Consider the following 72,089-nt stretch of genomic DNA (forward strand, 5'->3'; position numbering starts at 1 on the left):
AACCCCCTTGGTTTGGAAAAATGAAAAAAATTAGTGGAAATCTTGTATGATTTGGGAAAAAATAGTGCGAATTTACCAAAAGGAACCTGGTGAAAAAAATTCCTGGATCCGCCACTGATCAAGAGCGAGATTTCAAGAGGAAGAAAGGTATTTGATTCAAGAACGAAGCCGGGTTCAAAGGATTAAAGGTTGACACATCGTTAGTCTTTATTTTTCGATTCTTTTTCGTTTAATCTTGTTTCATTCATGATTCTTGGTACTAAATATTATTGTTTTGATTATTCGAACATGATTCTTGGCTAGTTTTATCATTCCACCTAGGTGTTGATGAACTTGGAATTTGTGTTTTGACTTTTATTTGACGTTTATCGACTACGACGCGTTTTGATTTAAAATAACTTTGGTTTGTTGCTGAATATGATTATGTGTGCTAGTTCTTGGCTGTGATTATTGTTTGGTCATTGATTTTTGATGTGTTTAGAAGAAATTCACCCTAGACATATTCTAGTCACTTATAGGTCGTTTATTCCGGGTTCTTGATCTAGAGTTTGGTTTTAGAAATCATCCAAGGTGACCAAGTTAATTAGATCAGCTAGGTTAAAGTGTGCATCAAATCTTGATGATTAGAAATATGATTTGGGATTGCTAGGTTTGTTCTAGGCGTTGTTTGATAGTTTGAACACTTGATTGCTCGGGGTTCTTCTATTTATTCGCGTTTAGTTGTTCATAGATATTTGGTGTATCAAATTGAGGTTAGCTTCACATCTAAAAGATTATTAGGGTGGTTCCCTTCTAATTCTAGTAGTTATGGGATTCGGTGTCGATAGGTCGAATCGGTCCATCTTAGCACTTCATTACGTGTTCTGATTGTTCTTCATAGTCGATTTCTAGGAACTGGAGAGTGGGGGTCCCGCTCTGAGCTGACTAGTTACTATAGGACTTAATTATCCATAGCGGGAAGTTGGTCGGATTAGGTATCAGAACTTTAGTCGATTGTCAAAGTCATAAGTCATTACATGTTCTAAGTGATTCATTGCCTAGGTGGTTTCTCCTTCTGATTGATCTCAAACTCGTGTTCCCAGTCGTTTGGTTATCTCCGTCTTATTTAGTTTAATTTAGATATTAGTTAATTGAAAACCCCCCAAACAACAAAACAGTTAAGTACAATTAGGTTAGAGTCAGTCTAGTCAGAGTCTAGTAAACGTAGTCAGTAGAGTCTCGTGGGTTCGACACTCGGACTTACTTAGGCTATACTACATTGACCGGTACACTTGCCGGTTGTGTGGTCTAGGTTTAGAGAGTCTTAGCTATAAATTTAAAACTTAGCGTGTCTAGTTTAGGTTAAAAATTAGTTAGTGTTAGTTGACCACTTTTAGCACATCAAGTTTTTAGCGCCGTTGCCGGGGAATCTTGGCGATTGCGTTTATTAGCTTTGATTAGACTTGATTGAAAATCTGTGCTACTTGTATAGTTGTGTAATTTTTTTTGTTAGTTTTCTTTTATTCTCTCTACCTTGTTCTGCTCTTTCTACTCTATTAATGGCAGGTGATCCTATTGATTTGAATATCTCTGATGATGAGTCTTATCCCACCGAACCAATATGGGATTTGTCAGATGAAGAGGATCAGGAAAGTGAAGATGACTTGTTTTGGGAGAGAGAATTTGCAGATGAGTTAGAGGGTTTGCTAGTAAATGAAGAGGTAAAGGAGTTTGATCCGGAGGGGGACCATGCATACTTAGAAGCTTTACTTGCAGGAAACCCAATGATGGATATCAAACAAGAAGAAGTGGTGGTGGAAGAGGAAGAACGCCACAGCTGGCCCGTGGTACTTATAATGAATGCAACTCAAACATCAAAACTATGGGAGAAGGCAATGAGAAGAACACCTAGGATCGTGTTTCAGCGGCTCCTGCAATGTAAGTTTAAATTGTGGTGTTTCAACCCGGTTAAATATTTAAAATTATTTTATTATTCCACCAGTAAATTTTTATATATTTTTGAGGATCGGGTGGAACTAAATGGGTTCGACCGGGTTCAGATCAAAGAGAAACCTCCTGATTAAATTCAAGTGTGGGGAGGTTTTGTAGAGTTTGTATTGAGTCATAGTTTTTGTACTTTGAGTCTAAGTAATAGTTTTTTTTAGAGACGGTACTGCTTTGGGTTTTGTTTTGTTGTGATTGTGCAGGTTTGGATTGTACCACCCGTACTCAATCTCCATTCGGGTGATTTCGGAGTGCCATATTGATAAACCCACGCAGACTAGGCAACGATCGCGAAAGAAATGCTATACGATCGTTCGTTGGATTCAAGACTCGTACAGTTGTCACTGACTTTTGTCCTAACCAGCTAAGTCTTTTCCAACTCTCTCTGTATTTTATTTATTTCTTATTTATTTTTAGTTTCCGTCTCTGCATTGGGGACAATGCAAATCTTAAGTGTGGGGATGGGTAACTGTTTTTTAGGTTACTTTGAGTCATAAAAAATACAAAAAAAAAAAATTAAAAATCCAAAAAAAAATTATTAAAATGGAAAATGTTCCTGAAAATAATTTTTGCAAATAAATGGAAAATGATAGAAAGATTGGGATTGCTTGGTTTTCAAAATATTATATATATGAGATAAAAAAGACGAAAGACGTATTTTTCGGGATGTACTGGTAGGCCCAGCCGGTTTAGAAGGTTCCCTAGATTGTTTAAGAATATCTTAAATGCTAAATAATTAAGTCTTGTGGGTTCTCATCTTAGGGGATATAGAAAAACTAAAACTGTCGAGGGTATAAAAGGAACCATTATAAGTAAATAATCTATAAGTATTTTAAATTAAATTGGCACACCTTATCCTTTTTATGTGAATAAATCCGGATTCTGGTGGCGCCTAAAAAAATTCCATTATCCATCTATATGAGCTATTTTAAATATATAAACTGAAGCCTATGGTATTAACCACTGGGATGGTGACTCGGTGGGGTATACCCGCTAGGTGGAAGTTAAAAAAATGTGAGACTTAAGGTGTTTCCCACTGGGATAGCGACTTAGTGATAATGCTCTCTGAGTTGATCATGAAAAAAAAAATGTTAAAGCTCATCATCATCCATCATTCCATCAAAAATTTAATTTAAAAATACATAAGGGTTATTTATATAAGATGGTAGATTTTTAATCTTTTCCTTATAAGTCTGAGATGGGAGTAGGTGGATCTTTGGACCTTGAGTGTGAGACTCTTTAGATTAAATCACTTGAACCTAATAATTACATGAAAGGGGCCTGATGACTTGGTGGTTGGATTTAAGCGGAAAATTATACCGGTAATCGTGGTTAAACGTTTGGAGTCTTTTAAAAAAAGTAAATTAAAGTTTTCGAAGCCAGTGATTTTGATTCTGATTCCGATTGCATAAGTCTTTTTCAGGGACGAAAAAAGTTCAAGTGTGGGGATATTTGATGTATTGAAAAAACAACATCATTTACCCGTGTATTTTGTATATTATTTTAATAGTTTTGAGTCATTTGTATAATATTTAGATATATATTTTATTATTTATTATTATTACAGGTCCGATGCGAAAAATGATTAAATATGAGCTTAAGCGATCAATAAACTAGAAGTGAAAAATATGTCATGAAAGTTCAAGGATCTGAGTTGCAATAAACGAAAGTGGAAAATTCATCATGGCAAGTACTAAATTTCAAGGGACGAAATTGAATAAAGTTGAGGGTTGTTTTAAAAATAGCTATTGAAACTTAAGGGGCTATTCTTGCAATATGCTAAAAGTTGTTATTAATTCAATTCTCAAAAAGGGCATCTACTGAGCAAACAAGATTTATGATCTGTTTGGTATGGGGTAATGGAATAGATGAGAGAATGGAATGGACGAGGTAATGGAATGGACAACGGAATGAAATGGATCATTCCATTCCGTTGTGATGTTTGGTTACTCATATGTTAATAGAATGAATCATTGCTTTGTACAATTTGATAAACAAAAAAAGATGAAGTAATGAAACACAACTGTATTAAAAATGACAAAAATATAATTGACTCAATAATAATAATAATAATAATAATAATAATAATAATGATAATAATAATAATAATAATAATAATAATAATAATAATAATATATTAATGATAAAAAAAATTAATAATAGATTTTTGATATATATTAATATTAGTATGAATATTAATAAATATAAATATAAATAAACGTATAAGTATAAATATAATAATAATAATAATAATAATAATAATAATAATAATAATAACATATTTCTTACCATTCCTTGAAGGAATGGAAAAAAAACACCTACATACCAAGGAATGAAAATTATTATATTTGGAAGGAGTTACATTCCTTTGGAATGCTTCATTCCATTACCACATGATAACCAAACATGTTTCTTTTTATTCCATTAGAATACTCCATTCCGTTCCACCTTATATTCCTTCATACCAAACGCTACCTTAGAGTGACTAATTCTAATTGTTGTTGGAGTTCGACAAAGAAAAAAAAAGGAAAAGAATTATTATTATTGGACTAAATTGTGGTCCATCAAAAGCATATCAGTCTAATAAAGTTCATGTTGACTTTAATATTGGGCCATCTTTTTATTGTTTTGTTGAAAGAGGGCTGCTCGATAATTTTTGGGGTTGGAGTTCAATGAAAAGAAGGAGGGCGGCAGAAAAAAATATAAAGGAGAGCCAATCTGGACGAAGAATCATATACGGCTGAACATTAGACGGCAGAACGTAACAAAGGGATCAAGAGCGAGATTTCAAGAGGAAGAAAGGGATTTGATTCAAGAACGAAGCCGGGTTCGAAGGATTAAAAGTTGACACATCGTTAGTCTTTATTTTTCAATTCTTTTTCGTTTAATGTTGTTTCATTCATGATTCTTGCTACTAAATATTATTGTTTTGATTATTCGAACATGATTCTTGGCTAGTTTTATCATTCCACCTAGGTGTTGATGAACTTGGAATTTTTGTTTTGACTTTTATTTGACGTTTATCGACTACGACGCGTTTTGATTTAAAATAACTTTGGTTTGTTGCTGAATATGATTATGTGTGCTAGTTCTTGGCTGTGATTATTGTTTGGTCATTGATTTTTGATGTGTTTAGAAGAAATTCACCCTAGAGATATTCTAGTCACTTATAGGTCGTTTATTCCGGGTTCTTGATCTAGAGTTTGGTTTTAGAAATAATCCAAGGTGACCAAGTTAATTAGATCAGCTAGGTTAAAGTGTGCATCCAATCTTGATGATTAGAAATACGATTTGGGATTGCTAGGTTTGTTCTAGGCGTTGTTTGATAGTTTGAACACTCGATAGCTCCGGGTTCTTCTATTTATTCGCGTTTAGTTGTTCATAGATATTTGGTGTATCAAATTGAGGTTAGCTTCACATCTAAAAGATTATTAGGGTGGTTCCCTTCTAATTCTAGTAGTTGTGGGATTCGGTGTCGATAGGTCGAATCGGTCCATCTTAGCACTTCATTACGTGTTCTGATTATTCTTCATAGTCGGTTTCTAGGAACTGGAGAGTGGGGGTCCCGCTCTGAGCTGACTAGTTACTATAGGACTTAATTATCCTTAGCGGGAAGTTGGTCGGATTAGGTATCAGATCTTTAGTCGATTGTCAATGTCATAAGTCATTACATGTTCTAAGTGATTCATTGCCTAGGTGGTTTCTCCTTCTGATTGATCTCAAACTCGTGTTCCCAGTCGTTTGGTTATCTTAGTTCGTCTTATTTAGTTTAATTTAGATATTAGTTAATTGAAAACCCCCCAAACAACAAAACAGTTAAGTACAATTAGGTTAGAGTAAGTCTAGTCATTGTCTAGTAAACGTAGTCAGTAGAGTCTCGTGGGTTCGACACTCGGACTTACTTAGGCTATACTACATTGACCGGTACACTTGCAGGTTGTGTGGTCTAGGTTTTGAGAGTCTTAGTTATAAATTTAAAACTTAGCGTGTCTAGTTTAGGTTAAAAATTAGTTAGTGTTAGTTGACCACTTTTTGCACATCTGATATAAAATGGGTTTTAGCTAGTGTTCTGAGAAGAGCTGAAAAGTTCAAAATGATTACAGGATGAAATGACTTTTTGGATGCTCATCTTTCATCGTTAGGTTTTGATAAATCTAAAGTTACTTGTTTTAAATGTAGGGAGAAAGGTCACTTCAAAAGAGAGTGCAAAAATCAAGAAAATAGTAGAGCAAAGAATCCTTTTGGAAAAGATGGTTACTATCGGAAGGCAATATTTCAGCAAATCACTCATCAACCACATCAACAGAAGGATTCACAAACTGCTCATGGAAAAATGATCGAATATGCAAACAAGAAAGCTTATTATGGCATTATTGATCAGGATGATGAGAAAGTGGCTGAAGGTTTTAGCTAGGATAAGTACATTCCAGCTGATCCAAATGTTAAAGCTTTTATCGCTCAGATTGTTCAAAAGCCAGAGTTGATGAAAGAATGGATGGTTGTGTTATCTGATGAAGATGAAAAATCTATTTCTTCAGAAGATAGTTCAACAGAAAGCAGTGATGATGATGAAGAACTTGAATAGATAAATGTTGAAAAAACTCACTTATCTTCTGACAGTTTTGAATTTTATTTTGCAGATAAACTGAAAAAACTCAAAGAGAGAAAAGCTGCAAAAGAAATGAAAGAAGTCAAGACTGTTGAGAAGATAGTTGAAGTTGAAAAGGTAGTGGAAGTAGAGAAGGTTTGTGGAGGTTGAAAGGATTGTTGAAGTTACTAAACCTTGTCTTACTTGTTTGGAATCCTGCAAACAATGTGAAGAAAAAGACGAGAGGTTTAGTGAATCAGAAAAGTTAAAAGAAAAGTTGTTGTTCGATGTCAAGAATTTAAAAGAATCATACGATGTGTTGAACAGAACAGTGAACAGTTTGCAAAAGACAAACACAGAAAGAGAAAATGCTTTGAAAATGATGAATGCAACTATGATGTCGAAGCAGAAAGAGATAAATTTTTATATTGAAGAATGTGCGAAATGGAAGCAAGAGTTGGATGGTGAAAAAGTTGAAAACGAACGAATCAGACGTTTACTGAGAAGTTATACAAGTTCTGATTAGTTAATTGACAGAATTTATCCTACTGTTGCAGGTTTTGAGGCATTTAAAGATGAAGAAAAGAAGCCAAAGACGAAAAAGGATACTGGTAAGAAACAGAGTGTCTGTTATAACAAGTGTCCGCCTCCAATTTGGGAAGGGTACTCGCCTAGAAAACCGAATGAGGAACAAGTTAAAAAGGCAGTCAATTTAAAGTTAGAGTCCGAGTTAACCGATGTATTACCAGACAACATTGACATCACATTCACAACGTCCTACACAGATCATGAGTCTGAATTAATTAAAAGAATGGTTGATCAGGTGTTGGATAAGGATGAGGAATCAGAGTCAAAGTCCGATTCCGAAAGTTCGTGTTTGTCGGAGTTCAAAATCATCGGGAAAACGGTGTATAGTAAAGAATTTTTATTGTCGAAATCAAATTTGAATGAAGAAACATTTGAAGTTGCATATACTTTGAATGATTCTGACAAATTATATTTTGATAAAGAGTTTCCAATAAGAAGTGTTCGTTTTGACATGATCAAAAAGGTTTTTAAAATGACAGAAATCAATATTTCTGAAATAAAAGATTTAAATCTTACTGAAAAACCTAAAAAATACACTTCAAGAGTTACACAACGGTTAAACAAGAAAAAAAGGTACAGTTCTGGTTCTGATTTTCAAAAGAAACCAAACTATAACGGTAATTTCAAAAAGAAAGGTCTTGGTTTTATTCCACCAGAAAACTATAAAAATGAGAAAATTTCTAAAAATACAAAATTTGTTTCAGGACCATCTACTGAGGAAGAAAAGAAGAGCTGATTCTGGAGATAATTGAATCAAGAATTTCTTGTTGCAAAGAAGAAGAATGAAGTTCAAAGAAAAGAAACCAGAACCTGTTTTAGCTACAATGAAGTTGGTCACATTGCATGGAACTGTTCCAGAGCAACTAAGACAAAACAGGGAGTTTTAGGAAAACTGAAAGAAGTTGTTGTTGATAAGACTGAACCACCAACTGAGAAATTTAAAGTGTTTAAAAATTCAACTTATGAAGTTGGTGAATGTTCAAAGAGATTTTACAGAAGAAGTGTGAAGCTTGACAACCAAAAATGGATTGTTAAGAAATCTGAAGTAAAATCTGGCGATAAATCTGATTCCATAAAATCAGAGGAGCCACAGATTGTAGAAATTGGTGAAAAATCAGTTCCGACTGTGGATGATGAGAATTTTCCACCACTTCGGACTGAAAATTTTAAAAAGAAAATTGGTAAAATTGAAATCTCAAATCAATTTTATTCTGAGAAGAATGAATTTGATGTTGAGAAAACTTTTAATGGAAATGTGAAGAAGATTTTTGGAAAGATGATCGATAGGAAGGTTTAAGGGGTTAGAGACTTTTATGCTACAAAGAAAGCAACTTACACCCCAACTGCAGATGAGTTGGTTTCACCCAAGGCTGGTCAGGCTTGTGTGAACATTTTCTTTCACTGAAAAACCTGACTTGTTGGAGATCCCAAGTTTGTAATCGTGGATCAGGAATCGGCATCTTTCTTAAATTGATTTTGTGAAATGAATCTTAAAATTTTTATATTTTACAGGTTATGCAGGAATTGCCGGAGCTTCCAGGTTGGTAAGTGCGAAGCAGGAATCGGCATCTTGATTGGTAAAATGGTTTGTGTAGATGTTTATTCTTACAAATGGATAAATGTTTTGGATATTTTTACAAGTGGTAAGAGGTTGGATTTTACAAGTGATTCGTCAAGGTCATTAGTTTGAACTTGATGTAATCCTCATATAAGTGTTTGAACGAACAAGATGATGAACCAGTCCCTACAAGTGATAAAATCAACTAAACTAATTTTCTGGAAAAATCATTTTGATTAAAACAAACTTAAGTGTTTTGAAATCATAATGAGAAAATAGTTTGTTGAAAGGGGGAGTTCTGATTGTTTATGCCTAGTGGATGGCGATTTGAAGCAATTCGATATCAGTTGTCATTTTATTTGTATAGTTTGTTTTTTTACCTTTGTTTCTACAAAGTGGGTCAAGAGCTCAGTTTGTTTTTCAAATTTCTTTAATAGTGTTTGCATTTTAGGGGGAGTAAAAATTTCAGAAAATCCAAAAACGTTAGAAAAATTTGAAAAAGCCAAAAACATGATAAAATCCAAAAACGAGTTTTGTTGTTAAAAAGAGGAAATGATAGTACATCAGTGGACTGTCACAACATGCTAAAGAATTGGAAAGTTAAAATGTGATAAACAATCTCACTGCGGATATGCCAGTAGGTTTTTACACATTTAGTAGATTGTGACGAGATATAAACCTAAATTTCAAACTTGCTTATTTCGTGGGTAACATTTCTTGGATATATAGGTAACCCCTGAAATCTTGTTTGAAAGGTCCCTCTTTCTGAGATACTAGGTCTTTATACTCAATGATATCTAGGGTATTATCCCAGGACTTCTGCTGAATGAAAATTCTGACCTAGTCCCCGGATAATACTTTCTGCAAATACTTTGAAATATAAGTTCGCTCTCAGCAAAAATGATGAAACAATAAAATTGATAATCATTGCTGTTGAAGAAAAGATCCTCTAAAGGGGAAACACCTAAAGTCGAACCGTCATCTCTCTGCTGAACGAAAGTTCTGACCTGAGCTCTCACGGTCTCGTATCTAACCCCTTACAGATATCATCTAGGTATACTCACATGTAAGACTGAATATTGGGATCTGGATACGGGAGTATATTCAAGTAGTGGGACACGCGAATAAGTTTAAGTTCTTAAGACATTAATATTGTATCTCGAAACAGTTGAACCTTGTGTGAAAATTTAAGTGGACCAATATACTGACAATCTAGGTGAATTGTTTAGAACTTAAAATGAAATGAAGCTTAACGGTGTTGATGATTTGTCTCAAAAACTGATATGATCCTCTTACACAAACTCACAAAAATATGTCTGTAAATATTTCTTTACTGCATCATTTCTTTCAAAAGCCAAAAAGTTTTTTAGTGTGTTTTAGCATAAATTTTGAAAAATTCAAAAAGATTTTCGACAACTGGTATTGGAGAGCTCATTTTCAAAATTCCAAGTGCTAAACATGATGACATTTTTGTGAAGGGGAGTTTGTTCTTAATCAAACAAATTTTAATCAAATCTACAAGTGGTTCATCAGGCTTTTCATTGATAAATCAATTAGGTTAAATTTGAGGGAGAGTCTGTGTTGGTGCATAAAATCTTTATTCTAAATTGTAAAATTTACTTTGAGGTAGAGATGGTGCAGATATCCTGAGCTGGATAAGAGCCAGGTTACAATCTTGGAACAAAGCTTTGAAAGACAGGTTCCGATACTTGAAGTTTCTGAATGAAGAATGAGAGCCAGATTACGATCCTGAAGTTGATGATGCTGATGAACTTAAGGAATGCTAGCTCATTGCTAGGGGGAGTCTGTTGGTGATGAGAGAAAGAGAAAAGCCCAAAGACCGATAAAGACTGAAGGTGCAAAGACTCGACACGAAAGACTCGTCAACATCTAAGGGGGAGTCTGTTAGTGCATGCATCTGTCGACTTTGTCTTGTATCGAGTCTTAGACTAGATATGTTAGATCAGGGCATGTTGTACGAGAGAATAGCAGAATTAGGTGTCATTTAGGCTGATTCCGCTTGAAATGATACTTAGTCATTTCAAGCGAAATCATAATTTTTAATTCAGCTTGAGTATGTAATGTAGAGATTTCGCTTGAGTTGCTGGTTTCTCTTGAGCTTGTTCAAGCGAAATCAGAACACTATATATAGGTCAATTGTCTCTCAAGCGAAAGTAGTCTGATCAGTTGTGAACTTGGATACCGAGGTGCTGCCGGTTTTCCTTTTGCGGGTAATCTTTTATATATCAATCAGAAGTGAGTTTAAAGTGAATTGCTAGTTGTTTCTAAATCAGTTTCTTAGTTTTCGCCTCTGAAACTGATAAAAACTCCTCTGAACGACTCGTTTGGGTCTGTACACGATCCTACAGACTCCTTGGTGGTCTAATTAAAGAAATCATTTGTTGATCTAATTAAAAGGACCCTATGGTAGTCATGTCACACTCATCACAGGTTTGACTTTCTTCCCCTTCACATTATAAAACAAACTGTGCGGACTGTGCAAGGAATTACGTAATTATGGATGCATACATAATTATGTAATTCGGTGCACAGAAACCACAACAAGTTTTGTCATGTGTCTAGAGTTGACTCAATTCATTTCCATTTCTGAAGAATACCCATTGAGGAAAATGACTCATTCCGTTCATTTTCGTTTCTGAGAATATCCATCGAGGGAAATGAATATCCTTGATTCTTCCTTCATTTCCATTTCTGAAGAATACCCATTGAGGAAAATGACTCATTCCGTTCATTTTCGTTTCTGAAGAATATCCATCGAGGGAAATGAATATCCTTCCTTTTTCCTTCATTACCATTTCGGAAGAATACCCATTGAGGAAAATGACTCATTCCGTTCATTTTCGTTTCTGAAAAATGTCCGTTGAGAGAAATAACAGGATTATGCCTTGCATATCTTTGATGGGTTATTCTACGCAAATAGATAAAAAACCCTAGATTCCATGCAAGACAATTATTTAACACAGCGTCACAGACAGACTCCTACGAATAAATTTCTGGACGAAATTTCCTAAAGTAGGGGAGACTGTGACACATGTGCCTTTGCGACCATCAAACAAATACCAAATTTATGAAATATTGTGTTTCATACTTGGGATTTGTAAAAAATACGTGTATCGTTTGCACATATCAATTCATGTTCGATTTCAAGCTTTAAATCGCTTTCTAGAAGGTTGTACGCGCACTGATGCGTAAATATAACCAGTTTAATGCAACGAACACTCTGGAATAGTAAAATAGGCTTAACATACCTTAAATAACCTTTACATAACATAGAAATAAGTTTTGGAGGGTTTGGTGGGGCGAAATCAAGTTTATTCGCTTACAGGGACTAATTTCGACAAACAGCGAAAGTATGCCGATTTGTACTGTAACGAACATTCCGGAACTTGATCATAAGATAAATATGCCCTAAATATCCTTTACATAGCTTAGAAATAGGCTTTGAGATGTTTGGTGCGCAAAAAGAAACTTTCTTGATCAATAGGGACTAAAAGCGTCAAAAAGTGTATAAGTTTGCATTTTCGCCCATATCTTACGTTCTGAATATATTCGGATATCCAAAAATTTATGTAATCATTAAAATATTTTATTTTAGTGATTGGCATGATAAAATTCCATTCGTCGCGTAATTTGGATTGCTTTTCGCATCCGTTCGTGTTTCGTCGTAATTAACCGAACAACGCAACCGTACGACCAAATGAACCGACATCCGAGATATTTTTGAGCACATTCCAAGTCCTCTATACTTTAACTTCATTTTAGAGCCATGAAATGAGGTTAACGGGGCTTAAACGTGTCAAAAATGCATGAAAATCAAGTTTGGATACACAGGGGCATGTTCTGCCAATTGCTGAAACTTACTGCCAGCAAACAAGCACCATACGGTCCGTATGGGGACCAATACGGTCCGTAAGCTACCTTCAGACCAGCAGAATGCAGAAACAATGAACCTGGTCCAATTCAGCTCATTTGATGGTTTTCAATCCCTAATTTCTGATACTATGGATTGGTATTTGAGTGCCTATTGTATTCTAAACCATGGGCCCAAATGTAAGGCCAAGATGGAAGCTCAAAGTTCGAGAAACGATCCTAACGGTTTACCGAAATTTATAAATACCCATCACCTCATTCCATTTCCTGCACATTTGGTTATGAGATTTCTCTAAGTTGATGTGAATATTCACTTCATACCTGAGAATACTTGGAATCAAACCTTCTTGGACCTTTTGTAAGTCTTCTTTCGTTCTTTTATCGCTTTTTGAGCACGAAAGTCAAACTGTGTTTGACTTTCTACATTGACCAGTTTATGGTCAACATGAAGTTCGTTTGAACTTCACAACGTGAGCGTAATCACGATGGTTATAGTCCCTAGTGACTCCTACTGATTACCACGTTGATTAGGTGTAGTGACGAGTCATAGTTTCGGCCAAAATGCGTATTTAAGCGTATTTTGTAACCAAACTATTCTTGGGTATCAAAACCGTTTGTTTTGATATCTAACTTGTTTTCAAACTTTTGTTAAACATGTTTAGCTCGTCACTTTTAGATTAGTGCTTATGTAGAGTCGTAAGTCAAGCGGTCTAAACAACCGCTTAGACTTTCGAACTAGACCCGTTTGGTCGATCATTAGGATCCGACCAAACATGTTTTGTGACCATAGTTGTATAGGGAATGACCTTCCGAGGTTATACCTTATGGTCCCTTCGTTTATGTAGTTATATGATAGGTAGTTTATATGCCTTAGGAAAATGACCAAAATCCCCTTTTTATGCATAATTGATATTTAAGCATATGTAACCCAAAATCTTGTCACTTAACTGATTATGCAACATAACTAAACATGTTTAGGCATATAATACTTGTCATAGGACTAGTTAGGCGTTCCGAACGCGTTTTACGCGAATGACGCGTTAAAGTAGCATAAGCTACCTAAACGGGTCGTAATGGGTCGTAAGCACCTAGGTTAGGTTTCACTTTAGTATGTAGGCTTTGTTAGACCATATCATATGAGTTCCAATACTCATTTGGTTTACGAAACCTCATACTATCCGATCTTCCGATTTAGGTCCGTTTATTAACTTAGTTACCTATATTAGGTGTCGTTTGATTTCCGTGATCCCTCTAGCTTTGCTTGGTAGTTATTCAAGACTTCTAAGCATCCTCAAGTGAGTACATAGTCCCCTATTTTACTGTTTTCAAACTGTTTTGGGGTAGAACACATGTGCCTACTTGTTATTTTCATGCTTTCCATGTTTTCATATCATATACTTGCTATGTTCATTAGTACACTATTAGTACATGATTTCATTATGTTTTGCTGTGTATGTTCACTTAACATGCTAGCCCATTGTTTTACATTTTGAACTGTTCGAACCATTTGTAACCATTTGATGTATGTGAACCATTGGTAATCATTTGATGTATGTGAACCATTGGTAATCATTTGATTGATGTGAACCATTTGTAACCATTTGATATATGTGAACCATTTGTAACCATTTGATATATGTGAACCATTTGTAACCATTTGATATATGTGAACCATTTGTAACTGTTTGAACCGTTAGGTTAGGGAAGTGATTAGGTAACGGGGCGGGTGTAATGTGTTAAAAGCATGGTGGATACGCCGCTGGTACTTCCTATATATAAGTACTTTTAACACATTATATATCATGCGTTATCTAGATCACTTGGGTAAACGATTTTGAAACGATGTCACACAATGATGTTTTCTGAATAATATAAACCATACGAGTTTTATTAACGAGTTTCTACGAGATATTTTACAAATCATATCCAACTTGATTTGAGTTGGTTAATTATGTCGCAATATTATACTTTTCAAAATAAGGTTTTTAAATAAGTATTGCAACATGTAAAACGAGCCATGAATCTGACACTCACATAAAACCTATGTACTCGCCGGCATTTTTATGCTGATGTATTTTCACATGTGTTTCAGGTACCATAGTTGGTGATGTTTGATGATGATATCTGTGTACGCTCACATAGGAATGGATGAGGCCTTAGTGACTTAATAACAATGAAAGTCTATTTGTTCATGTTTTGTTTCTAATTCCAATGTAATGTAATACATTTAATTTAATAAAACGAAACTGTTTAATCCATGGTTGTGAAACAATGATTCTGTTACAACACTCCCCGACGTTTTCGCCACGTTGACATAGCATGCCCAGTTCGACCACACCTGGCGCACTTCGTGAGTCTTCCTCTCAGAACCCCTCATGCCATCCCTGGCATTATCCTTTCTAGAACTGCTAGAACTTGCTACATACGCCTTCCCCGAACTGCGTTTCCTGTCACGCTTTACATCGGTTTCCTTCCTCGGGCTCTCGAAGATGTGTTTCTTCGAATCTCCTGACTTAGACTCAGAACGCTCCGACCGTTCAGATTTCACGTCTTCATTGGCCTTGCCCGATGACTTCCCGGTTTCGTCCTTCTTATTAAAGCTACCTTTGCGAGCAGCATAATCCGCTAACGATTTCGCCAATGTAGTAGCTTCTAGGTAGGTAGTGGGTTTCGTTGATGTGACCATGCTGCGAATTCGTGGCGATAGCCCCCAAATGTACCTCTCTACCTTTCAGGAGTAACCATCCGTGGAACTAACCTTGACAAATCATTAAAACGAGAAGTGTAAGCTCTGGCATTCAGACCTTCCATGTTTAGGTTCCAGAAGTCAGTCTTGATCTTCTGTATCTCACTACGCGGGCAGTATTTCTTTAGGAGCAACTTTTTAAGTTCATTCCAGGTTAGACTATAGGCAGCGTCTTCACCTAAAATTTGAACTTGGGAGTTCCACCAGGATAGTGCTTCATCAAGAAAAGAACAAGAAGCATACGTAACCCGTTGATCAGCAGCACAACCACTGATTGCCATGATGGATTCCATCTTCTCAATCCATCTGGTGATATCTAAAGGTCCTTCGGCACCGGTAAATGATCGTGGGTTACAGCCCTGTAATGTTTTATAAGTACATCCGTGCACTGTTCATAAGGTTAATAAAAATCAGGAATACGTTCCAATTATATCATAACACATGAACTACTAAAACTTTTTGATCATTATTTTACCTGGAGGGTTTCCAATCTGTGCCCCACCAAAACCACACCCATGAGCACCATGTCCACGTCCCTGGCCATCATTCTGGTTAGCATCACGCTGTTCCATGGCAGTATTAACGTGTTAGGCTATGAGTTGTGCCAACTCTTCCGGTGTGGTAGGTAATCCAGAACCCTGTCTTGCTTTTGGCGGCATTTCGTCGTTTCTATTATTACAACAATAATAATCAACATAAGACGAAATCCCAAAAATAATTCAATCATTAAATGCTAGTGGACCAAACATTGCGCATGCATAATATCCACATATTAATGAGAACAATTTTTAAACCAAAAGTAATCCAACTGATATTCATCATAGAAATTAATAAACTTGTTTTTAGTACACACTAACCACCTTTGGCATGTCTACGTCAACGCCGAAAACAAGTTCAAACAAAATTTCTACATAATATCCCAAAAATCTGGCATGCAGACCCCAAACAAAGTGTATCAAAAGTAACAGACATAACAACCAACAAAAATAAACAACAACAAGCATCAACGCTTCAAACCCAGGAAATCCAACATCCTCCTGACAAGCTCCTCCAGATCCACTATCCTCCAGTGCATTTGGTCCATCGCACTGTCATCTAAATCCTTCAATTCATCATACCAATCCATCTGACCCTCAAGATCCTTCATCTTACCCCTAGCTGAGTCCAGATCTCCGCGCAGAGTGGCAAACTGTCGATCACAATGGCAACATCGGTCTATCCAAACCCTTTTCTGCTTCTTGGAAGCAGATGCCGTCTCAGCATGTGACGTAGATGCGATCTCTCCAACAGGCCTAGTTCTCTTCCTACGTCAATAATAAACCAAAAGAGGCGTAGTAGGAGTGCGTGACTCAATCACTGGTAAAGATGACTCAGAAGAAACAGGTGGAGGGATCTCAACGATAGGCTCGATCACAGCAGCAGATGGGACGACTGATGGCTCTAACGGTTGAGCCGTGACAATAGTGGCATCCACCACTGGTGCGATACTGAGAGATCCTCCGATCATAGGGACACTTCTAATCACGTCATCGATAACTGGTACAGTGCCTGATGACTGTCCCGTCTCATGAATCGAGGTAGGAACATCATCGTCATTGTCTATCCACCCGTTGCTAGTGAAAGCATATCGGGGGTCTACCTGGCTGGCAAAAGCAGCAGGATTGACATGTAATGACAAAGCGAACTCGGCCATACCAACCATCTGTGGAGTCGTGAAAGGTATCTCTGGTAGAATGGATCTGGGCGAAGTCTCGAAATCTGGCTCGCTACCTGAGTTATGGATCTCGATGACCTTGTGCTCGTGGGACATCTGTGACACATATATAACCGTACAAGTAAGTGCGTGATCAAATGAATAATAACACATAAGGCCCAAATAAACAGAAAATCACGTATGCACATAAACACACAATGGTTCTCATACATGATAAAATTTTTTCATGTTTATTTAAAAATTTTGGCTTTGCGAATTTTGGACTTAAATCTCAAAATTCTTTGGTTGAAGTCTAGAGTTTTCCCCGAAAACTTCTAGTTCGCTAACAACCATTGGCTCTGATACCAACTTCTGTCACACCCCAAAAACGTCGCAACGGAATATAAAACGTAGTGGTTATGAAAGTTGGTGCCCATTTATATCTTACTGAACGATGCATTTAATTGTTGGATATATTAAGTTGTTTAAAACATAGATTTTTAAACATAAGTCTTAAAGTTCATCACAACCACACCATAGTTAAGTTGGCTTTATCCTTACGGATCTTATTACATTTGTCCCAAATTGTTTTAAAAGTTTGTCCAACACATTAAGAAAACAAACATGCATCAACAACCACAAGATACGCCATAATTCCCGAAGGCGAACTCAAGTACCTGAAGAACACGTTAAAATCAAGTGTCAACACAAAGGAAGGTGAGTTCACATATTCAAATTTAAATAATTTGATCCCAAGGAAAAACTTTCTAATTATGTGTTTATTATCAAAACATCCATATAATTTACGAAAGTCAGTTTATATCTTTCATAAAAATCCAAGAGTCAGCCGTCGCAAGCGTTTCTCAAAAACCTTCGAACAAAGAATCTTCCCAAGTTTACATATTAAATTATACCATCAAATGTTCGGATTCGTAAGTTAGCTAGACATTACGAACTATATATTTACAATGGAGGTATAATCAATTCTAGATAGTAAATAGAATATCAATTCGTCATTTGACTTGACACGGAGCGACCGGTCAGGACAGGGTTGTCAACCCGATAGATCTACCAACAATTCCTCGCGTGCAATACTTAAATGATTAAATGACATCACTTGCGCATGGCCCATATCGAGGCCATCTATGATGCCTGCCTCACGTACAATATATATATATATATATATATATATATATAGAGAGAGAGAGAGAGAGAAAGGTTAACGTACAAAACTGCTTAACGTACGCGATGAAAAACAACATGCGTGATTAAGTTTATAACGTGCGTGATTATATATTTGATCAAAATCCCATGCGTGATTACACACATGTACGCGTGATTATATCCAAGTTGCTGAAAGCGTGATTAGGTTTTATCAGTTTTGTACGTGCGTGATTTTCATATTAACATGCGTAAATTTGTCGCGTACGTTAACGTACGTTAAGCCGTGAAGTACATTATACTTATTCTATATATATATAGGGGACCGCTAAAATGAAAACCACCTCCAGTTGTAAGAACCATGAGAACTTTTTGATTCGGGGCGAGTTGGACCAAAATTTTTTTTCATAAACGTAGATGCGTGTATTATAAACACATTTTTAAAAAAAATTCAAAAAAAAAAATGTCGTGTGTGTAGTTTTGAGCACCACAAGTTTGTGTTTACGGGCACCAAAATTTACGGTGCCCGTAAACACAAACTTGTGGTGCTTAAAACTACACACACCACATTTTTTTTTTGAATTTTTTTTTTTACAAATGTGTTTATAATACACGCATCTACGTTTATGAAAAAAATTTTGGTCCAACTCGCCCCGTACGGTGTAGTTCTCATGGCTCTTACAACTGGAGGTGGTTTTCATTTTAGCGGTCCCCTATATATATATATATATATATATATATATATATATATCCTACTAATATGACAAATTTAATATAAACCATTGTACGAATTTACTGAAATCCCTAGGAACAAGTAAATTCGTGCCAACTACACGGTCGTTTTCTCTGAAACACCGTACAAATCCCCGTTTTCCCCGAAACATACATATTTATCAAAACCGTTTCTCCACGAAACATATATTTTCACCAAAAACCGTTTCATCCCGAAACATATATTCTCCAAAACCATTTCATCCGAAACATATATTTAACAAATCTATATATTTTCAATGAAAATATATAATTTATATCAAAAGGTATATTTTATTCCAAAAATATTATTAAACCCTTTTAGGCGTGTTCTTCCCCCAAAACATATACAAAACAGTAAAAAGAGGGGGTTTACTGAAACTCACCTTTGGGTGCGTATTTTTAAATAGCGCAATCCCAAAAATTGATTTCTACACGTCCTATTATGCGTAGGAACAATTTTATCAATCAATACATCACAAAAATTCCTAAGTTTCTCCCTATCTTAGAATTTTCACATAACTTTGAGATTTTCTCAGAAAGTTATTATTTTAGATTATGTTGACACGTTTATATATATATATATATATATATATATATATATATATATATATATATATATATATATATATATATATATATATATATATATATATATATATATATATACTAGTCGTTTACCCGCGCGATGCGGCGGGAAATATATAATTTAGGTTGGTGAGTTTAGGGCTATGTAAGAGGATGTAGTTTCCGATGTGGCGTTCGACGACGATGGTGGCAGTGTAGCAGAACGTGAGGGTCGGTTGTGGCCTTCTTCAGCGGCGGAGAATCAGCGGTGTGCGGCGATTGGTGGTTTTGTGATGGCGTTTGGTGGTTACTGTGCGACGGCCGGTTACCGGCTTCAGAAAAAAACAAAGAAAATTGTGTGAGGCCTTCGACAGTGGCGAAGCTTGACGTTTTTGACCCGGGGGGGGAATGTATATAGCCAAACCCTTCTAATACGAATACCCTATCATCTAATTGATAAAAAAGAACAAAAAAATTAATTTAAATGCCCAAACACCTAAAACCCTTTCCACACTCACATCAGTTTGATGATGCGTTTGATTAGATAAGATCGCACCTCTCATTTCTTTACAGAGAACTATCTTGTTAAAAAACAAATGGATTAAACATTAATCATTAAAGTGTACACTAACACCATTTGGCTACACCTAATCAAAATACATAGACTTATTAAGAAGCATGGTTGTTTTGCATATGTAATGCCAATAGCAGGCCGTTTGACTTTTGGATCCCCTTTGACCCAAGCTATTGATTAATTGGAGGTTCAGCATGAATAGGATACTCGTTTACTTGAAACTTGAAACCCAACATGAATTCGAAGCCACCCGAACCTAAATTAGAGAATATACTTTTATATTGTCATGAATCTCATATTTCCTCTTGCGTTGGGTTTTTGTTTGGCTAGATAGGATGCATTTTTTTAGGTAAACACACCCAAATTAGTTTAGAAATGTGGTCAATGTATGGAGTGAGAAAAAAATCACGTTTTGTAAAGTGCATCTCATTTCTAGTAATGGATTTTAGTATGGTCTATCAACTTTATCCAATTTCTGATGATTCTCAAGCGGCCCATGAACGCATTCATTATTAAAGTACGTGAGCTACGACAATTATTTCATTGTGTTATGGTCATTGACAACAACCGTATAGACTTAATTTTATGTAGACCATGACTACTCACTTCTTAAGAGACAAATTTGAAGTTAAAAATCAAATTGATCCCTTCATTAAGATTCCTTCAAAATTGTAACAATTTACTTGGACTCATTTAACGACTTTTATATAATATTATCACTTACATATAGTCATTTAAATCTAAGAAAAGTTAAAATTTTGTAATATTATCAATCACATATAGTCATAGAGATGTTGTGAATAAAAAAATATAATTAGAATAAATGCACTAACATAAATTTAAAAGAAAGATATTAGAATTATGTATCGGGTACATCCGGGTACAATTGGTTCTAGTTCTAGGTATAATTGTTTCCGATTCCGGTTCCAGGTATTGAGATCAAAATACATACTCTATCTACTCTACGGGTAGGGTCGGTTCCGGGTATTAAAAAAACCGGTTCCAGGTTTTTTTACCGGGTCCGGTTCCAGCTACAATATTTTTGTACACCTCTATCTTGGAGAATAATCCAAACATACTAATGAACACACGTTTTAAATAATAATGAAACATTACTACAATAATATAAATAATAATGCGTTCTGTACCGTGATGTGGAGTGGTAGGAGATTCAAGTTCTTTTATAGACTGGAATGTGATGTGGAGTGGTGGGAGATTCAACTTGTTTTATAGACTGGAATGTGATGTGGAGTGGTGGAAGATTCAACTTGTTTTATAAGCTAGACTGTGATGTAGAGGGAAATTCAAGTTTTTTTTCTAGAGCTCCCTCCAGTTTGACCATTCACTGTCTGCTTGACACCTTTAAAGCGAACATAAAAAACAAAACTGATAGGTTAAATCAGTAAGAGGACAACAGTAAATAAACAAAAGATTCTCCGACTTACTCACAGTTGTTATAATTACTCTGTTACTCAAAAGAGTAACTGAAAGTTAGATTGTAACTAAAACGTTAGGTATTGAAATGGTTAAAATAAAATGAAGTTAATTCTAGTTTTTGTACTTTTAATATCCAACACATATTTTTACTGATATCCAGCAATATACCATTAAGATCATTTGCATACATGTAAGGAAATGTTGGCATCCCTAATAACATTTACAAAACTACCAAAATATCAGTTGAATAAAATGAAGAAGAATTCAGGATATTAACAAAGCTATTTCAGTTTAAAAGGAGTTAAGATAACAACTTTGATCAGATAACAACTTTGATTGAATTAAAAAGGTTAAATCAGTAAAAGTTGTTTCAAGCAATTGTGGCAGATCAGATAACAACTTTGATTGAATTAAAAAGGTTATTTGATTGATTTGGTTATTGTTTTAAAGAATAAAACACAAACCTTTGGGACTCCATGATACACATCATCACCATCCGGGCTGTTAATAATGACTCATTGCCTCGGATTCTTCGGATCATACTCAAGAAGTGACTGCTCAAGCAGATGACGATAAAAATAACAAGAAAAAGAAATATACATAAGAAAATAGGGAAATTAAAGAATGCGTTCAAACCGACCTGAGCAGCATATCCGAACGAAATAAAGTTAAGAGCGTTTACAAAGGCGAAAAATAGAATACATGTGAAGAGATTAGATAAAATCAATACGCTGTGTAATTAAGAAAAACAAATAGTAAGATGCAACTAAGCAATCTTCAGCAAGATGACCAGCCTTTTTACATTTCACACTAAAATAACAGACATATAGTAGTATATTTTGGATTAAATAAAGCAGTGGGACACATTATGCAAATATGCAATAGTGTTTAACAACATGTGTTTGTCTAAGCTTTGTTAGTGTTGTTTCTGAGAGCATGAACCGATTTGTGTTCCAAAACATGTCAACAGAATTGTTTCATGTAAACTAACTGACAACTGAATGTACCATTCATAAGTAGATAGGCTGGATCTCCTTGTTGACCAGCGATGACGGTTGAAATCCCAAGTGTCTCCTCCACTTTCAAAAACTTGTAATGGGACTTTAGGGCCACATGACGCTTCAACTATACTTCGGTTGCTTCGAGGCCCCTACGAAATACAGTAAAATGTCATTAAGAATTAAAAAAAAGGTCAGAGACAAATGTCAATACCTGAGAAAGCTTAAGATTCTCTAAAAGCTCAGTTTTGCAATCCATGCTGCAGATATCGTCATCGGTCTGCAAAACAATCAAGAGGAATAAAAAATTAAATAAAAAGCTATTAGCTGTGATACCACATGTATATAGTTACCATTTGACACTCTTTAAAGATGTATAAAATACTCGAAACAACCTAGTCACCAAGAGATGGCTTAAATTGCAATCTAGTAAATAGAAACATCTGAACACTAAAAACGTTGCACATTGCTGTTCATGAGATCCTCATTTTCAAATTTTATAACTTATGTGAAGCAAAAAAGGCTTATAAATGTCTATGAACTGTAAAATGGAGAGCAAATTTACAAAACAGAATAGAATAATGAATCAAACATTCAAACTTGATATGTGCATATGGTCTCGCCTTCATTTCCTTCCAAAAGTTGTACTCCACCACAAGATTGAGATGGTCAACAAGGTTGTAATAGTATTTTATGAATGACCAAATTGAAACATTAGTAAATAAACAAATTATATAAACTTCACTTCATCTAAACAAAAAACACACTATCAGCCACCCAAAAAAACCAAACTTAATTCTCAACTCAGCAGACTATATAAAAGATTATCGAATATTAGAGGCCCAATTCATTAACATTTTCACAAACTTGCAAACTTTCACAACAAAAACCATACCAACAGTGATTAAAGGAGATATACTTACATGGTCACATCATCAGCTCCACTATATCAGCCGAAAAAATCAAACTAAATCCACACTTCTAGTGACTAAAATAGAAATTAAACTACACGAAGTAATTGTTCTCACTATAAAATAACTTCACTGTCTTCCCGACGGGCTTGCCATGAGCTGGACCGATCATAATTCCACTTTGGGAGCTTCTTTAGACATCCACCAGACCTGCAAATGTTTAAAGCCCACAAAAAAAAAAAAAAAAAACAAATAAACTTAAATAGTTTGAGCATAAATCAATAACTAAAACTCAAATATTAAGCTTAAAAAAACATGAAGCACTATCGACCCGTAATGCCTTGTTCAAGAAGCTTTTGGGCCACAAGGTGATGAGAATTATTAAAATAAAATTGATATAAACACTTGAAAAGCTGAAAGTAAGCAATAACACAAAAGTAGACCAGAATTACTACCATGGTTGAATAACGACACAAGTTGCTGGATTGCCCTCTTTTTTCTGATGTGGCCATGGAAGGCATAAACATGTTGAAGGCGCCTTTTGAACTCACCAATGCTGGAAGTACAAATAACTATAGTCATCGGCATAGCAAGACGCACCCTCTAATGGATAAAGCCAACTCATGGAGCTGTAGATGCATAATCACCAGTCAGTCAATATGATACTGCAAAACAGGTTCGAATTAAACCTCGATTCATTTATCTAACCAAGAAAGACAAAGTGAAAATATAATCTTGGATTTAAAGAGATGATGACTTACTTGATACCCAGATCAATATGTTCTTGAATACCGAATCAAAACTGGTCATATGGTGTGACACAAAACAAAAGTAATGTTATTGAGTTTTAAATAAAGTGATTTAAGAGGTTATATGCGTTATTAGAGACCAACTCATACGTAAAGGAACTGAAAATTCCACCTTTTAATAATAAATAACAGAATTTCCTCAACTTGAAAGTAATGTCTTCATTTGAAAAAAATAAACCAAAATAGATTACACCAAACAGTAAACAAAGTACATCATTTAACTTCTTGATAAAAAAAAGGGTACCAACCATTTCTAGACAACAAGCTTATCAATATCTTAATGATATAGCAACTCATCTAGCAAGAACAATGCAGCATTTAACTTCTTGATAAAAAAAACAAAAAGAATGATTTCTAATATACAAACAAGAACAAAATTAAGTGTAAAATGGATATTACCCTTGGAAAAAACAGGGGACTGGCCACTCAATTGCTCCAAAACCTAATAACAAACAATTAATCAAAACAACAACAATAATTAGTCGTTATTCGTAACAATCACACCTAATTACATTACAAATAAACATAACACAATCAGAGAGTGAAAGAATAGACCTTGAGAAGACATTTTAAAAGGCCGAATCTCACCAGACAGGGGTTGTTTGTGGACGTATTGTCTTGGTATTCTTCATCATCGGAGTCAATTGCTTGTTGTTGCTATGAAAGTATGAACAAACAGATTCGTTCAGCACTGATAAATGTAAATCAACACAGAATTAGAAGAATACTGATGCGTGTGTAGTGTAATATATTTTTATAATATAATTAAGCCCTTTTTTTACACCTTTAGCCAAGTTTTAAATTTATAAAACACGATATTTACTAACACTAAACACACATATGGGCAAGTGCACCCATCGTGGACGTAGTATAGTGTTGGTATGATACCGAGGTCGTCCAAGGACACAAGAGCTTTTAGTACCGGTTTATCCTCAACGTCTAATCAAATCAAAAACTTAGAAAAATGATTTTAAACTAAGAAAATAAAAACTAACTAAATGCTAAAAAATAAAAATAAAATAAAAACAGATAGACAAGATGAATCACTTGGATCCGACTCGTGTATTAGTATAACCTTTGATTATTTTCGCACTTTTGCACTTGTTTAAGAGATTATCTTAGTTATTGTAGTAGACCCCTCTTTTGAAGGCGACGTTACCCTCAACCCAGTAGTTTGAGTCAGCAAGGATACAATCCTAAAAGGTTGGATTATTGGAAGATAATGAATTAAGTTATTAATGCAAATTATGGTAGGCCCCGCTTTTGGCGGTGACGTTACCCTCGACTAAGTAGTCTGAGTCAGCAGGGATACAGTCCTAAATAGCCGGGTTATAGTATTAATAGTAGTTAACTTATGAGGGGGTCAAAGAGTTTGGATCCCCGCCATCCAATACCTATGGGCATTGAAGGAGATCCTACTAAATTTGACCCAGGTCCCTTGCAGGACCTCTAAACGCTGAACAAGGGCAAGACCCTTACCAAACCGTTCCCTTAACCCCCGACCAGGTAGCCAACATACCTCCATATAGACCGTGGAGATATGAATGGTGAAAATCTTTTATTTTATATAGACAGTAAAATAATGCCAAGACACCACGGACAAACGATAAGGAAAGATCACCTTCAACATAAGTAACTAGTTATTGAAGTCATTAATACAAAACCAAATAAAAAGTGCAAAAGATTAAAAATAAAAAGTATTATACTAAACACTTGTCTTCACCAAGTGATGTAAGAGACTTAGGCAAACATGGCCTTGATTGTCAAGAACTCTTACTATCAATCTTGGATCCCGAGACGACTCACACACTCTACGATGGACAATGGATGATGGTGGTGGATGATGGTGTTATGGTGGTGGTGGGTGGTGGATGAAGTGTGAGAGAGGTGGTGTGCCAAGGGATGGATTGGAATGAAGCCAAGCACTCCTATTTATAGGCTGAACAGAAGGCTGGGCACGGCCCTGTGTCCGCTGGACACGCCCCCGTGCCCGTCTGACACTATCTCTCTTCATTAATTGTAATTCGCAATTACAATTAATGCGCCTGCTGTACTTTCGCCACGCCCCCGTGCTCACTGGACACGGCCCCGTGGTGGGCAATAGAAGCTTCTACAGGTTTGTCTTTTCTGCTGCTTCTTGGGCACGGCCCCGTGCTGGCTGAGCACGGGGCGTGTTCAGGCTTCTGTTTTCTCTTCTTTGCTTGGGAAGATGCCGTTGAGGGTTCGGGCAGTCTACTTTTATCCCTTTTCTTGTATTTGTGTTAGAATTGGCTTTCTTTTTGCTTCTTTTGTGAATTTGAGCTCATTTCATCCTGAAAATACAAAAGGAAGACAAAAACACTCTTTTTCCAACATTAGTACTTAAAAAGGGTTAGTTTTATGCCTTATTTGATGTAATTTATATGTTGCATTTTACACACATCAAATATCCCCACACTTGAACTTTTGCTTGTCCTCAAGCAAAACTCTTTAAATGTGGCTTACACTCCCAAATGGAATAGGTAGAAGAGAAGGTTTTTGGCTTGTCATAGAGTGTCGGGAGTCCAAGATGTTTTCGGGTTTTATTTTTATTTATTTACAATCCTATTCGTTATGATTTATTTAGAACGTTTCATAGGATAAATTACTTATTTGGGCATAACATGCCTTTTTTAAAATTTTATTTATATACAAGTTCACATACCTCACGGGAGAAATCACTCAACACTCGGCCGAAGGTGTATTTTTTTAGTGAATCACTCGAGAGCGGCATGGAGCTTACGCCTTCCATAGGCTTGCCAAGCAATCAATCCTCCTCCTTTTTAACTTTATACCTTTGGAAATATCAAGAGGACTTTTTGGGTGAAGGGTTAGGCTTGGGCTAAAGGTGGGTGGTTGGGTTAGTGGTTAGTAAAAGGGCGAAAAGCGTAAAAAGCGTCGGTTTTCGTAACACAATTTTTTTTGTGACTTTTTATTTTGAAATATTTCTCCAAACAAGCTTTTGTTTGTATAGCTTTGTTTGTTTTTAACTTCATCATCATAAATTTTTTTTTTAGTCACATAAAAGAACGAGCTTGCGAAAAACCGAGCTTGTTACTAAAATAAGGGGTGAAAAATAAAAAGGGTTTTTGGTGGGTAAAAAGGGTTTAGGGTAAAGAAACGAAAGGTTTAGGCTCAAAGGGGTTAACTAGGGGGATTTTGGGTAGGTGGTAAAAAAAATGAAAAATAATGGTGTAGAAAGAAAAATGGTTAGTCCTAATGCCTCCATCATTTACTTACTTGGGTTTAAGTTGGTAAGGACCGGGAATGAATCGTCGTGGCAAGTTCTAGAGTTGTAAGAACCAGGCGGCTATTCACACAAGAAACGAAAAATGAGCATTTAGTCTAAAGATGTAAATTTGTATGCTCAATAAAGGCTCAAAACTCACTTTTGTGGGAATGGGTTTTTAATGTGATCAAGTATATATAATCAAATTTTAACTAGACTTGTTATGCCGTTTCATAATTTTCTTATGTTGGTTCTTGTTATCACGACGCTTTTGGTTGTAAATTTTATAAAAATATAACCTTATTAATCTTAGGGTTCCCAACTTAAACTTTAGACAAGTAAGAAAAAATGAAATTTTTTATTTTTTTTTTGAAAAAAATTTGGGGTGTTTAGCGGTTCCAATAGAGTTTTGTGTAAGGCTTGTTGTTAGGACTTGCAAAATTTCAAGGTGTTAGCTTCCCCCCACACTTAAATTACACATTGTCCTCAATGTGTCCCAAAAATAAATTTTTAGGTTGATTGGATGTGTAATGTGGTGTTAAAAAGCAAAGAATTATGTTACTGGCAGTCTGAACACGGCCCCGTGTTCGCTGGACACGACCCCGTGGTGAACTGCCAGTATCGGAAACTTACAGAAGGTGAACACGGGGGCGTGTTGGTTAGACACGGCCCCGTGTCTGGCAAATAATTGCAGGTCAGTAGCCAAACAGCAGGTCTGGGAGATGAACACGGGGGCGTGTCGGCTGGACACGTCCCCGTGTGGACAGTCTGTGAGCCTGAAAAACAAGTTTTGTCTCCCGGTTTCTCCATTTTGGGCCTGTAAGTGCTAAGGTTTAGCACTCTAACCCTTGCATTGTACCTGTTTCATCACTCAATACCACACCAAGCAATCATAAAACATCCTACATTACCACAATTAATTGTCCCCAAGCATAAAGTAGAAAAATAAAACGGAAATAAAAAGTAGTTCAGGAAAGTAAATTGTTCAACAAGTGGCACGCAGGCCATAAATTGTTCGATAGAAAAGGGTGCTTAAACCTGTGGGCTCACCACCAACCCGCTCCTTGTTCCTTCAAGCCTCCTACTCCATGTCTTCATCGCTATCCTCACCTCCACCCCCATGCCCCGCCATATACTCCCGGATGCTACCGATATCATCTTGTATATCGTTCATGTTGCGCTCAATAGCTCCGACCCGGTGGTATGTGTTGTTGGCGAGATTGTAGGTGTTCCTGGTACACATGAGGTTTTCCTGCAAAAGATCATGTAAACTTTGAAAGTTAGGAAAACCGCCTCCTTGTGAGGAGGATTGACCCGGATCGCCATGGGGTTGGTACTGGTAGTGGGGAGGTGGTGCGTGAAGAACTAGGGCCTCCTGTGGGTTCCATGCATAACCTTGCGTTCTTTGGAAGCTCACTGTCACGACCCCCGACCCACCCTGGACGGAATCGGGTGCCGTGAGCAGTCCAGTGGTACCGGTGATTATTTTTATTTTGAAAACATTGCAGCGGAAATTTCATCAGGACCGTGAGTTAGGAAAAATATCAGAGTTTAGAAACACCGGATTTTATTTATTAAATAGATGGGATAAACCCATGTTTTACAAAGGTAGCTTTTAATATAAAAACGATATTTCTTAATTTGATTTAATTAATGAAATAAGCCACTTCTTGAAGTCCTTCAGTGCTGGATCTAATCCTTACTCCAATCTACTGTAATTACCTGAAACGCGTTTTAAAAAGGTTTTGTCAGCGGGAAATACTGAGTGAGTTCGTTCAGTTTGCACAAAAACATATTTGTTATAATTTACAGTATTAAGAGCGATTACAATGTTTTTATCAACCAATTATCAAGAATGGGTATTTGTCACTCGACCGGATCTGTGACTGTGGTCATACCACTATTGGGTCCCGTCGCCCCAATAATGACGGTTTACTCACACAGAGTAATAATCACTCACATAGAGTAATATTCACTCACATAGAGTGATAAAAATAGTAATGTGCACAATACCCCACATACCAGCTGTAATTTGGTGATTACAAAGACTTAATCCCTGTAATTATAACCTTGAAAATAATTTGAGGTATTGTAATACTTACTCACAAACTGTGAGAAAACAGTTAAAAAGAAGAATGACTCACATTATAAACATGCAGATTCATACGGCCAAAGTTTAGTCTACAGATAAGCCTTGATATATTGCAGATTTATACTGGCAAAGCTTAGCCTATTGATTTAGCCTTGTAACCGAGTGCACACGAACTAGGTAGGTAACTTAATACAACAATTACGATAACTCACGAGATCAAATTCTCACAACAAACGACAAAGTGCGATACTTAAACATCCATCGATTTAACGACGAATGACAAAGTATAACCCTAATGTGGGTGGCACTTAAACATCCATTGGATATATTGATCGGTCGGAAAATGAATCGTAATAGCGATCGAGTTAATACCCTGTATCGTAGCAGCACCCTGCTATACTAATTAGTGATTCGCATGTGTGTGTGGTGGGGAGTATTTTCGGTAGTTAAACATATAGCTTAACAGAATGGAATACGTATTTGTGTAAAACCCAAATCAAACCTCAACGATAGTTACGAGATTCGAACCTTAACGAACTTCACAAAGTGTAGTCTTATTCAGACAGTACTTTGGCATCCGTTTAACGAACTCACAAAGTATAGTACTTTGGATTCCGTTTAACGAACTCACAAAGTATAATACTTTGGATTCCGTTAGTTGGTTCCTGAATCGACCGAACAGAATATCGTATCGGTGATTATTGGTTAGAACACCAACGTATAGAGAGAAGAAGAAAAGAAATGAGCAAAGAAAAATGAATCCTAAGCTTCTTATTTATAGCAAGCAAGCAAGCAAGCACCTCAACATAATTTCTGTCGATGTGGGATAGTGACGTGCCTGCCTACCTGCTTGACATGCTAGCTAGCTTGCTTATATATATTAATTCAGCTGCTTCACTCGTTTTTCTCGTATAACTTTTAAAATATAACGTTTTATAAAACGACGAATATGTTTTTAGAACGAGCATATTTTTATCTACGTTTTAACCTAAGTTTCATTAAAAACGGAGTAAGGAAAAAAAATAATATATTTTATTATTAATATTAAACGTTCTTATACGACCCCATATATATCTATTTTTAATAAACCTTACTTAGCTTAATTAATCTCGTTAGCTTAATTAATATTGATTAACTGATTAATTAATCATACTAAGTATTAATTTTAGCGAGAGTTGTTACATCCTCCCCACCTTAATAAAATCTCGTCCTCGAGATTTGGACTATGATATTTTCTTGGGTTATGTTTCTTCTTCTAATTAAGAGAAACAATGTATCGCGGAATGGAATCAAAAGATATTTTGAGGGGTATGAATTTTAAAAATAGAAATGATTTATAGAAACAATTGGATTCAATATCCGAAATGAACTTACTTTGATCAATTAGGGGAGATTCTGAATTGATAAATATCTATTTGTGAATGGAAGTATGGAAAATGATTTGTCAATGATTATCCGAAAGTCAATATCGTTTACTTAAATGGTACTGGACAATAGAATTTAGTGTATCGTAATCTGAGTACATAATTGTACCAAGAATATGACAAATCAAACGAATGGCGTATGAATAGGGTTTAGCACAGGCTACAAATCTATTCGGACGCTGCAAAGGGTTTGTAAAGAATTCAATGATGACCGAATAAATTTATTGTTTTCGAATTTGAGAGTTTCAAGGAGGCTTTCTGGATATTTCAAAAGATGAAATGTTCAAACGAATAAGATGAAATGGTATATATATATTTTTTTTTCAAGGTGATTGGGTTCAAGCCAAATGATATATGATCTATAGATTCTTAAAATGAATGTGAAGAACTTTTTGGAATTTAGTAAAATTCTTTGTCAAAAGAAAGCTTATTTTGATTGGCAACTGAGGAAGACTTAGAATCGACAGGTTCAAAATGGAATAAAAGCATAGGAGTGATTTGTCACATATTGAATTATGATATGAAAAAATCAATATACGGAGATGGGTGATTTGTAAGAATACATGAGAAGACAATAAAGTTAGTGTATTTTTGTCTTAATACATAATTGTATTCAGATGATTTTAATCAAAATGTTTGAAGATAGGTGATATTTTAATTTATTAAAATCCTTTTTCCTTTTTATGTTATCATAAGTAGAATAATAAACATAGATAGGTTTAAAGTATCAAAACCCGTGGTAATAATGATATATGTTTTGTAAATAGGTTTACCCAATACCGTAGAACTCACGATTATCATTTAAAAAAATCAAGTATGTTTAACTATAAGATTTTATAATAGGGTATAATAATAGATGTTTATTTTAATATTAAGCATACTTAAATATTGGCTTGCGTAAATAATATTTGATATTTTAATATATTAAAATACATATATTATAAAATAATATTTCTATAAATAATTGTGGAATATTAATCAAGATGAACAATTGTTTATAAAATGTCTTGTCCATGACTACTTAGATAGTTATTTAAAAAATTTTATTCGTTCATCTAATTCTTGTATTTGTTTTATGAAAATATGTCTTCTCCTTAACTGGTTATTATCATGGTTGGGTATTGGTTAGTGCTGCCTTGTTTAAGCATAGGTGGCCAGTCCATGCCTAATTAAGGCTAGGCTATTCAATACATGCCCCTGATAATAACTCTAGTATCTAAAAATAATACTAACACTATTACTATTAATATATTATTACTAATAATAAAACTAATATTAATTGCCAATAATAAATGCATAAACTTAAATGAGAATATACTTCAAACAAAATTTTATACGTAAAAATATAAATTCTTTACCTTAATGGTTTTAACAAAAATTTTAAATATAGGAATACTATATTGTAAGTTTCTATATATAATCAATTAAGTTTATATAATGTTTTTCGATCAATGATGATAAGGTAAGAAATATCACGAAAGGCTCGATTAGGATATGAAATGGTGGATCATTATCTTAGCACACAATTGTGTTAAGATTGCTTTCATAAAATAAATCAACAAAGCGGATTCAATATACATAAATAAATAATTAAATCCTAGATTAGCGCAATCTTCAAATTTGTGAAAATGTCATCACAAAGTGATCGTGATCAAAGAAATGATTTGATGAATTCGAAGACTAAACAAGCATGTTATGGTTCAAGAGAATTGAAGTGCTTGTTGGGACTATTTTGAATATGATGGTTTCAATCCATCATATGGGACTTCGAATTGATTACGTATTGAGAGCAAGTTAACTGGGTTTGGATAAAACGAGTTTTAATAAGGAAGTTCGGACATGATCACAACAGAAACCATGTATAACCTTCAAAAAGAAAATCGAGTTTTTCAAAAAATTTATCGATCAAATATCAAAGAGTAATCATTTTGCAAAACGCGGTTTACAATGCAAAGATCAAGTATAGCGAAATGATATTTGAGGTTGGATAAAACAATAATTTGGAATGAAGCCTTCCTAGGGTCTTATAACTCAAATGAACCACATGCGCAACAAATAGTGCATGTGTATCGTATGGATTTACCTAGAAACGAAATGGATCAATATTTGCTATTATGAAAGAATTCTTTATGGTATGATGACCATTAAAAGAACACGAAAGTCAACTTATTATAGGCAGAAGTCAGAATTGCTACGAAAGGAATATAAGAACTTTTATCTGGAATTTTGTGTGATACCCGTTGTTAAGTGCCATTATCAAGGAATGTCGAATGAACTGAAATGGAATAGGGGATTTGCAAAGGTATGTGACTCCTTTTTCAGTGATAATAATTATGACTTAGTTTAGACTGTGCACCGATGATTGTGAAATCTTGTTCCAACGTACCTCAGCGAAATGTAGATCGTTTGTAGGATCACGTGGCAAAGTGCTTCTTTTTTATTAGTAGTTTTCTACTGACAGAATTAGTATTGGTGTCATCGTGCCCAATTTATACTTTTCAAAGTTCTTACCTTGGAAAGTCGTGTGTGATATATTTCAACGTCTGTGGACGTATATTTTAAGTTTCATGTGTTTTCTTGTGCATTAGCACAACTTTATATGTTTCTTACTTGTGCATTGTAAATTTTTATACTTTCGATGATATCCCATCTTTAAAGAGTTCTCATTGTATGAGTTACGAGGTAAATGATCAAACAAAATAATGTTTGATATTGGAAAAGAGATTCCTGATAAAGAATTCTAGACACGGATGCTTGTGCTTTATTTCAATTTGTCAATCCTTATGGTTTTTTGGAATTTCCTTATAGATGTACCTATCTATATAATCACATATTTCACATGCTGAAATAAACATACCATTTATCAGGTCAATGTATTCAACAGATTCATATTTCCAAGAACCACTCAGGTATTTGATCATGATACTATTTAGGGAAATTCTGTCACTGATTTGACATATCATTTACCCCGCCTTATCCGGTTCGCGCCGGAGCGGTAATCTCAATATGTCCGGACAAGCTGGAGAGTCTGCTACTCTATACCCAGTTTTGCCGGAGAAAATTTTCTATTTCCCATAAATAGTATCTTTTCAAAAAGTGCCTCTTTTATTAAGGCTTTTATCCAGAATCAAGGAAATTTGTATTCCCATAACATATCTTTATTCTAGACCAAATAATATCAATAAGCAAGAATAAATAGCAATTAAGTGCTATTGCCTGCTAACCGTCATACCAGTATCCATTACATTATACTTATATAAGTAATTTACCTTAAAGTTTATTTTATGGCAAAATTCTTAAGTTCAAGTCTAAATATCATCCGGAGTGCTATCAGATAATATTAAGTTTCTAATTCTCCGTTTCACTTAGGTATTATTATAACACCTAATTGTTCAAACCAGTGGCTTAACTTATACTAAGGCATCTTTTCTTATGTTCAAGTCTAACTGCTATCAGCTGTGCTACCATTTAATAGAAATCTCCTAACTCTTTTTATTTAAGCTTAAGTATTATTATCACAACACTTATAGGCTTAAAGCAGTGGCTTAGCTCTGATACCACCTTCTGTCACGACCCCCGACCCACCCTGGACGGAATCGGGTGCCGTGAGCAGTCCAGTGGTACCGGTGATTATTTTTATTTTGAAAACATTGCAGCGGAAATTTCATCAGGACCGTGAGTTAGGAAAAATATCAGAGTTTAGAAACACCGGATTTTATTTATTAAATAGATGGGATAAACCCATGTTTTACAAAGGTAGCTTTTAATATAAAAACGATATTTCTTAATTTGATTTAATTAATGTAATAAGCCACTTCTAGAAGTCCTTCAGTGCTGGATCTAATCCTTACTCCAATCTACTGTAATTACCTGAAACGCGTTTTAAAAAGGTTTTGTCAGCGGGAAATACTGAGTGAGTTCATTCAGTTTGCACAAAAACATATTTGTTATAATTTACAGTATTAAGAGCGATTACAATGTTTTTATCAACCAATTATCAAGAATGGGTATTTGTCACTCGACCGGATCTGTGACTGTGGTCATACCACTATTGGGTCCCGTCGCCCCAATAATGACGGTTTACTCACACAGAGTAATAATCACTCACATAGAGTAATATTCACTCACATAGAGTGATAAAAATAGTAATGTGCACAATACCCCACATACCAGCTGTAATTTGGTGATTACAAAGACTTAATCCCTGTAATTATAACCTTGAAAATAATTTGAGGTATTGTAATACTTACTCACAAACTGTGAGAAAACAGTTAAAAAGAAGAATGACTCACATTATAAACATGCAGATTCATACGGCCAAAGTTTAGTCTACAGATAAGCCTTGATATATTGCAGATTTATACTGGCAAAGCTTAGCCTATTGATTTAGCCTTGTAACCGAGTGCACACGAACTAGGTAGGTAACTTAATACAACAATTACGATAACTCACGAGATCAAATTCTCACAACAAACGACAAAGTGCGATACTTAAACATCCATCGATTTAACGACGAATGACAAAGTATAACCCTAATGTGGGTGGCACTTAAACATCCATTGGATATATTGATCGGTCGGAAAATGAATCGTAATAGCGATCGAGTTAATACCCTGTATCATAGCAGCACCCTGCTATACTAATTAGTGATTCGCATGTGTGTGTGGTGGGGAGTATTTTCGGTAGTTAAACATATAGCTTAACAGAATGGAATACGTATTTGTGTAAAACCCAAATCAAACCTCAACGATAGTTACGAGATTCGAACCTTAACGAACTTCACAAAGTGTAGTCTTATTCAGACAGTACTTTGGCATCCGTTTAACGAACTCACAAAGTATAGTACTTTGGATTCCGTTTAACGAACTCACAAAGTATAATACTTTGGATTCCGTTAGTTGGTTCCTGAATCGACCGAACAGAATATCATATCGGTGATTATTGGTTAGAACACCAACGTATAGAGAGAAGAAGAAAAGAAATGAGCAAAGAAAAATGAATCCTAAGCTTCTTATTTATAGCAAGCAAGCAAGCAAGCACCTCAACATAATTTCTGTCGATGTGGGATAGTGACGTGCCTGCCTACCTGCTTGACATGCTAGCTAGCTTGCTTATATATATTAATTCAGCTGCTTCACTCGTTTTTCTCGTATAACTTTTAAAATATAACGTTTTATAAAACGACGAATATGTTTTTAGAACGAGCATATTTTTATCTACGTTTTAACCTAAGTTTCATTAAAAACGGAGTAAGGAAAAAAAATAATATATTTTATTATTAATATTAAACGTTCTTATACGACCCCATATATATCTATTTTTAATAAACCTTACTTAGCTTAATTAATCTCGTTAGCTTAATTAATATTGATTAACTGATTTATTAATCATACTAAGTATTAATTTTAGCGAGAGTTGTTACACTCACCGTCCCGTCTTCCGCCTCATAAAGCAAGTTCATGGCTCGGCAAATGTGGTAGTCAACTCGTCCCGACCACGGACTTCTTTCAAAGGACCTTGGAATGTTCGTGAAGTGCTTGAAAAGATGGTACACCCATCCCCCAAAGAAGATAGGTGTTGGAGCTCGAGCAAGGCGATTGAGATGCATGTTTCGCAACTGGAGATATGGAACATCGAGAGGCTTCCGGTTGTGGATGCAGTGAAGGACAACCAAATCTTTTAACCCCACAACGCCACTACTGTCGTGACGCTGGTTCAGCGAGTAGGTGAGGAGCCTGTGAATGTAGCGGTATAGCGGGTCCCTCAGTTTGGTACTCTTAGTGCTGCTAGGGTTGTAGATTCCTTCACCTATTTGAGCCCATGCGGCTTGACGTTCGGTCTCATCCAAGTCTCGTAATCCCCCAGTGTTTTCCTCATTTCCCGATTCTTCTTCACCGTATAGTCCTATTATAGATCCAAACTGTGCCATGGAGATTGAGTACTGTGTCCCGCCACACCGAAATGCGACCCCTTCATTGTCAAACGGGTCAACCCTCGACTTGAAAGCGAAAGTACTGTAAAACTCCATTGTGCATTGAGGCACCGACCGAAGCTGAGTGTTCAATGCAACTGCTAGTGGCCCTGTCACGATGTTGTTGAATCGGTCTAGTTGGTTCACCATGGTTAACAAGTCCGTACATGCTCGCCTAGGGTACTCCTCGGTCTTGTTTGGAGTATCTCATATCGTGCCCTAGCATCGAGTTCGCTTGCGTTGAACCTTGTGAACTTTGACATCTGAAAGAATACACCAAAAGTTAGTACGAAACAAAGAAATTTTAAAAGAAACTGCAAACAGTGGGCTGGACACGGCCCCGTGTTCAGTGGGCACGGCCCCGTGTCCAGGCGTCTGTAACCCAAAAGCTTCATTTTTCGTCCCGGTTCCGAAAACCTGAAAATTTTTAGCCCAATAGTTGCGGTTTCCCCCGAAAATGAAACCCTAATTGTCGTTTTTCCCAAAACAAACCGTTTACCCTTCCAATTTCGTCTTTTTCAGTTCAAAAACAAGGGTTTGGGGTTTTAGTAGGAAATCGAACGAATCTATCAACAATACATGTTTATTTACTTTCTACTACACTAATCTAAACTACTAGTAACAGATTGCATCAAAAATTTGAAGTTCGATCCGGATGAACACGAAGAACCCTAGATTTTTCCCCAATTTTTGATGTTTTAACTACATGCAAGTAACTAATCTAACTACTAAAGATGATAGAATCATACCTTGATGTTGTTAAACGTGGTAGTGACGTCGGAAATCTGCGGAAAATCGCCTGGAACCAGAGCGTTTTCGGCAAAACGGGGCGTGTGGAATGAGGTAACTGTTGTGAAAAGAGGGTTTTATCCCGACAGTCGCCTCGACACGGCCCCGTGTCCAGCGGACACGGCCTCGTGCCGAGCAAAGTTTTTTTTTTAATTTTTTTTTGTGCTCGTGTGCATGCCCCTTTTTTTTCGCAAATGGTTAGAAGACTTACCGGTTGTTTTTGACGTACACTTGCCTGTTCGTAACATGTCAGGTACGATGTTGAGTTTATTCGTTAACCGTTTGAAGCGAGATCTCCTCTTCCTCATCCTCAATGGATCCTCGGTAGAGTTTTAGCCGTTGGCCATTGACTTTAAATGGTATCCCATTTCGAGTTTTAATTTCTACTGCACCGTGAGGAAAAACATGGGTGACGGAAAAAGGCCCTGACCACCTAGATATTAGTTTACCAGGAAATAATCGAAGTCGTGAATTAAACAATAGAACTTGATCTCCTATCCGAAATTCATTAGTCTTAATATATTTGTCATGGAAATTCTTCATTCTTTCCTTATAAATTTCGGAGTTAGAATATGCATAATTCCTTAGTTCGTCTAATTCATTCATTTGACAAAATCGATTTTTACCGGCAGTTTCTAAGTCTAAGTTTACATTTTTTATTGCCCAGTAGGCTCTGTGAGCTATTTCTACCGGCAAGTGACAACTCTTTCCATAGACGAGCTTATATGGGGTCGTGCCTATAGTGGTTTTATAAGCAGTTCGAAAGGCCCATAAAGCATCATCTAATTTGTCGGCCCATTCCTTTTTATTTAGTCCTACGGTTTTTTCAAGTATTCGTTTTAAACCTCGATTAGTCACTTCGGCTTGCCCATTTGTTTGAGGGTGATACGCTGTTGAGACCCGGTGATAGACCCCATACCTTGTTAATATTTTTTCGAGTTGATGATTGCAAAAATGGGTGCCCCTATCACTTATCAAAGCTTTTGGTGTTCCGAAACGAGAAAATAATTTTTTCAGAAATTTTACCACTACTCTTCCATCATTTGTTGGAAGAGCTTCGGCCTCCGCCCATTTAGACAAATAATCGACTGCCACAAGTATATATTTGTTTCCTTTTGACGGTGGGAAAGGTCCCATGAAATCGAGTCCCCACACATCAAAGATTTCACAAATGAGAATGCCATTTTGGGGCATTTCGTTTTTGGAAGAAATATTACCTGATCTTTGGCAAGCATCACATGTCTTTACAAGGTTTTGTGCATCCTTGTAAATGGTTGGCCAATAAAACCCTGAATCAAATACCTTTCGTGCGGTACTTGCAGCACCATGATGTCCTCCGTATGGACCTTCATGACAGTGACGGAGAATTCTTCGTGCTTCATTACCATGGACACACCTTCGGATGAGCTGGTCGGCACATATTTTGAAAAGATAAGGATCTTCCCAAAAGTAATGCTTTACATCAGCAAAGAATTTCTTTCTTTGATGATGCGGCCATCCTTTTGTGACTATACCACTAGCTAGATAATTAGCATAGTCGGCATACCATGGCTCTTGTCTACTCTCCATCATCTCCAAGGACTCGGTGGGAAATTTTTCGTTGATTTGTTCGTCCCTGGTCGCTTCCAAAGCTGGGTCTTCTAGGCGCGAGAGATGATCCGCAGCAGTGTTTTCTGCTCCTCTTTTGTCCTTGATTTCGATGTCGAATTCTTGGAGGAGTAGAATCCATCTGATCAAACGGGGTTTTGCATCTTGTTTCTTGAAGAGGTACCTGATGGCTGCATGGTCTGTATAGACTACAGTTTTAGAAAGAACAAGGTAAGAACGGAATTTATCAAAAGCAAATACCATTGCTAGTAATTCTTTTTCGGTAGTTGTATAATTTTCTTGTGCATCATTAAGCGTTTTACTAGCATAATAGATTGGGTGGAAATGCTTTTCTTTTCTTTGTCCCAAGACTGCTCCAACGGCAAAGTCACTTGCATCACACATGATTTCGAAAGGGAATTTCCAATCGGGCGCTATCATGATAGGTGCATTGACTAGCATTTCTTTAAGGGTTAGAAATGCTTGATTGCATTCCTTGTCAAAGATGAAAGGTGCATCTTTTTCAAGTAATTTTGTTAGAGGCCTTGAAATTTTTGAAAAGTCCTTGATAAACCTTCTATAAAATCCGGCATGTCCTAAGAAACTTCTGATTGCTCTTACGGAGGATGGTGGAGGTAATCGAGAAATAGTTTCTATTTTTGCTCGATCAACTTCCATTCCTTCGCTTGAGATTTTGTGACCGAGTACTATTCCCTCTGTAACCATGAAATGGCATTTTTCCCAGTTAAGGGCGAGGTTAGTTTCCTCACATCGGGATAGCATTCGTTCAAGATTGTCGAGGCATTGGTCATATGAGTCTCCAAAGATGGAAAAGTCGTCCATGAAGACTTCCATTGTCTTTTCTATCATATCATGGAAAATGGCTACCATACAACGTTGGAATGTTACAGGTGCATTACATAGACCGAATGGCATGCGTCGATATGCGAAAGTTCCGTAGGGGCATGTGAAAGTTGTTTTCTCTTGGTCTTCTGGTGCTATCGGTATTTGAAAGTAACCTGAAAAACCATCTAAGAAACAATAAAATTTATGACCGGATAGTCGTTCTAACATTTGATCAATAAAAGGCAAAGGAAAGTGGTCTTTCCTTGTCGCTTCATTTAATCGCCTATAATCTATACAAACTCTCCATCCTGTGACGGTTCTTCTTGGTATTAATTCATTTTTCTCATTAGTTATTACCGTCATACCTCCTTTCTTTGGGACTACTTGGACGGGACTTACCCACGGACTATCGGAGATAGGGTAGATTAGTCCGGCGTCAAGTAGCTTAATGACTTCATTTTTAACCACTTCTTGAACATTAGGATTCACTCTTCATTGTGGTTGAATCACTGTTTTGTAGTCATCATTCATTAAAATTTTGTGCGTACACATGGAAGGACTTATTCCTTTAATATCTACAAGCTTCCAAGCGATCGCATTTTTGTGTTTTTTAAATAGATTAACTAGTTTCTCTTTTTCTATGTTACTTAATTTAGAAGAAATAATTACAGGTAAACCACCATCTTTGTCTAGAAAAGCATATTCCAGACCTTTAGGAAGTTCTTTGAGCTCAATGGGTGGGTCTTTAGAAGACACCTTATTTTGTGGCTCATCTAGATCAAGAACCTTAAAGGTTTGTTCTATGGCGATCTCTTCTTCGACAAAGTGGTCATCTTCTTTAGTTGTATCGGGTGGTTCTGCTTCATCTTCAATTAGGGGGTCATTATTGCCAAAAGGATATTTCATTGAACGCTCAAGATCTATGCTTCTTTTGAATGCCCCTAACTGAAGAGGTAGATTGTTGAATTTCCGGTTTTTTAAAGCCTTATGAGTTTGTACAAAAGGTTTTCCCAAGACTAGAGGGGCGTCATCAAGGATGACAAAGTCGGTTGGGATTACCATTTGATTTGTTTGAACCAAAACATCTTCAACTACACCGATTGATCTTATCACTTTTCGATCGGATAGAAAAATGGGTATTCGAAGTGGAGTAAAATCACTAATACTTAATTTTTCAAAAATGTAGTTAGGTATTATGTTAACACAAAGATCTTTGTCAATGGTGATATTACTAATAAATTAATTTTGAAAGAAACACGGAACCGGTGTAATGTTAATTTCAAAAGGATCTTCTTTTATTAGCGAAGTTTGATCATTAGTTAACTTAACACTCACTATTTCTTTGATTTTAGCACTAGTGTTTAACTCTTTTAAAAATATAGCATGAGGGGTTACTAAACAATGATTTTCGAAAGTAGGTGACAAGAGGTTAATTTCTTCAAAATTAGACTCTTCTTGTACTTTAACGTTATCGGATTCACCTTTTTCATTGTTTAACTCATGTGTCGGTTTTTCACTTTCTTGTTCTTCCATTTTTACATTTTCAACTATCTCTACGTTATTATTACAATTTAATTCTTGTCTTGCGCGGGACTCCTCTTCCCTTGCGCGAGATTCTTTCATGTAACGTTCGATAGTTTTAATGTGTTCTAATATCCTATTGGTCACTTCGGTGAGAGAAAAAGAATTTGGATCCTCTAAGCTTGAATCCGGTTGTTCGATCCTTGGCTCCTCATAGTACTCATATGAAGTAGATGGTTCACACCATTGTTCTTCATTGTAAGTATATGATGGATAAGGGTCGAAATTTTGTTCTTCATAGTACTCATATGAGGTGGGTTGTTCACGCCATGGTTCCTCATAATAAGAGTATGAAGGTGGTGGTTCATATCTTGAATCTTCAAAGTATGAGTATGAGGGCTCATACCTTGGTTCATCAAAATATGAGTATGAGGGAGGAGGTTCATACCTTTGGTCTTCATAGGATGTGTATGAAGTTGATGGCTCGTACCTGGGCTCCTCATAGTGGTTGTATGAATTGGATGGTTGATATGAGTTATTATATTGAACCGAGCGTGCGTTACGACAATTAGTGCAATAATTACCCCTATAATCATCCTCATCATAGGTGTAGTTGTAACCTCTTGAGTATTGATCCATAAGAACCACTCAACAGACCACAACTGAGTCTCGGGACCAGAAAACAGAAATAAGACGGAAACAGAAGCTGGACACGGCCCCGTGTTGGGTGAACACGGCCCCGTGTTCAGGGTCTGTATCTGGGCGTTTTAATTAAAGTTACTGGTCACGTTGGACACGGGGGCGTGTTCAGCAAGCACGGCCCCGTGTTCAGACTCTGTATCTGGGTATCTAACTAAAAATGTGCAGCACGGGGGCGTGTTCAGCAAGCACGGCCCCGTGTTCAGGCTACTGTAAATGCAAACTAAACTAAAATGCAGAAAAATGTGCGCGCGTTTTGAAAAGGTTTTGAAAAACTGATTAGGCCGTCGATTTTAAGCTTTCTTAAAATCCTTGTGTGCCCGGCAGCGGCGCCAAAAACTTGATGCGTGTGTAGTGTAATATATTTTTATAATATAATTAAGCCCTTTTTTTACACCTTTAGCCAAGTTTTAAATTTATAAAACACGATATTTACTAACACTAAACACACATATGGGCAAGTGCACCCATCGTGGACGTAGTATAGTGTTGGTAAGATACCGAGGTCGTCCAAGGACACAAGAGCTTTTAGTACCGGTTTATCCTCAACGTCTAATCAAATCAAAAAGTTAGAAAAATGATTTTAAACTAAGAAAATAAAAACTAACTAAATGCTAAAAAATAAAAATAAAATAAAAACAGATAGACAAGATGAATCACTTGGATCCGACTCGTGTATTAGTATAACCTTTGATTATTTCGCACTTTTGCACTTCTTTAAGAGATTATCTTAGTTATTGTAGTAGGCCCCTCTTTTGAAGGCGACGTTACCCTCAACCCAGTAGTTTGAGTCAGCAAGGATACAATCCTAAAAGGTTGGATTATTGGAAGATAATGAATTAAGTTATTAATGCAAATTATGGTAGGCCCCGCTTTTGGCGGTGACGTTACCCTCGACTAAGTAGTCTGAGTCAGCAGGGATACAGCCCTAAATAGCCGGGTTATAGTATTAATAGTAGTTAACTTATGAGGGGGTCAAAGAGTTTGGATCCCCGCCATCCAATACCTATGGGCATTGAAGGAGATCCTACTAAATTTGACCCAGGTCCCTTGCAGGACCTCTAAACGCTGAACAAGGGCAAGACCCTTACCAAACCGTTCCCTTAACCCCCGACCAGGTAGCCAACATACCTCCATATAGACCGTGGAGATATGAATGGTGAAAATCTTTTATTTTATATAGACAGTAAAATAATGCCAAGACACCACGGACAAACGATAAGGAAAGATCACCTTCAACATAAGTAACTAGTTATTAAAGTCATTAATACAAAACCAAATAAAAAGTGCAAAAGATTAAAAATAAAAAGTATTATACTAAACACTTGTCTTCACCAAGTGATGTAAGAGACTTAGGCAAACATGGCCTTGATTGTCAAGAACTCTTACTATCAATCTTGGATCCCGAGACGACTCACACACTCTACGATGGACAATGGATGATGGTGGTGGATGATGGTGTTATGGTGGTGGTGGGTGGTGGATGAAGTGTGAGAGAGGTGGTGTGCCAAGGGATGGATTGGAATGAAGCCAAGCAGTCCTATTTATAGGCTGAACAGAAGGCTGGGCACGGCCCCGTGTCCGCTGGACACGCCCCCGTGCCCGTCTGACACTATCTCTCTTCATTAATTGTAATTTGCAATTACAATTAATGCGCCTGCTGTACTTTCGCCACGCCCCCGTGCTCACTAGACACGGCCCCGTGGTGGGCAATAGAAGCTTATACAGGTTTGTCTTTTCTGCTGCTTCTTGGGCACGACCCCGTGCTGGCTGAGCACGGGGCGTGTTCAGGCTTCTGTTTTCTCTTCTTTGCTTGGGAAGATGCCATTGAGGGTTCGGGCAGTCTACTTTTATCCCTTTTCTTGTATTTGTGTTAGAATTGGCTGTCTTTTTGCTTCTTTTGTAAATTGGAGCTCATTTCATCCTGAAAATACAAAAGGAAGACAAAAACACTCTTTTTCCAACATTAGTACTTAAAAAGGGTTAGTTTTATGCCTTATTTGATGTAATTTATATGTTGCATTTTACACACATCAAATACCTTATGTCGTCGTCGCCTGAGGTTCTAGCGGAACCCTAATTTTTCACATTTCCTCCGCCGTTAAGTTCAAATCAACAATTTACACATCAAACACCACAAGCAGCCACTGCCAGAGTCATGATGGTGGCGGTTCTTACCAAAACCCTAATCGTTGGCATGTGCTTGAGTCGCCAGAGAGAGAGAAGGTTGATGAAAAGATCTGGTGAGAGGGCTTTTAAAACCTTGAATCAAAACGAAACTAACAACAAATAAAAAAAAGTCAAAAAACCAGAGATCTGGATCATCAGATATATGAGAGGGGTTTTTAATGATGGACTAACGAAGTTAACAGACCTGCTAAACCGGAGATATGGATTATCTAGATCTGGATCATCCACTGAACAACTGAAAAAATCAAAAAATTCGTATACAAATATAAAGATTCGAAAAAATATATAGGGTTTATAACCATGAGTTCAGAATTAGAGTAGCCATCAACATAATCCAGTACCAGAATTAAGTAAACCACAGAAACCATACCTCTCAGCCTCTTGTTCGTTTAATTGTAGCCCCCTAACAGCGATTTCAGGTCGAAAATCCTTCAAGATCCGACTAATTTTGTGTTTTAGGGTTTCTCTGCATCGTTCAAAAAAAGGGGTTCTCTGGAGAAGAAAGCATATTGACAGAAACTGAAAAGTTGATAGTGAAAGAATAGGTAATGGGTGTCTTGGGATGAGCAAAGGATTCAAAAATTGAAATCCCCCCACAAATTAGATATCCCGCCCAACAGTTCTGCGTGTGTTGAAAAGGTAGTTTCAACACCTTCATGCTTTAAAGGTTGTACAATGGGCTTCAAATGGTTGTAAAGTGGCAAATGACCATTTCTGTCCTTCCTATATGCTTATATAAGTAGTATATATATATATATATTTCAAGATTGAACGATTTTATTGGTGACCATTATCATGTAAATCTGTTAACACACCCGTTTTACGTAATATATCTACGATTTATGCGTCGTAATATATATACATAAACGTACATATAATTCAAGCATCGTAATACGTGAAATCTCGTTAACTTATTTATTTTGTCATTTTTAAGGCATGCATACATGAAATAACTCATTTTTAAGGCATGCATACATGAAATAACTCATATGTATCAGTTTTCATGCTCGACAAACAAGTTACACATTTAACACGATTTTACCGATTCTACCACTTTAAACGCACAAGTGTACATGCATAGTCCAAATTCCCCACTATCAGGTCAACACTTAACATATTATCATATTCACATGTCTAAATGACATAACACATTTTAACACATAAGGTTCACCCAAAAATAACCCATACTAGTGTTCATTGTGAAACACGTATTTTAGTGATTCGGTAACGTTTTCGGGCGTCGGAAGTCACGTATGACCAACCAAACACCAAGTAAACTTAAAATTAGTTAAAATACTTATATTTAAACTAAAAATATTAGTTTACTTACTGATCTAAAACTGTTTTATAGAAATCATTCGAAAAGCCGATTTTTTACCGTTGTACCGCATAGTTTTGCGTTAAACGTTACTATAACCATCCCAACTTGGAATGACTTGATATTTTAACACAATACATGTTATTTACTGATTATAATGATGATTATAATCAGATTAGTGAAGTTTTGTGTAAGTCACATAAATCATGTGATTTCACATATTTTACAACTCATAAAGCACTAAGTACAACATGCAAAGCTAGTAAACTTTAAGACAAAGTTTAATATCATTTAACAATTCAAAATATTCATATCTGATCAAAACTTATTTTTATCAAATTATGCGTAAATCATCTTTTCATGATTACATATCAACATGCATGTCCATGTATGTGCATCTAATGCACTCATATAACATCATCATCATTACACATGATTTAAATACACCCAAGAACATATTAACTCCATGTTCTTACAAATCACAACATATTTCATCCATAATCATCTAATCATACATACATAAATGCAGGTATTCTTACCTTTATGAGTATGTGACAAAAATTACATGCACGCATACACATATACATACACATACACGACATATATACAAACACATGAACTTCCAAAAGTTCACTTTTTAACAAGTCCTTTTCAAATCACAAAACCCTTTTAGAACATTCTCTAGATTGCATATGCATCACTTTTCAAACATCATATCTAACAAGATTTAATCAAAAGTTAAAACTCAACTCTCATATACATATATACATACATACAGCCACACATATACATACATTCTCATTCATTCTATTTTTCTTTAAAAACCCATTTGTTTTAGTTTCAAGTTTTATGTTTAAATCCAAGAACAAGAGAAACCTTTTACTATCATCTTCATCACCAAGAATCAAGAACATGTTTAAGAAAAATAGTTTTTATACCTTCAAGATTCAAGTGGGTTTTTGAATGAAAAGATGATATAAAGCTTGGTTCTTGCTTGAAACTCCTTGGAATCACCTTTAAACCTTCAAATGGACTTGAAATCACCTTGAAATGGATTTGAGTTCTCAAGAACAAAGTTGGAATTTTGAAAATGGATGAGATAAGGGGTGTTTCAGCCGAGATTATTGAGAGAGAGAATGAAGTGATTTAGTTTGATTGTGTTTCTTGGAATTGCAAAGATTTTAGAGGATTCTTGAAAAGGTTAATCATCATGTACATCCTCCAAGACCAACAACTGTAAGAGAGAGGAGAGAGAGAGAGCTCCATATGCCGCCACCTTCCATGCTCTCACACACACACCACCTTTACATACACATATATATGCAATATAGAGTGAAAACTAGTATTTTACTGGATACCGGGTATTTTATCTAGCGTTTTAATCCTGTTTTAGTGCGTTTTAAATTATTTTTATCATTCTATATAAATAGTGTCACTAAAATATGACTGAAATAATTATCAGTTGCCTTGACTGGCTGCGTTGATAGTATTTTGTTAGATACGCGCAGTATCGCGCGGTACGCGCTCAAATTAAAAAAAAAATAGAATTTCTTAGCGTTTTAATTTATTTTTCCTACCGGACATGATTAAAATTACCATTCTAATCATAACAGACTATTTTTAGGATTTTAACATTGATCGGGTGGTCACCGACGTTCGTTTCGCATTTTATTCGTTACGCGATAAGCGTTCATCTTATCATTGCCATCATAATTTCTATCAATGTTTGGATTCACCAACACATTAAATATCACATTTAAACATCAATATCAGTCAAATACAGCCTTTTTATTTATTCATGACACATGTTACATTTGTACGGTACAGCCTAAATAGCCGGGTGTCACACACAGGTTTGAATGTATTCAAATAGAATTACCAAAAGTTTTTCACAATTAAAACATGGACAATTTATAACACAGATGATGGACGAATGGTTTATAACATGGACGAATGATGATTGGTTTTATAAAACGAACAATCTATAACACGGACGATTTGGACGATTGGTTTATGGTAAGTGATTAGATAACGAGACAGGTGTAATGTGATAAAAGCAAGGTGGATACGCCGCTGGTAATTCCTATATATAAGTGCTTTTATCATATTACATGTCGTAGCGTTATCTATTTCACTTGAACAAATGCGTTTAAACGATGTCACGCAACGATGTTTGCTTAATGATATAAACCATACAAATTTTCTTTCAAGACGATTTATTACTTGATTTTACAAAAGCAAATGATTTAGTCCAGATTCATGGCAACAGGGTTTTCACAAACATTAACCAATGTGTTTTAGTTGGTTAATTACATTGCAATGCCAAAAACCTTTGATTCAAGGTTTTTAACTTATCGACTCTAGTAGTCGTAAGAGGTATTGCAATCTATACAAGCCATGAATTTAACACACTCACAAAATCTATGTACTCGCCAGCTTTTTATGCTGACTTTCTTTTCACATATGTTTCAGGAGCTATTGTTTGATGATATGACGCATAACATAGGATGGACGCGGGCTTTAATGACCTAAAATATGAAAGACAATATGTTTGAATTTGTTTCTTTTAATCTAAGACAATGTAAAACACTTATTAATCAATAAAAAGAAACTTCAATTACCATGTGTTGTGAAACAATTTATCCTGCGATGTGACTCCCTGACGTTTTCGCCACAGTTTGTTGTTTTACGCGGTCGGGGTGTTACACTCCCCATGGCATGGCATGTTTATAAATGAGTAATTTAACAACTTAAGTTTGTGGGAATAAAACTGGAAAACCGTGAACTCGCCAAATTTATGTTGACACCCTACTACATGCTTTGCAGGTCCTTAGGTACAACACAGGAGCTTGCAGCGGGGGAGTGTAGTGGTTACGTTGAACCTTTATTGGGTTCTTAACAATATCCATGAACTTTTCAACTACTGTTTGGATTATTAAACTTTATGCTTCCACGGTTAACTTTAACATTGCTTTTTAACTTTAATATGATTGGTAGCATGGTCTTGGTCAGTCACACGCCTTGCGGGAATACTCCGCATGTGGAAATTAAGGGTGTGACATTGCGGGCTCAGTTTTCCCCCTTTCCTGTGACACCTGTGCCTCCACGGCCATCAAACAAATACCAAATCAATGAAATATTGTATTTTATACTTGGGATTTGTATAAATATGTGTATTGTTAACACATATCGATTCTTGTTCGATTTCGAGCTCTAAATCGCTTTCTGGAAAGTTATACGCGCACTGATGCGTAAACGTAATCAGATGAACGCGACAGACACTCCGGAATAGTGACATGGGCTTAAAATACCTTAAATAACCTTTACATAACTTATAAATAAGTTTTGGAAGGTTTGGTGTGTCGAAATCAATTTTATTCGCTTACAGGGACTAAATTCGACAAACTGCGAAAGTATGTCGATTCGTACTGTAACCAACATTCTGGAACATGATCATAAGTTAAACATGCCCTAAATATCCTTTACATATATTAGAAATAGGCTTTGAGGGGTTCGGTATGATTAAATAAACTTTTTGGTCATTTAGGGACTAAAAGTGTCAAAAAGTGCATAAGTTTGCATTTTCGCGCATATCTTACGTTCTGAATACATCCGGACATCCAAAAATTTATGTAATCATTAAATATTTTATTTTAGTGATCGGTGTGATAAAACTTCATTCGTTTCGCAATTTGGATCGTTTTCGCGTCCGTTACGACTTCTGTCGTAATTAACTGAACAACGTAACCGTACGGCCAAACGAACTGACAGCCGATATATTTTTGTGCACATTTCATGTTCCCTATTCTTTAACTTCATTTTAGAGCCTTGAAATGGGGTTAACGGGGCTTAAACGTGTCAAAACGCATCAAAAATCAAGTTCGGAGACTCAGGGCCTGTTCTGCCAATTAGTGAAAGTTTCTGCCAGCAAGCCAAGTCCTTACGGGCCGTATGGACATGCTTACGGTCTGTAAGCCATGCCCAGTTCAGCAGAAACTTGATTCCAGCTGTTTCCCTCTTGTGTAAATGGTTTTTAGCTTTCTATGGGCTGGTTTAGGGGCGCCCAGAGTTTTCTAAATCAGTGGGTGCACTTGTACGGTCCAGATCGAAGCTCGGGTTTTAAGAAACGATCCTAACGTTTCTATGAAATCTGTAAATACCCAACCCCTTTGCACTTGATCCTCACACTTGATCTGATTGCTCTCTAAGTTGAAGTCATTTCACTTCATACCTGAGAATAATCGGGTCAAACTTCCGTTCTAGGACCTTTTGTAAGTATTCTTTCATTATTTTACGCGTTTTTAGCATGAAAGTCAAACTTTGTTTGACTTTCTGCATTGACCAATTTATGGTCAACACGAAGTTGTTTGAACTTCATAACGTGAGCGTAATCACAATGATTTTAGTCTCTTGTGACTATACCTACTGATTACCACGTTATCTAGGCATAGTGACGAGTCGTAGTTTCGGCCAAAATGTGTATTCTTGCGTATTTTGTAACCAAACTACTCTTGGGTATCAAGACCCTTTGTTTTGATACCAAACCTGTTCTCAAACCTCTTTAAACATGTTTTAACATGTTTAGCTCATCACTTTTAGATTTGTGCTTATATAGGGTCGTAAGGTAAGCGATCTAAACAATCGCTTATACTTTCTGTGACAACCCGAACTTTCAAGGTCAGTGTCTCGTAGTCACGCGATCCTGTTTCTTGCTATTTCTCATTCATATTCTCTGCGATGATAAAAATTAAGTAAACACTTGTGACTGGAATGTAATTGCTAAATGAATGACCTGATTGGATATGTTTACTTGTGCGTAATTGTTTAACTACAAGAAACCGTTAAAACGTTTCTGCGTGTCGAATAACTAATCCGAGGAGTTAACATTGTTAGCACTTTTGGGCTACCAGCCATTGGGCCACATTAGTGATCATTGCGATACATTTCACTTCGACCCGAACAAGCATGAATCGAGCCCAACCTACCCCGAGTGGGCTTTAATCAAACCTGGCCCAGCTGTGGTAACATTTAATGAGTATTGGATCAGCCCACTTGTTAGGTTTGGCTTTATAATTGAGTGTACGTATCATCCCCATGTCTCTCATCATCACAACATATCAAACCAAACCCTACTTCTCTTGTTGTTCACGTCGGCAGGCCTCAAGACCCCCCTTCTTCGAAATTCCTGTCTCCCTTGAAGCTTATCTATTATGCTTAGTGTAATACATCTTTCAGGTTAGTATAATTACCGTATTACGTGTAACAGTTATGTGAAACTTGTGATTGGTTGTGCATGATCTAGGGTTTCATGTTAGTGGGCTGCATGTGCGATAATAATAATTGTATTCTGATCTAACTTGTGCCATAATTCATGCAAAGAATATCCTTGTTTGTGGGTTGTGACATATGCATGACAAGGGATGGTGAATCAATGGATGGGTAATCATAGAGGTATAACAGAATCGAATGACTATGTGATGATTTGTTTATGTGCCATAATGTTACTAGTAAGACATGAGAAAATTAGGAAGTGATTTAATTGTGAAGTGAATGTCAAACCGTGCAACATGTTAGTCGAATTCCTTTGATTGTGGGCCAGAAAGTTAAACGGGCCGCTGACCCATTGAACATGTGGGCGGCTGTGTGACCCCGGGTCACCAGCCAAGCCCGCATCACCGTTGTTAGTTGTTCGGGGCCAGCATGTTGTCCGGTGGAGCTCCGACTCGCGGCTACAACAGTGCCGGTGTGCATCCCTTTCATCTTGTAGCCCATCGGTCAGTGTTTGGGTTATGTTTGTATCGTTGTGTTTTCTAACTTGGTCTAAATGTTAACTGTTGACATTGGATATACATAAGATTCAAAATTGTGTTAAGTTGTTGATTTGAAAGCATGAAAATGGTTGTGGTGGTAGTTACCTTTATATTGGGGTTTGGTTATATGATTGGAGAATAAGGGATACTGTTTACATGATAATAAAAAGGGGTCGACAATATTCTTGGGACTAATCAATCTGCGCATATGATTGCTGTTGACTTGTTTGGAGGTTATAAAAATATAAATCGTGGCTGTGAAAATGTGTTTGATGGCATAATAATACCTTGGGTTCTCTTACAAATGGTAGTTTTTGGTTAGGATTATATAATGTACATTGTTTGGTAAAAATAAGATTAAAGCGTGCTTTAGGACTAAGTATGTGTGCAAACTGTTTATATGAGGATGAAGAGTATAAGGATAGAAAGTAAAATGTTAAAAGAAGTTTAATGCTGCCCGATTGTTTATGCTCTAGTGTATTTGATTTTAATACGACTGGTGTTTAATATAATCGTATTGTGTTTTGATCACATAGTGCACGACGTACGGCCTTGCACAGCATGACCGCACACATGAGGAGGCCCACACCCTCATGTGTGCCGCACATTCACAATTAGGTCGCACACGGTACTAGGCCACTTAGCTTCTTGGGCCGCACACTATTGATGCGCTTGGACTGTTCATGTTACTGTTTAGTTATCGGACTTAAAAACGAATCCGTATGCTTTGATAGATAATACCTGATGCTTACGTGCTATTTCTTAATTATATGTGCAAATACGTGAACTGTTTGCATAACCAAAAACCTAACAAATATTGGTAACCATAATAGGGTGTGGTTGACCAACCTAACAAAAGTAAATTGTCTACCGAGCAAAGCAAAGGTGAGTTCACACTTTTCACAAGGCATGGGATTCCCAAGGGTTGGGAATGGGTAAAGGATTTAAACTGAAACTGCGTGATCTCCTGGTTTGGGACACGTACACACCCTCTTTATTGAAGGGTGACAAGGGTTGGGAATGGGATTTGGATGATTTATTCGTACATACTTAGTTAATAGAACCTAATGATATGGTCCTCGGGTGAGGAAGAGTAATGATAAGATACGGCTAGACTAGTATACCAATTGAACTGATCTTCGCACACACGCCAGGGGTTGGCCGCGATATTATGACTAATCATTCGCACACATGCCTAGGAAGGCCGCGAACTATACATACTAAAACTTCACACACATGCCAGGGTGGCCGCGATACAAATATACATAGTCTAGGATATTTGGGAATATTTCCCCTAACCTTCGCATACATGCCGAGAGGGCCGCGATGGAAACTAATGCAAGACATGATTTAACGAACGAACATAATGCTACTCATACTGTTACAATTACTGAACTGTACACTGTGAACTCGCTCAACTTTGTTGTTGACTCGTTGTTACATGCCTTGCAGGCCTTTAGGTGCATATTGTTGGAACTTGCTGTCTGGGATGCTGGAGTGGTCATGGGTCGAGATACATGGAAACGCGAGACGAATCTAATGGCTTTCACACACTTGGTTTATGAATTTCTTAATTAATGTATTATGCTTCCGCTGAATGTTAAATAATGTTTTGTAACACTTCTACCAAAACTAAATGAAAGTTTTATTTATTTATAATTACGAGTTCAATGTGATTGGTGGCTAGATCCTGGTACGTCACACGCCCCGCGGGGGTTTTCCGCATGTGGCATTTTGGGGGTGTGACAGATTGGTATCAGAGCCATTGGTTATAGTGAACTTGGTTTTATTTAAAAAGGGGAAAAACGTTTTTGTAAAACCAGACTATAAGCGAACAGTTCTGAAGACGTGAATACGACCATGACATTCAGCTCCAGATTGCAAGGTTCGTCTCTCGTATACTCATTGTACTGCATAACTAGTGAACACCTACATATGATATTGCATGTGATTGCACGTTTAGCACAATATGAATTCATGTATACTTGCATATGATATGTGACTGATAGGGTGGTATTTCCCTAAACCTTCAAGACTTACGCTTCGTGATACCCTTTTGTTTGCTACTCGAGTTTGAGGAACCATTTGACATGAGTTAAGAGGAGCTGAGATGAGCATGCAAATCACAATATTATTTTGGGTGCACACATAATAATAGTGTGGGGTGCATGTGAGTCCCAGTGAGGCTTAACAAGTGGAAAAGGGGTTTCGTTCCGTTATTTGATCAATGTGAAACATAACCAACCTATAGGGGTCATAGCAGTAATTGTCCCCTACTCAAACTCAAACGTGAACTTTTCATTTATCTTTGGATCCTTTCGAATCTCGATGCTATCGAGTGCTACCTGAACACCCATCTGAACACTTAACGAACCGTGTAGAATGTTAGGTGCTTAAATGGACGTCCCTGAGTTGGATGTCGCAGCGTCGAATGATTGATCGATACCTTTCTTACTCCTCTTTGTTTGTTGGAACTTAACGTATTGACGCCTTAGATCCCGAAGTGCGATCACTTCTGCAACACTCTCGTAACATATCGCGCATTACGCAGTAAACTTGCAAGAACGATGGACATCAGCGATTTGACTTCAACCGAATCCTTAACCCTTGTCAGCGACTCATGGGAGTCAACTCTTACAAATCAATCAGGAGGTAAGCAATGACAATCGATTATAACGTGGAATGTGTAACTGTCAGCACAGTGTGTGACATCTGTGCTTGTAATCGTTGTAAACAGTTCAATTATCAATGAAATAAAGTTATTTGATCCCTATGTTTGTTTGTTCATGTTTGATGTTTTTCATGTTTTGACTTTTATTCGTTTTCAAACTCTATATCGCTTTCTGGAGAATTATACGCAAACTGGTGCGTAAACGTAATCAGTTATACGCAACAAATACTCCGGAACATCAATTTATACCTTAAATAACCTTTACATAACTTAGAAATAAGTTTTGAAGGCTTTGGTATGGCAAAATCCAGTTAATTCGCTTAAAGGGACTAAAATTGACAAACTACGAAAAGTATGCCGATTTGAACTGTAACGAACATTTCGGAACATGCCCATAAGTTAAACACACCCTAAATATCCTTTACATAGCTTAGAAATAGGCTTTGAGGGTTTCGGTGTGCTAAAATAAACTTTATGCTCATTCAGGGACTAAAAGCGTCAAAAAGTGCATAAATTTGCATTTTCGCGCATAACTTACGTTCTAGTGTTTAGCTTGTCAAAAACCCATTCGTCGCGCAATTTGGACCGTTTTTGCGTCCGTTACGACTTACGTCGTAATTAACCGAACAACGCAATCGTACAGCCAAACGAACCGACATCCGGCATATTTTTAAGCATGTTTTATGTTCCCTATACTTTAACATCCTTGTAGAGCTTAGAAATGTGTTTGACGGGTGTTAGAAGTGCCAAAACACGACCATACGCGCATAGGGACCAAAACTGCCAAAACTGAAACATTGCTGGTCTGCAGGGTCCTTACGGACCGTATGGACCTGCTTACGGTCCGTAAAGCCTCCCCAGATCAGCAGAATGTGCTTTCCAGCCATTTCCAGCTGTTACACACCTTTACCCATGGTTTCTTGCATCTTGTGGGCTGGTTTTGGATGTCCCATGGTTTTCTAAAACAATGGGCACACATGGAGGGTGGAGATCGAAGCTCGGATTTCAAGAAACGATCCTAACGGTTCTACAAAATCTATAAATACCCCCCACCCCATTCACTCAAACCCACTTGATTTTTCTGAGATTTCTCTAAGTTGAAGTGTAACCACTTCATACCTGAGAATACTTGGAAAGATCAATCTTGCGGGGACCTTCTGTAAGTATTCTTTCGCGTTTTTCGTTCGTTTTAGCGTTTAAGTCAAACTGTGTTTGACTTTCTGCATTGACCAGTTTATGGTCAACACGAAGTTCGTTTGAACTTCATAACGTGAGCGTAATCACGATGGTTATAGTCCCTAGTGACTATACCTACTGATTACCACGTTATCTAGGCTCAGTGACGAGTCGTAGTTTCGGCCAAAATGCGTTTTCTCGTGTATTTTGTAACCAAACTACTCTAGGGTATTAAAACCGTTTGTTTTAATACCAAACCTGTTTTCTAACATTACTAAACATGTTCTAGCATGTTTAGCTCGTCGCTTTTAGTTTTGTGCTTGTCTAAGGGTCGTAAAGGTAAGCGATCTAATCAATCGCTTATACTTTCGAACCCGACCCATTTGGTCAATCATTAGGATCCGACCAAACATATTAGGTGACCATAGTTGGATAGGGAATAACCTTCCGAGGTTATACCTTATGGTCACATCGTTTAACTAGTTGTATGATAGGTAATGTATGTGCCTTAGGTAAATTACCAAAATACGCTTTTTACGCCAAAATTCATTTTAAGCCTATGTAACACTATCTTTGGTATCTAAACTGATTTAGCAACTATATTAAACATGTTAAGGCATATCTTACTTGTCATAGGGCTAGTTAGGCATTCCGAACGCGTTTTACGCGAACGACGCGTTAAAGTGGCATAAGCTACCTAGACGGGTCGTAACGGGTCAAAAGCACTTAGGATAAGTTTCGTTTTAGTACGTAGGCTTTGTTAGACCATATTACATAAGTTCCCATACTTATTTGGTTTACGAAACCTCGTACTACCCGATCCTCCGATAGGTCCGTTTATTAATGTAGATACCTATATAGGTGCCGTTTGATTCCGTGATCTTCTAGCATTGCTTGGTGGTTATCCTACGACTTCTAAGCAATTTCAAGTGAGTACATAGACCCCTCTTTTACTGTTTTCTAAACGTTTTGGGGTGAAACACATGTGCTTACTTGTTACTTTCATGCTTTCATGTTTTCACATTATATACTTGCTATGTTCATTAGTACATTGTTTTACATGACATTCTCATGCTATGTATGTTCATCATACTTAGTACACTTGTTTTACATGACGTTTTCATGCTATGTATGTACATCATACTTAGTACACTTGTTTTACATTACCTTTTCATGCTATGTATGTTCATCATACTTAGTACATTTGATTTACCATTTTCATGCTATGTATGTTCATCATACTTAGTACACTTGTTTTACATGACGTTTTCATGCTATGTATGTACATCATACTTAGTACACTTGTTTTACATTACCTTTTCATGCTATGTATGTTCATCATACTTAGTACATTTGATTTACCATTTTCATGCTATGTATGTTCATTATACTTAGTACATTGGTTTTACATGATATTTCACGCTATGTGTGTACATTTGATTACATACTTAGTGCATTGTTTTCACATGTTTATATTTTGGGTATGACATTTGGTTTGTTTAAGTGGGACAATATACATTCATTAACTTTGATCACGCCGCTCGTTAGTAGGTAGTGGTACCGTAGGAATTGAAAACTCCCGTTCCTGACATCCTGGGTATGTTTGGATGAAAGGAATGACCGAATTCGATTTAAACATAAAAACCGATAGACCTTTAATTTGTTTAAAGTTTATCACCACAGTCACAAGGCTTGGATGTATGCATTTTTACAATACCGCATAAATGTTTGTATTCAGTATAGCATGCATCTCCACAAAACATAACGTTGATTTAAACTGAGTTTTACTTCAATACTTTGTTTTGTGCATTTTTCACCTATGGTTTAGTTGATATATATTTCACTTACCATACATGACATTTTGTTTACACATGACATGATTTACATTGACATAGACATTTTGACATTGTTACACACATTACACGATTTACACTTAACGTTAGACATGGTTTTTCGCATAAACATTTTGACATTTGGTTAAACATAAACATGTTTTACATTGGTGGTTTGTTTGGGTAAGTGATTTAAGTAACGAGGCGTGTGTAATATGATACAAACATGGTGGATATGCCGCTGGTACTTCCTATATATAAGTGTTTGTATGATATTACGCATCGCAGCGTTGTTTAAATCATTTCAGTTTAGCTATATAACATATATTTTTCACAATACATTGTTTTACAAAACAACTTGTTTTACACAACTTATTTTACTTGGTTATTCATTTAACCATACATTATTCTTTCAAAAATACATATCTACCATCGTTTTTTTTAAATGATTTACAAACAAAACAATCAACAAGGTTCATGACTACATTTCATTAAACATTTTTCTAAAACCTAAGTCATGGATCCTATTTTCACAAAACCTATGTATCTCACAGGCATTTTTATGCTGACGTACCTATTTTCACATGTGTTTCAGGAGCAAACGCATAGGATGATCGTGATACACTAGGATGGACTTGGGCCTTAGTGACGATAAAATGGACCTAGACTAGTTAAAACTTGTTATGTACTTTGTTTCTTTTTATTTTAAGACAATGTAACTTGTGGGTTCTCGTTTGAAACAATGTATTCCACCCTTGGGTGATGAATAAAATATTATTTAAATTACCTTGGTTGTGGAACTATAATTCTGTTACAACACTCCCCGACGTTTCCGCCACGATTTGATGTTTTACGTGGTCGGGGTGTGACACAGTGAGTAGCGCTTTAGGACGTGGCCCAGAATGTGAAAAGATGGACCCTGTCGATGAAAGATCGTAGAGCTCCATTCCAAATGACAGCGTTGGGGGCAGCAGTCACTGCAACATCAAGGTACTTGAAATGGCAACCAACAATATAGAAATGAAGGTGCCCACGACAAGGATTGACTGTGTTAAGTCAAGACGACAACAACCCATGGAACCAAGACAATAATTGGAATCCTCGCAATAGTAGCAGCAACACTAGTAGTAATGCTCACAGGAGGGTATTCAGGATAGGCCTAGGTGACGCCAGGCATAATAGCAGCATGGTAGCTTGTATGAGTAGCTAATCACTTCGTCTTTGTTCTGTTTAACCCTGACGCTTCTTGAAACCGAACCTGTTGTGGAATCAACTGACGAGAAGACCAAATGAAACTCAAGTAACCCCAGTTGTTCGAGAAAAGTGCAACCACTGCTGAGGCTGAAGCTACTGCGGAATTTCGGGACGAAATTCCAAAACAACGGGGGGATGATGTGACACCCCAGGAAAACCAGGAAACAACACAACACAATTAGCTTCCTTAGTAACCACATGCTAAATTTCGGGACGTAATTTCTTTCAAGTTGGGGATGATGTGACAACCCGAACTTTCAAGGTCAGTGTCTCGTAGTCACGCGATCCTGTTTCTTGCTATTTCTCGTTCATATTCTCTGCGATGATAAAAATTAAGTAAACACTTGTGACTGGAATGTAATTGCTAAATGAATGACCTGATTGGATATGTTTACTTGTGCGTAACTGTTTAACTACAAGAAACCGTTAAAACGTTTCTGCGTGTCGAATAACTAATCCGAGGAGTTAACATTGTTAGCACTTTTGGGCTACCAGCCATTGGGCCACATTAGTGATCATTGCGATACATTTCACTTCGACCCGAACAAGCATGAATCGAGCCCAACCTACCCCGAGTGGGCTTTAATCAAACCTGGCCCAACTGTGGTAACGTTTAATGAGTATTGGATCGGCCCACTTGTTAGGTTTGGCTTTATAATTGAGTGTACGTATCATCCCCATGTCTCTCATCATCACAACATATCAAACCAAACCCTACTTCTCCTGTTGTTCATGTCAGCAGGCCTCAAGACCCCCCCCCCCCTTCTTCGAAGTTCCTGTCTCCCTTGAAGCTTATCTATTATGCTTAGTGTAATACATCTTTCAGGTTAGTATAATTACCGTATTACGTGTAACAGTTATGTGAAACTTGTGATTGGTTGTGCATGATCTAGGGTTTCATGTTAGTGGGCTGCATGTGCGATAATAATAATTGTATTCTGATCTAACTTGTGCCGTAATTCATGCAAAGAATATCCTTGTTTGTGGGTTGTGACATATGCATGACAAGGGATGGTGAATCAATGGATGGGTAATCATAGAGGTATAACAGAATCGAATGACTATGTGATGATTTGTTTATGTGCCATAATGTTACTAGTAAGACATGAGAAAATTAGGAAGTGATTTAATTGTGAAGTGAATGTCAAACCGTGCAACATGTTAGTCGAATTCCTTTGATTGTGGGCCAGAAAGTTAAACGGGCCGCTGACCCATTGAACATGTGGGCGGCTGCGTGACCCCGGGTCACCAGCCAAGCCCGCATCACCGTTGTTAGTTGTTCGGGGCCAGCATGTTGTCCGGTGGAGCTCCGATTCCCGGCTACAACAGTGCCGGTGTGCATCCCTTTCATCTTGTAGCCCATCGGTCAGTGTTTGGGTTATGTTTGTATCGTTGTGTTTTCTAACTTGGTCTAAATGTTAACTGTTGACATTGGATATACATAAGATTCAACATTGTGTTAAGTTGTTGATTTGAAAGCATGAAAATGGTTGCGGTGGTGGTTACCTTTGTATTGGGGTTTGGTTATATGATTGGAGAATAAGGGATACTGTTTACATGATAATAAAAAGGGGTCGACAATATTCTTGGGACTAATCAATCTGCGTATATGATTGCTGTTGACTTGTTTGGAGGTTATAAAAATATAAATCGTGGCTGTGAAAATGTGTTTGATGGCATAATAATACCTTGGGTTCTCTTACAAATGGTAGTTTTTGGTTAGAATTATATAATGTACATTGTTTGGTAAAAATAAGATTAAAGCATGCTTTAGGACTAAGTATGTGTGCAAACTGTTTATATGATGATGAAGAGTATAAGGATAGAAAGTAAAATGTTAAAAGAAGTTTAATGCTGCCCGATTGTTTATGCTCTAGTGTATTTGATTTTAATACGACTGGTGTTTAATATAATCGTATTGTGTTTTGATCACATAGTGCACGACGTACGGCCTTGCACAGCATGACCGCACACATGAGGAGGCCCACACCCTCATGTGTGCCGCACATTCACAATTAGGTCGCACACGGTACTGGGCCACTTAGCTAGTTGGGCCGCACACTATTGATGCGCTTGGACTGTTCATGTTACTGTTTAGTTATCGGATTTAAAAACGAATCCGTATGCTTTGATAGATAATACCTGATGCTTACGTGCTATTTGTTAATTATGTGTGCAAATACGTGAACTGTTTGCATAACCAAAAACCTAACAAATATTGGTAACCATAATAGGGTGTGGTTGACCAACCTAACAAGAGTAAATTATCTACCGAGCAAAGCAAAGGTGAGTTCACACTTTTCACAAGGCATGGGATTCCCAAGGGTTGGGAATGGGTAAAGGATTTAAACTGAAACTGCGTGATCTCCTGGTTTGGGACACGTACACACCCTCTTTATTGAAGGGTGACAAGGGTTGGGATGGGATTTGGATGATTTATTCGTACATACTTAGTTAATAGAACCTAATGATATGGTCCTCGGGTGAGGAAGATTAATGATAAGATACGGCTAGACTAGTATACCAATTGAACTGATCTTCGCACACACGCCAGGGGTTGGCCGCGATATTATGACTAATCATTCGCACACATGCCTAGGAAGGCCGCGAACTATACATACTAAAACTTCGCACACATGCCAGGGTGGCCGCGATACAAATATACATAGTCTAGCATATTTGGGAATATTTCCCCTAACCTTCGCATACATGCCGAGAGGGCCGCGATGGAAACTAATGCGAGACATGATTTAACGAACGAACATAATGCTACTCATACTGTTACAATTACTGAACTGTACACTGTGAACTCGCTCAACTTTGTTGTTGACTCGTTGTTACATGCCTTGCAGGCCTTTAGGTGCATATTGTTGGAACTTGCTGTCTGGGATGCTGGAGTGGTCATGGGTCGAGATACATGGAAACGCGAGACGAATCTAATGGCTTTCACACACTTGGTTTATGAATTTCTTAATTAATGTATTATGCTTCCGCTGAATGTTAAATAATGTTTTGTAACACTTCTACCAAAACTAAATGAAAGTTTTATTTATTTATAATTACGAGTTCAATGTGATTGTTGGCTAGATCCTGGCACGTCACACGCCCCGCGGGGGTTTTCTGCATGTGGCATTTTGGGGGTGTGACACTTTCGAACCTGACCCGTTTGGTCGATCATTAGGATCCGACCAAACACATTAGGTGACCATAGTTGTATAGGGAATAACCTTCCGAGGTTATACCTTATGGTCACGACGTTTAGTTAGTTGTATGATAGGTAGTTTACTTACCTTAGGAAAATTACCAAAATGCCCTTTTTACGCATAAATTCATTTTAAGCATATGTAACATAACTTTTGACATCTAAACTGATTAGGCAACCTTATTAGACATGTTAAGGCATATTTTACTTGTCATAGGACTAGTTAGGCGGTCTGAATGCAATTTATGCAAACGACGCGTTAAAGTAGCATAAGCTACCTAAACGGGTCGTAATGGGTCGTAAGCACTTAGGATAAGTTCCGTTTTAGAATATAGGCTTTATTAAACCATATTACATGAGTTCCTATACTCATTTGGTTTACGAAACCTCATTCTACCTGATCCTCCGATTTAGGTCCGGTTATTAACATAGTTACCTATATTAGGTGACGTTTGATTCCGTGATCCCTCTAGCTTTGCGTGGTTGTTGTTCAAGACTTCTGAGCACCCTCAAGTGAGTACATAGTCCCCTCTTTTACTGTTTTTCAAACGTTTTGGGGTGAAACACATGTGCCTACTTGTTACTTTCGTGCTTTCCATGATTTCATACCTCATACTTGCTATGTTCATTAGTACATGTATGGTACATGATTTCATTGTGTTTTTCCTATGTATGACCATTTGTTGTATACTTAGTGCATCGTTTTACATTACATTTCATGCTATGTATGTCCATTTAGTGCATACTTAGTGCATTGTTTTATAGTACATTCCACGCTAAGTATGTCCATTTAGTGCATACTTAGTGTAGGATCGTTTTCAGACCCGAACGAGTCGATCAGAAGAGTTTATCTCTAAACAAAAGGCGGAAACAGACGTGTAGAGTTCAATTCAGCAAGATTCACACTATAAACTGTTGTATGATTGATTTTGTAACGTTTTACAACCTGACAACACTTCGGCAGCACTTCGTTGCATAAGCCGGAAAGTTACAAATGATGAAAGTTTGAAAGCTATATATAGTTAATGACCCTTCCGTTTAAAACTCTTCAAACGGACAGGACACTTCAAACTAAACCCTTTTCAAACATTCAGCTTCAAACTAAACCCTTTTCAAACTTTCAGCTTCAAACTTTCAGCTTCAAACTATAGTAAACCGAGACTCGATATAAGACGAAGACGACATATGAATGCACCAACAGACTCCCCCTCAGATGTTGACGGAGTCTTCAGTGTCGAGTCTTCGCATCTTCAATCTTTATCAGTCCTCTCGAACTCTTTGAAGTATTTGACGTTGTAAGAATCCTCAAATCTTTCTCTTCTCTTTTCATCATCATCAACAGACTTTCCACGAACAATCTCTACTCGGATGTCTTCAGACTCCCCCTTTCGATATGCTGGGATATCAGCCTGGCTTGTTGAAATCACACAGTGTTCAGGTATCGGAACCTGGCACTCTATCTTCAGATAACCTGCACATTCTCTACCCAAAAATAAATTTTCTGTTGATAACTTGTAAAAACAATCTCACCAGCTAATGAACCTCTTGAAGGAATAATACAATCAAAGAATGATTTTACAATGTTAATCTTTGATAAACCACTTGAAGATATATTTTAATTTTTCAAAACAACACACTCTCCCAAACCATTTGTTCATCATGTCTAGCACTTGGAATTTTGAAAATTAGCTCTCCAACATCAGTTGTCGAAAATCTTTTTGAATTTTTCAAAATTTATGCTAAAACACACTAAAATCTTTTTGGAATTTTTAATGTAATGAAATGTAGTAAAGAAATATTTACATACAATATTTTTGTGAGTTTGTGTAAGAGGATCATATCAGTTTATCAGACAAATCACCAACACCGTTAAGCTTTAAACATTTTAAGTTCTAAACGATTTACCTAGATCGTTAGTATATTGGTCCTCTTTAAATTTTCACACAAATTTCAATCGATTCGAGATACGATATTAGTGTTTTAGAAACTTAAACTTAATTGTGTATCACTCCACTCGAATATACTCCTTTATCCAGATCCCAATATTCAGTCTTACAGGTGAATATACCACAGATGATATCTGTAAAGGGGTTATGTGCGAGGGCCGTGAGAGCTCAGGTCGATACTTCCGTATACGCAGAGAGATGACGGCTTCGACTTTAGGTGGGTCCCCTTTAGAGGATCTTTTGATTACAACAGCAGCGACTATCAATTTTATTGTCTCATCAGCTTGCTGAGGGCGATGCTATGTTTCAAGCATTTTGCGAAAATCATTATCCGGGGACTAGGTCAGTACTTCCATACAGCAGAAGTCCCGGGATAATACCCCAGATATCACTGAGTATAAAGACCTAGTATCTCAGAATACTGGACCTTTCAAACAAGATTTCGGGGGTTACCCATATATTCAAGAATACTTACCCACGAATCAAGCAAGTTTGAATTAGGTTTATATCTCATTTCAATTTACTAAATGTGCAAAAACCTACTGACACATCCGCAGTAAGATTGTTTATCACTTTTAAACTTTCCAATTCTTTAGCATCTTGTGATAGTTCACTGATGTACTATCATTTCCTCTTTTTCACAACAAAACTCATTTTTGATTTTATCATGTTTTTGGCTTTTTCAAATTTTCTAATGTTTTTGGATTTTTTGAAATTTTCTACTCCCCCTAAAATGCAAACATATTAACGAAAATATGAAAACAAACTGTACAGAAACATGACAACCGATATCAAATCACATCAACAATCAGAACTCCCCCTATCAACAAACTATTTTCCCATTTAGATTTCAAAACACTTAAGTTTGTTTTAATCAAAATGGTTTTTCCGGAAAATAAGTTTGGTTGATTTTACCACTTGTAAGTATATCAATAATAAGTACTGGGTTGTGGTTCATCATATTGTCTTCCAACCAGTTGTAGGAAAATACAAGTACAAATTAATGTCCTTGATTTACCATATGCAAACAATGCACAATCAACACTCCTAACCACTTGTAATTATGACCAACACATACCACTAGCAAGCAAACACAAACAAACCTTTTTACCATTTGAATGATTGACGTTACCGAATAAAACTCAAGAAAGATGTCGATTCATGCTCCACGCTTACCAACCTGGAAGCTCCGGCAAGTCCTGAGACTTACTGTTCATAATATGTACAATCCTAGTCACAAACTAGGGATGGTTCAACCTTTTCTTTCTTTGTTTTCTTCTCATAAAATTCTTTAACCCCTTTGACTTTTCGATCAATCATCTTGCCAAAGATATGTTTTACCTTGGGGTTAAAGACCTTCTCAGCATCAAATTCCTGTTTATCATTATAAAATTGGTTAGAAAGTTCAATTTTACCAATTTTCCTTTTATAATTTTCAGCCCGAAGTGATGGAAAATCCTCATCATTCACAGTCGGAACTGATTTTTCATCTTTTAACATAGCTTCACTTTTCGAAAAAACCTGTGGCTCATCTGACTTTGTGGAGTCAGATTCATCACCAGAAGATAGCTCCTCTGATTTTGACCTATCAGAATCATCGCTAGAGCTTTCACCAACTTTCTTAACAACCCATTTCTGGTTGTCAGATTTAGCTCTCTTCTTGTAAAACTTGTTCGAACTCTCACTAATTTCAAATGTAGAGTCTTTAAACAATTTTGTTCTATCAATTGGTGGTTCGAACTCAACCATTTTCTCTTTCAGTTTACGAGAAACTCCCTGTTTTGGTGCTATTGCCTTAGAACAGTCTCTGGCAATATGTCCAATAGTGTTGCATTGGAAACAGATTCTCGTATCTTTCTTCTGCTTAGTCATCTTCTTCATTTCATCTTGCTTCTTTGCAAGGAATTCATTGTTTGACTGAGCTGTATTGGAGTAGCGAATGCGTTGTAGAATTCCTCGTCCGTTTTTCCAGATTTTTAAATGAGCTGTATCACCTTGTAAGAATACCTGACAAACAAACAAACAAACAACCGATCAGTTTATACGAAACGAATACGTAAAAGTGTGTGTTTATAAACACAATCTAAGACTTGTGTCGAAGATTTGCAGACTCGTTCCAATATTGTTGAAATAAGATCGCTGAATGAATGGGCCACGAAATATGGACTTTCAATGGATCATAAACAATGAAGTTCACTTGGGCTTGAAAATGATTTAGATCTAAGAATTTTAACTTTCTGATTTGGGCCGGATCTTTTGGCAGTTCACTTGGGCTTGAAAATGATTTAGATCTAAGAATTTTAACTTTCTGATTTGGGCCGGATCTTTTGGCAGTTCACTTGGGCTTGAAAATATTGTTGAAAATGTTTGACTTGAAAATGAAGTCAGTGATTGGGCCGAAAATCTTTGGTCAGATTACACTCACTCTTTTGACTGATAACCTTCTTGAGACAACAATTCAACTTTTAATACATCCCACATGCAAACTGACACACTAATTATTTAAACAAATTCGATTATGCCTCACTTTTGCTTGATTGGACCGAGAACTTTATAATGTTGAAACTTGGGCTGACAACACATTTAATGATCTCACTTTGCCGACAACAATTTTAAAAAACTTTGATTGGGCAGCAACCACTAACCCAACAACTAGGACAATGTGATTGGGCCGCACATATCCTTTGATACCTTGCACAAAACCATGTGACCCTGACACAATCAAACTGGCAACCACACATGCATTGGACCGAGGACAATGTGATTGGGCCTTCAAACATGCATTGGACCAAGGACATCAATAGTTTCATGTGAATGACATAAGCAAGTAATTTTTCAACTTGATCTTGATCGACAATCTCAAAGAATCACATGCAAACTTTGAATGAATCACACATGTTACCAACTGACACACGTTACTATCCTTTTCATGCAGACTGACAGCCTCGATAGATGTGCCACACAAATCGATGAACTCGATACACTTTTCAAACGGTATGTAGTTTTCAAACGGAAGATACAATTTCAAACGATGACTTCAAACGGGATACATGTTTCAAACGATATATCAAACGGAATGGCCTCTGTCAAACGGGATGGGTCAGATTTCAAACGAGACAGTCCAGTTTCAAACGATAGGGTGCAGATTTCAAACGGAATGCTAGGCTTCGTTCAAACGGACACCAGTTTTTAGTCCATTTTTACCACTTTTACATCGAATTTAGATCTGAAATTCTCAAGGATTTGTTAAAATACAATTACGCACACATTGTGAAAGTTTCAGCCGATTTTAACCGTGAAAACTTGTAATTTTCGAAAAAGAAAGGTGTAGAAACAGAAATCGCAGCTGAATTGTATAAAACTCTTCTTCCTGAGCTCTGATACCACTTGTAGGATCGTTTTCAGACCCGAACGAGTCGATCAGAAGACTTTATCTCTAAACGAAAGGCGGAAACAGACGTGTAGAGTTCAATTCAGCAAGATTCACACTATAAACTGTTGTATGATTGATTTTGTAACGTTTTACAACCTGACAACACTTCGGCAGCACTTCGTTGCATAAGCCGGAAAGTTACAAATGATGAAAGTTTGAAAGCTATATATAGGTAATGACCCTTCCGTTTGAAACTCTTCAAACGGACAAGACACTTCAAACTAAACCCTTTTCAAACTTTCAGCTTCAAACTAAACCCTTTTCAAACTTTCAGCTTCAAACTTTCAGCTTCAAACTTTCAGCTTCAAACTGTAGTAAACCGAGACTCGATATAAGACTAAGACGACAGATGAATGCACCAACACTTAGTGCATTGTTTTACATCACATTTCATGCTATGTATGTTCATTGTTGCATACTTAGTACATTTGTTTTACATCACATGCTTATATTTTGGTATGCATTTTCACAATACCGCATAGATGTTTGTATCAGTAGAGCATGCATTTACTCCACAAAACATAACTTTGATTTAAACTATGTTTTGCTTCAATACCTTGTTTTGTGCATTTTACCTATGGTATAGTTGATATATTTCACTTGCCATACATATCATTTGGTTACACATTTCATGAATTACATTTGACACAAACATTTTGACATGGTTTACACATAACATTTGACAATTGGTTTAAACATGAACAATTTACATTGGTGGTTTGTTTGGGTAAGTGATTTGAGTAACGAGGCGTGTGTAATATGATACAAGCATGGTGGATACGCCGCTGGTACTTCCTATATATAAGTGCTTGTAGGATATTACATATCGTAGTGTTATTTAGTTCATTTCAATTTAGACATATTACATTTTACATAAACAACATATTTTCACAAGACATTGTTTTACAAAACAGTTTATTTTATACAACTCATTTTACTTGGTTATTTAATTAACCATACATCTTTCTTTTACATATAATTTGATTTCTTATCAAGTTTTCATATGATTTATAAAAGAAAACACTTAAAAAGATTCATGACAAATTTTTATTAAACATTTCTTTAAAAACTAAGTCATGAATCCTATTTCCACAAAACCTATGTATCTCACAGGCATTTTTATGCTGACGTACGTATTTTCACACGTGTTTCAGGAGCTGTTGCATAGGTTTGATTCAAGATACACTAGGGTGGACTCGGGCCTTAGTGACATAAAAGAAGCAAGATTAGTTTTTGTTTCAGTTGTTTAAAACAATGTAACTCTCTTGTTTGATAAATAAAACATAACTTTAATTACCATGGTTATGAAACAATAATTCTATTACAACACTCCCCGGCGTTTCAGCCACGTTTTGTTGTTTTACGTGGTCGGGGTGTGACAGAAAAGTTGGTATCAGAGCCAATGGTTATAGGGAATTAGGTTATTAGTAATGCTTTGACCTAGACTATAACCTTCCTAGGACCCTAACGCGAGTTTACTTGCATTTAGTCATAAAATAATACCGTTGCCTATCTTTAGGCAGCAACCACAATAAAACTCAAAATTCGAATCTGCTTTGAAAACTAATCATCTATTCTAGGATGATTTATTAAAAGGTTTCAAACCTTCAAAGTTTTCAAAATCTCATCAAAGTTTGGGTCTAAATAATGTGAACACGTTCAAACTGGAAGGGTGGGTGCCTGTACCCTGAGCTTTCTGTCTAAGGCTAGAGTGTTCGTACAAATCCGCAGTATGGAACCAGTCACTCTTACCTGGGAACTCTTGGGGTGAGTGTCCACTTATAGGTGAGCATGTCTTCGCAATACATTATGAGGACCTATTTACTTTGATTCAGCCTTTGTGTGTCATTTGTTTGCTTCGTAGTTCAAACAAATGACCATCACCCATGATTTTGGTTGGTAATTGTAACATCCTATTCTTACCCAATGCCATTTCATTTGTTTTCTCTCTTGTTTCCCCTTTTTAGAATGCCTCCACGACGTGAAAATCAGGAACCTAATGAAGAGCTGGCAGCTATCATTACGCAGCAAATGACTGCTACAATCCCGAACATCGTTGCTCAATGTAACCAAGCTCTCAACAACAATAATGCCCCCTGCAACTTCAAGACGTTCAACTCGGCTAAGCCATCAATGTTTTCTGGGTCTCAAGGAGCGACTGCACTTCTGCAATGGTTTGAGAGTCTAGAGAGCACCTTCAGACATGTTCAATGCCCAAATGAGCGAAAGGTAGAATTCGCATCTAGTGTCTTTGAGAAACGAGCTTTGACACGGTGGAATGGTGTGATGAGAGAGAGGGGTGCCGATGTGGCACTGGCTCAAACGTGGGATGAGCTTCGAGCTCTGATGATGAAGGAATTCTGTCCTCGTCACGAGATTAGGGCCTTGGAAAGGGAATTCGATGATCTTAAGCAAGACAGCAGTGAACATCGAGCCTACACTGGTCGATATGAGGAGTTAAGTCTATTATGCCCGAATATGGTTACGCCTTTGGATAAGGCAATCGAAAAGTACATTGATGATCTCCCTGACCCAGTTCAGGACATTGTTACTGGTAGTAATCCTACCACAGTTAGACAGGCCATTGAATTATCTGCTACCCTAACCGAATCTCATATCAGAAAGGGCAAACTTTTCCGAAAAGGCGACAAGAAACAAACAGCTAATGCTTAGGACGAAACCAAGGAAAACAAAACCGAACCTTCTAAGAAGCGTAAGGCTTCGTACAATTGTGCAATTGCTGCTCAACCCAACCAAAACGCCCATAACCAACCAGCTTAAACTCCTGCAAGGAAACCTTATGCCGATACTGCACCGATATGCAACAATGTAATGCAAACCACTTAGCTCACCTACAGTGTTGTTTGTGTGCATCGTGAGGGCGACTCGATCACATGGCAAATGCTCGTCGATTTAACCCAAAACAAGGTGGTCCAAACCAACCTCAAGTCAATCCTGCTCAAGCTCGTTTTCCACTAGGTTCTTGCTTCAACTATGGAGAGATGGGCCATTTCCGAAGAAATCTCCCAAAGCTTGCTAATGCGAATCCAGCACATGGATGAGCATCGGACCGACTAGAAGACAACGTTGTTTAGAAATAATCAAGCCTTATGTATTATTTTCTTTTGTTGTCAAGGTCCATGAAACAGTTGTTGTTGTTTATAAATATTTTTTTTTATTTTACATTGCAATGTACAAATGTGATGGCATGTATAAACAACGTATCGCCTACAGTACCGACAATCAAGGAGCCGTATTCCTTGAAGAACAGACTACCCTCAAAATTCTTCCATTTTATGATCTCTTGCGTTTTCCACGAAAATCCTAAGTACCCGTTTCTTCCAAGGAGATGAAGTACAAGGCGCAAGTTACAACTCTGGAAGAATACCCAAAGTACCACTATAAATCCTTAATAGGGTGCCTAAGGGTATTTCCGTGAGTCCTAAATTGTTGTGTACCTTAATTCGAACTTGAAAAAGAAATCGAATTTTTGGTAGATCACCCTACCTTTTCAGATAGATTCTTGAGGACGTTGAAGTACATCGATTGGGTTCCTGGTATACCTTGAATACCCATGTACAATCGAGAACAAGTTAAAAACAATTAATAACAGGATAATAACAAATAAATAACCAAGTTGACAATTATGTGATTATATGTTTATGTGTTTAGGTGTGAATTCAATTACTCGCTATCCAAATCTTCATAGAACTTTCCATATTTTTATACGATGGATTCATAGTAGGATATCCAAAGGTACTAACTTAAATCCTTAATGGGCTTCTACGTCATAGTTAAAACCCTTGGATTGTAAAGTACTATTCCGAAGTTTAAAGACATCCTTCGTTGATATGGTTAAAGATTCCTCTTGGGTAGTTTAGTTAAAGAGATTGATTCGTCAATCTAGTTAAAGACATCTTTCGTTGATGTAGTTAAAGATTCCTCTTGGGTAGTTTTAGTTAAAAAGATCATTCATTAATCTAGTTAAAGAGATTGATTCGTCAATCTAGTTCAAGACATCCTTCGCTGATGTAGTTAAAGAGACCATTCATTGATCTAGTTAAAGAGATTGATTCGTCAATCTAGTTAAAGACATCCTTCGCTGATGAAGTTAAAGAGATCATTCATTGATCTAGTTAAAGAGATTGATTCGTCAATATAGTTAAAGACATCCTTCGCTGATGTAGTTAAAGAGATCACTCATTGATCTAGTTAAAGAGATTAATTTGTCAATCTAGTTAAAGACATCCTTCGCTGATGTAGTTAAGGAGATTATTCGTTGATCTAGTTAAAGAGATTGATTCGTCAATCTAGTTAAAGATATCATGTGTTGATATAGTTAAAGAGGCCCTCTAGTAGTCTAGTTAAAGAGTTCATTCGTTGATCTAGTTAAAGAGATTGATTCGTCAATCTCGTTAAAGATATCACGTGTTGATATAGTTAAAGAGGCCCTCTGGTGGTCTAGTTCAAGAGATTGTTCGTTGATTTAGTTAAAGAGACTCTATGGTAGCACCATAGGATTATTCGCTTGATTTTCTTCCCCTACACATTATAAGATCAACTATGCGGACTATGCAAGGCATTATGTAATTATGGATGCATACATAATTATGAAAATTTAGTGCCCGGAAACCACAGTAAGATTTATCATGTGTAAGAACCGATAGTGGCAACAATAACGAAACGTGAACAATGTAATGGAGGTACGGTGGACGCACCAATGGCGCTTCATATACTTGTATATAAGTGTCCCTCTTACATTTCAAGGATGATGTTATTTAAAGTTACTAAAAGTTCAGAACCCTAACCAGTGTTGTTTTATCCTTT

At 36.7% G+C, this 72,089-nt stretch overlaps 4 long non-coding RNA genes across 4 annotated transcripts; all 4 read right to left on the bottom strand.

Moving 5' to 3' along the window:
* Positions 1 to 17,528: 17,528 nt before the first annotated feature.
* Positions 17,529 to 21,453, bottom strand: LOC118483829. Its single transcript, XR_004871787.1, has 2 exons — positions 21,248 to 21,453; positions 17,529 to 17,724 (listed from the first exon to the last, which is right to left on the bottom strand). It is a non-coding gene; the product is annotated as an uncharacterized LOC118483829 (long non-coding RNA).
* Positions 21,454 to 22,307: 854 nt separating this feature from the next.
* On the bottom strand, positions 22,308 to 22,816 carry LOC110888455. The gene is made up of 3 exons (XR_004871788.1): positions 22,749 to 22,816; positions 22,544 to 22,686; positions 22,308 to 22,346 (listed from the first exon to the last, which is right to left on the bottom strand). It is a non-coding gene; the product is annotated as an uncharacterized LOC110888455 (long non-coding RNA).
* A 788-nt stretch (positions 22,817 to 23,604) lies between these two features.
* On the bottom strand, positions 23,605 to 24,355 carry LOC110892150. The gene is made up of 3 exons (XR_002565869.2): positions 24,207 to 24,355; positions 23,901 to 24,110; positions 23,605 to 23,655 (listed from the first exon to the last, which is right to left on the bottom strand). It is a non-coding gene; the product is annotated as an uncharacterized LOC110892150 (long non-coding RNA).
* Positions 24,356 to 24,651: 296 nt separating this feature from the next.
* LOC110892151 lies at positions 24,652 to 44,673 on the bottom strand. The gene is made up of 3 exons (XR_002565870.1): positions 44,472 to 44,673; positions 24,810 to 24,911; positions 24,652 to 24,696 (listed from the first exon to the last, which is right to left on the bottom strand). It is a non-coding gene; the product is annotated as an uncharacterized LOC110892151 (long non-coding RNA).
* Between the last annotated feature and the right edge of the window lie 27,416 nt (positions 44,674 to 72,089).

Source organism: Helianthus annuus, chromosome 11 (genome assembly GCF_002127325.2).
Source record: "Helianthus annuus cultivar XRQ/B chromosome 11, HanXRQr2.0-SUNRISE, whole genome shotgun sequence".
In the NCBI taxonomy this organism is placed as follows: Eukaryota; Viridiplantae; Streptophyta; class Magnoliopsida; order Asterales; family Asteraceae; genus Helianthus; species Helianthus annuus.